This window comes from Vanacampus margaritifer, chromosome 2, assembly GCF_051991255.1.
Source record: "Vanacampus margaritifer isolate UIUO_Vmar chromosome 2, RoL_Vmar_1.0, whole genome shotgun sequence".
Lineage (NCBI taxonomy): Eukaryota > Metazoa > Chordata > Actinopteri > Syngnathiformes > Syngnathidae > Vanacampus > Vanacampus margaritifer.
The window spans coordinates 2585642-2656495 of record NC_135433.1 but is presented as its reverse complement, the minus strand read 5'-3'; the positions used below and the strand labels follow the sequence as shown (position 1 = coordinate 2656495).

Sequence of the window (70854 nt, the reverse complement as noted above, 5' to 3'; positions counted from 1 at the left end):
GATGCTGCATTTAGCTGTTATGCTGCACACAAATGGACGCCAAAATAAGTGAAGTAAACCCAGAATATAAATGCTTTTAAATCCAGGTTTAAAACGAAACTTTGCTTTTTTCCCCCTATACTTTTGGTTATGACCCCCCCCCCCCCCCACAAAAAAAAAATCATTTTATAAAACTTTTAATCATTTTATAAAACTACTCATTTCCTTACTCTTAAATGTTTTCATAATTTTTTTTGCTAATGTGCTTTAACGTTGTCAATATGTGTGCTTTTTAAGATACTTTTGTTTTCTCTGCTTCAAATGAGCATAAAAGTTTTAGTAACAAATCAGTACAATACGGACTTAAAGCACATTATATTTTGGTCTAATATTTCCGCAAACACGCAAAAGCTTTATAGGTTGAGTTTATTAAACTTCTGTCACATCACATTTCTAAGGCATCACGCAATGTTTGCTGGGGCAAAAAGATACCATGTCACTTAATTGGTCATAAAAATGATTTCCTTAAATGGATGTATCTTTGTTCATCTATGCCAGTGAGGTATAGTGACAGGCTGAACAATGAAATGCTCGTTCAGCAGTTGGCAGAAGGTACAACTAACCTTAACCTGTGTATAAATCTGTTTACATAATTTCCATCTACTGTATATACTTTTTGTGACATTTTATTCTAGTGGTATGCTGTGAGATTTTTAATAAGATTGGGAAACACTGGCCTTGAGTGTTATAAAAGTATGCAACATGTGAAAATTCACATGTTGCATCGGGTGTTTTACAGATTCATGTGTGTAAACAATATATCAAACGGGAATAAAACAATGTACATGAAAAAACTATCATGGCCTTTGTAGACAAAGGCTTCACTATGATTACAAAACGGTCAAATGAAACTATCGACCATATTCCAAGTCGGCATGATGTGTACCTTTGGCAACTTGGAACTTCACGTTATCCACCTTTTAAACTATTTCAAGAAAGAAAACTGAAAAAGAACATCCCTAGTTGTAGATCTGTTCAAAGGTCTTTTCCCCAAAAATGCTAACTGCATCTCATTTGCATTTCAATTTGCTATAATATGAGTTTCCGTTGCCGCCGCCGCCCCTCCCCCATCAGTTAGTGATGCCGCCACGTTTGCCGGTCCACAGTTCCCGCAGCTCCACCTGGCAGCCCAGATCCCGGAGGGCGGCCTTGGCAGCGTCGCCGCAGTCGCGATGGGTCCGCAGCGCTTGCAATATGAGGGCCTCCACGCCCATCTCCAGAATTGGTTGGCTGTAGCTGGGTTGATGTGACACCATGTTTCTCAGCAGCATGCATGCCTGTTTCTGGTTTAAAAGGTTAAAAAATATATTTAAAAAAAAAACATGAATGTGTATTTTACACAGAACTCACAAAATCAAAACTGTAAAGCCGGCTACTGCACACCAGACACACACAATGGCCATTGAAGGCATGAAATCATGATGCGTTCTATTTCATTTTTATCATTGATTTTTCTTATAAAGTACAATACAATAGAGTGCTATTTTTCTCGTAAAAAAAAAAAAGGTTCCAAAACATTTATTGGTGTTTCTTTTACAGCTCTGGAAAAGATTTATGGCATTTCCAGCCATTTGAATGGGGGGAAAATGATTTGAGACAAGAATGCTTTGAGTTGTATTTGAAGTTAAATGAGTATATGAATGAATGAACGAAGTTGAATATTGAATGAAATTAAATTTGAAGTTAAATGATTGAATCAATCATGAATGAATAATCATCATCATTCATGAATCATCATGAATGAATAAATGAATTAATTACATTTATTTGATTACATGATGTTGACGATTAAGTAAGTAAGCAAGCTTTATTTCTACAGCGCTTTTCACAGACAGAAGTCGCAAAGTGCTTCACAAAAAGAAGACAGCCTTGTACAGAGCACTATAAAATGCAATGCCATAAAACAAAAACATACTGTATACGTAGGCAAGCGTGTAAAATATATGTATATACACAGCGTAAATATAAGACCAGTGAGAACCCCCCACCAACAGAATAAAATACAATAAAAAATTTGTAAAATGCAATAAAAATCTATTAGTTCTAGAAAGCCGGATTAAAAAAAGAACGTTTTTAAATGTTTTTAAAAGTCTCTACACAATGCAGGGAACGCAGACGGAGAAGGATTAGTTAGTTAATGGCTAGTCTGTTAGTTACATTTTAAGTTAAGTTACATTTATAAGTTAAATTTACATGATGATCATGAATATGAAGTTATGAATGAATTAATTACATTTATGAGTTATATTTACGTGATTCCATGGTGATCATGAAATGAAGTTATGAATCATGATCATGAAATGAAGTTATGAATGAATGAATGAAATACATTTGTGAGTTACAATTACATGTTATGTTTACATGATGAAAAATGATTTGAGACAACAGTGCTTTGAGTTACATTTTGAAGTTAAATGAAGTTATGAACAGGGATGTGATTTGACCAAAGTGAAATTATCTGAAAATTTAGCCGGGGGTCTGGGGGCCGCTGGCACCCAGCTAGGTCCAGGGCAGTGCCCAGTGGGGGGGGGGGAGCATGAACAAATAATTATATCATGACCAAATGAAAAGTAACTCATATTAGAGCATACCACAAATGTCTTTGTTATAGCAGAAGATGTTATCTGTCGGAGTCATGTGCATACACAATGAACTACTAAAAAAAAAATAATAATAAATAAAAAATCGGAATTTTTTTTTTTCGGGGGGGGGGGGAGATTAAAAAAAAAGCGTAATTCCGCGAATTAGCGGAAAAATCACATCCCTGTATGAATGACTGAATGACATTGTATGTGTTACATTTGAAGCTAAATGAAGTGTGAAAGGTTGTGTAGCATACACATAACCTGTGATCGACTTGGTGATCGGTCCAGGGTGGAAAATGGAAACTGATTATGCTTACCTGCACATTAATAACACTAGGATGAGACTTCATAGCCTGCACAGCAGCTAAGGCTCCTCCTTCCTCCATGATGACTTTGCAGTTGATGGGTTTGCGTAAAGCCAGGACGGAAAGGCATGCACAGCCCTGCTCACACACCTGAAGGATATAAAACGTGTGGACTATGTTAACACAATTACTTTCTACTGCATATTCCTAAGTGACACTTAAAAATTGAAATCGACCAATATTAGCTATTTTAAAATGAGTGTTCACTCAAGATAATGACATTCAGAGTTATTCTATTCATTTTTTTGTTGTTTTTATTAATCAGCCGATTAATCGCTTATTAGGACTTCATGCTGCCAAATATTGGAATTGGCATCGGCCTAAAAAAAATCCCCATCGGTCAGGCCCTAACACACAATATTCAAAGCGATGTCTTACAGCAGAGATTGTCATGTGTCTGTTCATGGCGATGACAATGAGCTGGACTCCACCCGCTTTAACGACGGCGTCTTTCACGTCATCATTTCCCGCGACGGCTCGTATTGCACTCAGGACCTGCCGCACCAATTCCTGTAAGAGCAAATACAAGATGGGTGACAAATTGCATGGATTACAGACCTTATAAAACCTTTAAGACCTGTATGCCCGTACCGCTGACTCATAGCTGTCTGCAAGCAATGTCATTATGAGCTTCAATCCACCCAGGTCACAAATGTCTTGGCAGAACTCGTTCCTGACGGCCAAACGGGACAAGGTGGCGCACAGCTCACTCAAAACAGTGATATTGTCATTGTGAGCTGAAGGTAGAAAGACATGCAGAAATTACATTAGGAAAGTCCACAACTTGACATAGAGGAGGAACGTGGAATTTTGTTATATTATTTTCCATAGCCATCATGCAAAGATGAAAAATCAAACCATCATAATTAGAGCTACAATTATCTTTTTCTTTTTTCTAGAATAGATAGACTCATTAATATGTAATGTAATAAAACTTGATTTCGCATTATTAAACAACAAAATGTGCATGTGAGGTGTTTGTACTATTGCTGTCCACTTGGGGGCGCTAACCTGCCTTTACACCACTATGGACGAGTGTTCCGTTCCATTTACTTTGTTACCTTTGTTCAATAATCCAATTGAAAGTGCACCGGCAGCTGGGTCTAACCTTGAAAACTTGTAGGGGCATTACAATACGTTCTAAATAGCGGTGATCCCTGCTAAACTTGGAGGCAGAGATTTTGCTTCGACTTTTTTGTAACTCAATTAATCCTTCTGGCTTTAGCCCATACAGTACAAGCAATGTACAGGCCATCACCAACTTTTTTTTTTTGGGGGGCGATGGCAGTGGACCCCTCGCTATTTGTGGGGGATTTGCACCAGGCAAGCGAATAATACAGTACCAGTATTTATTTTTTTCACCTACATTTTTTTTCAAACATCACTGATGTATTTTCCTCAAAAATGTGCCTTTAAGTGCAACGTGCCTATTGCAGAGTACAGTACAGTTACTCAACTGCATGTCCCAAGGAAAGTAAACATCATATCTAATTGAACATAGCCTATCACCGCTCATTAGAATGAATTGTAATCCATTGAGGTACGATGGAAACAACCGATTGAAACCTCTTTCAATCGCTTTATTGAACTAACAGTAACAAAATAAAGGAAACAAAAACTTGCAGGTAGCCTCAACTCATAGACACCAGAATGACTTTGTCTATATCCAGTAAATTGCTGGCCAATTGTACGTACTCATACGCTCACTTCCACGTTACTCAACAGGCCAGGCCTGCCTTTTAAAAGCACTTACACGTTCATAGCCATTGTTTCTATAGTGTAGATTCTCACCTTTTGCAGAGTCAATTAAGACCTTCAGGCCATTGTGCTGAAGAACGATCATTTTGGCATGCTCATGAGCGTGCCCAAACGTAACCCGGATATCATCGTCAAAAGTCATGATCCTGAGAGCTGCAGAAGCTTCCTTGACTACTTCCGCACATCCACTGTGCTGTTTAACAGCGTTAGTCAGTAAAGGCAACATGCCCGCTTTGACCAAATCCTGCCTGTTCTGCTCATGTTTCAAACAAGAATGACGCACGGCGGCGATGGCAGCTCGTGTCACTGAGGAATCAGCCTGGTACTGCTTGAGAACATCCAAAAGGAAGTGCTTGCCGTCTGCATCCAACAAGTCTGGCTGTCCGTCAGTTAGCGCAGACAAGGCGGACAGAGTGGCAAACATGGCTTCCTGTTCTCCCATGCTCTTTTGACAGTAAGAGAGGATGATGGGATACGCGCCTTTCTGGGCCGCCAGGTACCTTTGAGCGAATCCAAGTAAACATTGCTCGGTAAAACACTTCATATCTGCCGCCACGTTTGTACTGTCAGGAGAGTCTTGCGCAATGCTGAGGGACTCCAGGGCCTGCAGGTGAAAGAAACATGATATAAGAAGGGGTGGATACTACATAGTCTATTACTAGTAAGTGGAAGATATACCTGTAAGATCTCATGCGTTTGCTCCTGGTGTTTGCCATCAGAAGGCACGGCAGGTACAGCTTTTACAATACAACTGAGGTCCACACCTGCATGTACCGGTATACATCAGTTATCTGGGACGGATTACACTGTCAGTAACAAGAGATCATATACACAACAGGAAAGATTTAGCGAAATAAATGTAGCCTTTATTAGATTGATCATGTTGAGGCTGGACAGTTCAGCTAAGAGATTCTTCAATTTAATAATCACGTCAACTACTTAATTCTTATAAATTAACTATATGCATTGTTTATCCAATCCGGCTTGTCATGATTCAGCAAATTGTGCATGCGAGTTACCAACAAACAAAATCAGTACATTGATGTTTACTCCATTCTGGCAACAATACCTTGAGACTGAAACTGCTCCACAGCTTCCCTCAAAGCTTCGTCGGGATCCATCTCAAACTCGTCGACGTTTTCCCTTACTGCAGCATCAAATGTTTCCTGAGTGATCCTCCGTAGAGCCATTTTCAGATCATTCCAGAGTTGATCACCCGCTATGTATTCAAACGTGTCACTGAACGTCCGCTTTGTCCGTTTTCTAATTGGAATCAATGTATCTATCGCATAATGACGTTGCTTTCATGTAAATTGTTATCACAAAAACAACACTGTAGTTAACGCCCTGTGTCTTCCCTCGCTGTTATCAGTGAAAACACCGCGGTCGATTTGCGCAATTTACGTACCCGGGCTCTGCTAATGGTAAACTTGTACGTTGCGTAATTTCTGCCGGTCTGTTAGTGAATTGCCGCCTGCGTAAAACGGTCTTACTCCTTTATATGCTCGGCTGAAACATACAATTACACAAAGTTCCATTACTTGATTTTGAATGAATGCGGTGAGTATTTTTGTCAACCTGAATGGGTTCAAGTCAGAGAAGAAGAACATAATTTTCTACGTGAACTGGTGGAAAATATACATTCATCAGGCACTTTGTTAGGTGCATTTTATTACTATTCAATTTAAAGACAGGCAGTTAAACAACAAACTGTAACGTCATGTCAAACTGAGGTAAGATGCAGTCACGTGTTGACCTCAGCCAGGATATGATAGATATTGGATTTAAAGGCTGAGGTTATAAGAAAGTTGAAGATTGAGAAAAAGAAAGTAAAATAAAAGACTTTGAATTTGAGCAATGTAAACAATAGAAGGTCATGTGTGTCCACAAGCTGAGGCAGTTTTTTTTCTTTGTCATTCATTGCACAAGAAAATAGTGATGACTAAAACTCAGTGATATTGATTGTTATAATTGTATGTAAATATGCTTAATTTTATATTGATTGTGATACTGATTGTTACATCCATCCATCCATTTTCTTAACCGCTTACAATTATATGCAAATATGGTTAATTAAAATTTTATAATACGTAGCTGCCTTCTACTACTTATATAGTGACCCAAAAAATGATTTTTTTTTTTGCTTTTCATAACCCGTACCAATAAAAAAAGAAAGAAAGAAAAGCTGAACGGCTAGTAAAATAGAGCACGGCTTGTTATCAACTTTAGCATAATACTTATTATCAATTATAAACCCAAATGTCACTTTATTGTTCAAAAAGGTCATTGTATAGCTATAACAGTTTCTTAAGATGTACAGTATTTTTATTCTATTTAGTCATCGTTATTTATTTTTTATAATTTTTTAACAATCTGTTGTGTGCTACTGTCACACCTGAATTACCCTTTGGTCATCATTAAATAATGATCTTGTCTTATCTAAATAATAACAATAGTTAATGAATATGAATTAATGTATTCATTTGTTTTATTTATTTCACAGGACAATTCAAAACATGAAGTGTGTGGACTATCAAACCCCTCCTCCAAATACTGTATTATTATTTTCTATTATAAATATGACCTATTTGAGACCCCGAGAATTCAGAGAATGATGGATGGATGGATGGATAGATAACACATTATCTGGTCATCATCATCATCATCATCATCGTCATCATCATCTTCTTCATCATCATCATCATCTTCTTCATCATCTCTCGTCCTTTTATCTCGAGCGTAGCGCAGTAGCTGTCACGTCACGCCACCAGGGGGTGGAGACTGTTCGTCATGAGTTTGAACTTCTGGAACGCTTGAGGCTTTCTTGGACGCAGCCGAGAGGAGCCATTTCCTGCCAAATAGTGAGCCGGTTCCTCGTCATTTGCAGAAGCCTCTTCCTGCATTCATTGTCACGGCGCTTAATGAGGATTTAAGTTGACGCCGTCATGTGGCTGCCTGCGGCCATTAGGCCACCACGTGTACAGAGAAAGACTCCAGAGTTTAATGTAGTTTTAAATTTGGGCTGCGCCTCTCATCCCCTAAATTCCCCATTCTCAACTGTTTTTGTATTATTGGCACCAGACCTTTCCTAAGCACTAGTGTAAGCAGCAGTTCTGTGACACTGCTCGTAGCTCAAAACATTCGCATCTTAAATCATATTACCCCATTGAAATGAATGGAAATGGCAAATGCTATTACTCACTTTCAAACCCATAAAAAATACTTGTAACTTGGTTTTAGTAATAAGAAAGATAGCACTCTACAGTACTGTATGTTATGTTAAATAGAATGTAACTAATTAACAGTTTGTGCATCACGAGTGCATGTCAGCCACCAGGGGGCAGTATATTACAGACTTGCTTAGTACACAGTTTGACAGGTAATAGACTCAGTAAGATGCAGTAATAATAGTTTTTTTTTTTCAGAAGGAAAATATTATTTTCCTGTATAACCACAACATCTATGCTAGTTATACTAGCCCATAAATGGTGTTTTGCATTGTATGCTAGCATTAAGATAGTGGATTTTTGCAAGTTATGTAATTTGGTGATATATATATAATGTTGTTGTTTTTTTTGCACTCACACACATATATATGGTCTCCCAGGCGCGGAAGCGAACTCACGCCAACCTGCGCCGAAGGCAAGTGGCGGTAACCACTCCGTGACCCGGAACCTGATATACAGAATGTGCTATGGGCTCTGTCTTTCATTATTGGACAAACTGATTAATCCAGGTGTATCTGGCCATTGTCGTCGTGGATTTGTGCAAAGAGCCCATTGTCTTTGTTTTATGTTTAAATTCAACAGCTTGAAAAAAAAAAAATCCAAAAAGAGGCCAAGTACTCGAGGTACTTGGCCTCTTTTTTTTTTTTTTACTTTCTGCTGATTTTTGGGGATTTTCCTGACATAATTCAGAGACCTTGTAAGCTTTTGTTCACAACTCAAAGCAAAAATAATAATAATAACAATAATTGGGCAGCACGGTGAATGACTGGTTAGTACGTCCGCCTCCCAGTGCAGAGAACGCGAGATCGAGTCCGGGCTTTGGCCTTCTTGGGTGGAGTTTGCATGTTCTCTCCGTACTTGTTTTCTCCGGGTACTCCCGTTTCCTCCCACATTCCAAAGACATGCATGGCAGGTTAATTGAACACTCCAAATTATCCATAGGTGTGACTGTGAGTGTGGATGGGTGTCTCTGTGTGCCCTGCGATTGGCATTTGCTAATTGTGGATCAATATAGATAGCACACAAAGTTAGAATGTTACCATGCAAACATGTTTAAACGTAAACACTCAATTCACTCAATGTCAACACAATAAAATGAGTGTAATCAAGTTGATTTAAAAAAAAAATATATATATATATATATAAAAAACATCACACGGAACACTTATTAGGCCCACTATGCAATTATGCAGTATTTTAATGTTGGTAACAATAGTAATACTTTTGAACCCAATGATTTTTTTAATATTATTATTTTTTATTTTTAGGCAGTGCTTGGTGTAAAAAGGGTGAGAACATCAGTCTTGGTGGATTCACAGCAATACTACAGCACCACCTATTGGCATAAATGTGCCTCTGAAGGTCTGTATAAAACGTTTGAGTACAGTACTTCTATAAACCAAAATTATAGGGCTGCTTGTTTATTTAAAAAAAAAGTGGAGCATTTTAAACCTACTTTTGTATTATTATTATTATTATCGAAACATTCTCATCTCATCACATGATGCAGTTTTATCATCGTTTGAGTGTGTTTATAAAACCACATCTTATTCTCAAGTACTGTGAGGGAGGTAATATATTGTGGCTAATAGTAAGAACGCACAACTTGACAATAGCAAATAGCATGTTTTTATTCCTAAATAAAAACTGAACACAATCTTTCTGAACAACATTATTACTCACAACCCTCCATTAGGTGTGAAGTAACAAAGTAAAAATGCTCCTGCGTTACTGTACTTAATTTAATGTGTGTGCGCGCGTGCGTGTGTGCGCATAAACCACTTTGTACTTGAATACAGCGTTCCATCGTTTTCCGCTGGGGTTAGTTTCCAAAAAATACCCTCAATAAATGAAATCCGCGAAGTAGTTAGCTAATTTACATTTATTATAAATGTTTTAAAGCTCTAAAACCACTTACCAAAGTTTATACACTTTTCTCATTTGCATTTTCTCACATTTATCTCGTTTAAACATTCTCAATGTTCAAACCTCCATAAATGTAATCAAATAGGTACATTACTGTAAAAAAAAAAAAAAGAGAGAAAAAAATCAGAGAAACAGCGAGGCCGCGAAAAGTGAACCGCGTTATAGCGAGGGAACACTGTATATTTCAGAGTCTGTACTTTTTTATTGAATCAGTATATCTGCTGTACTTTTACCAGAGTCATTTTTTTCAACACCAATATATGTACTTAATACAGAGTGGGAGTATACGTTTGCCACCTCCGTAGTGAACTCTCTCAACTCTCCGAATATGTATTGTTACATTTCCAGTTCTTCCTGTTATTTGGTCCACCATGGGATACAAACAAACAGTCATTTTCAGGGAGGTCATTATCACGCAAATAGTTTTGTCAACAGTTTGTCTAATTAACTTGTGTTATGAAATGCCAACATCACCGCGTTTTGCAAGTCATAAAGTTGCTCACATTTGAGACTTGTCATGAACATGTCCGTCAGGGAGCATTTTTACAAGCAACATGTGAGGAATCCATGTAGACTCTTAGAAGAGTTATCAAATAGTAAAAATAGGTCAGCACATAAACATCAGCAACTCAAACTTGGACACAGTTGGCATTTACTTGATTTTAACTTCTAATAGGAAAGTCAACCCAAGTTTTTTTTGGGCAATAATATGTTCTATACAGCCCCACCAGTCTAAATATGATATTCTGATTCAGACTGCGTTAGCGGAATGTGGGTTAAACAAAAAAATCCAGCCGTTTTTATCCATCTCAGGGAGCGGACATTTTGCCACTTGCTGTCGACTGAAGATGACATCAACGTTGCTCATGACTCAGGTAACAACCAATCACATTGCAGCTTCAGAAAAGAGGTGAGCTGTGATTGGCCTTTGCCTAAGCCCTGAGCAACATTGATGTCATCTTCAGTCAACAGCAAATGGCAAAATGGCCGCCACCTTAAACATTTCAGACAAAATGGCCGCTCCTTGAGATTGATAAAGATGGCTGGATTTTGCTTCATAACTCAAATGTAATATTAATCAAAATGTCATGTTTAGACTAGTGAGGTCACATATCACATATTATTGTCAAGTAATGTTTAAGGGCCGTAAACATTTCAGGCAAAATGGCCGCTCCTTGAGATGGATGAAGACGGCTGGATTTTGCTGCTTAACTCATATTCCACCAACGCAATATTAACCAGAATACAATATTTAGACTAGTGGGGCTGCATAGAACATATTATTGTCAAAAGAAATTTTGGTGTTGACGAAGAGGATCAAGAGCAGAACATTCCCTTGATAAAACATGTATTTAGTCCTATTTTATTAAGGTAATATTGACCAGATGCTGTCCTGCAGATGTATACAAGTCAACGTATGGCCTCAGGAGATGGAGTGGCGGAATGAGAGGAGCGAGACAATCAGACCTGATGACACAGCATCATCTAAAGAGAAGCTTAGGACGGCAGAATGAAGCTGACAAAGCACTCAATTGCACCAACCCCCACCTGTTAGAGAGCACTGGCCCCCCCCCCACACTCCAATGCTTATGCTGACTTCTTGTGCTCACATTAGATGTACGGTATGATGGGATTGGGGATGACTTTGTTTCCTCAGGGATGTAATGAAGAGTTGAAATTAACTTATTTTCATCAATTAAATTATTGACGTCAAAAGTTCATTTGAACTATTTCTATTAGTTTAACATTTTTTCCACTTTTGTTAAAAAGAGTATGAAAACCTATCATTTTTTTTAGTGCACATTTAGAACAGATATAAAATGTATGATTAATCGTGAGTTAACTATTGAAGTCATGCGATTAATTACAATTAACAAATGTAATCGCGATGAAACAAAAGAAAAGATTATTAAAAATTAGGAGCGTCCAGCGATTACATTTTTTAATCAATTAATCAATTGCATGACTTCAAGTCAACTCACGGTTAATCACAAATTTTATATCCGTTCTAAACGTACAATAAAAAATTCTAGGTTTTCATACTCTTGTTAACAAAAATGGGAAAAAAAAATTAACTAATAGAAATAGTTAAAATTAATATTTGAAGTCTATAACCGTCAATGGCAGTGAATGAGTTAAAAGGCAGGTGCTGCTGTAATGGAAAACGTTCTTCTCTTTTTTATTTATTTATATATATATATATAAATCCACCATATGTAACAATGTATGTTTATAAATCTGCTGACTTGCCTTTTATTCAACATTTTACCTCATCCTGATTTCAGTGGTCAAAATCTTGCTATATTCAACTTTCTGGGTTGTTTTGAACAAAACAATCCAATTTTGGGCGTTTTTTTTAATGACCCCGTTTTGGGGAAAGTTGGTTCAAATTGACCCAAGCAGTGGATCTGTCCATTTTTGACCCAAATGTCTTTTTACAGTGTGCTACTTGGAGTATTTGTTGGTGGTGCTCGGTTTAAAAAGTTTGAGAAGCGCTGCTATAAAAGGTCATCGTATGTTTGACAAAGTTCTGTGTTAGGAAGCCAAGAAGAGAAGGTCACTGGTCTAAAACACATATATTAAGAAGAGCAATCCTTTACAATGTCCCTGAAGGGGGAAACCAAGTTTGCACTCCGTTACATTGTTTTACTTGACAACATACTGCACACACAAATTGCACTCAATGAATATGCATCGAGCGCTTCAGGTGAGAGGATGAGGAGGTTGCACAATTCACATTGCGTTGGGGTGGGTGTCTTTTACGAGACTAATTGAGGCCTCTCAAGCAACAATTTTCAATATTTTGGGGCTGTACTGTGTCGTAAACTGGCCGCCTCCCAGCCCTCAGGCAAGTTCTGTAAGTAACTGCAGTTTTGAGACTTTGTGCAAACCAAAGTGAAATTTCTAGGTTTCATCAGAGAGAGATTCTCTTTCCAATGACCCGGTAATTTGCCATGTGAGCACACGTTCACTCACTTTGGTTATTTGCTTTCGGACAACTGTTTTTTATGTGCGCAAGCTAACAAAAGCAAAAGTTTGAATGGCTTATTGTCAAACTCAAGGCCTGCGGGACAGATCCAACCCACCATATGTGGTATGCTTAAGCAAATGAACCTTTTCTGTTAAAAGAGCCGTTTTAGGCCAAATAAATAACCAAAATGTGTCTGGAACAGCAAAATATTTGGAGATTGTGATGAGGGAAACAGTGAGTTATTGTTAGTCTAACATACAACATGTTCATGTTCATTCATTCAGGGCCCCCAGAACCAGGCTGAACCGCTACAAGAACTCATTCCTGCCGACATCCATCAAATTACTTAATAACCGACATTAACTAAGTGGTGCAATATATATATATATATATAGGAGTGTGTGTGTATTATTTATTTTAATTATCTCTCTCTATTCTGTTGTTTTTCTTACTGTAAACTACTGCTGCACTTCTTATTTAATTTTGATTTGATCTCTTTCTATTTTGTTCTTTTTTCCTTACTGTAAACTGCAGCTGGACGGAGTCCAGGAAAAAGTTCCCCACGGGGAAAATAAAAGTATATCGTATCGTATCGTATGTACCACAACACAAAAATATGCAGCATCAAATACTTTGACATTCATTTTCTTCTACCTTTCATCTTTATTTATTTTTTATACTTTATTTTATTTTTTTACTTTTCTGCCTTTCTGTTAAATTTTTGGCAATTTTATGGATATACTATGGTCATTTTCTGCCTCTCTTCTTCCTTTTTTTTGGATATGCTATGGCTAAAAAAAAAATTCAGCCTTTTTTTTACCAGCAATTTTTGGCAATTTTGTGGACATTTTATTGATTTCTTCTTTTGTTTTTGGACACTCTTTTGTTATTTTTTAAACCTTTTCTCTTCTGCCTTTAAAAATAAATAAATAAATTCAGCCTTTTTTTGCAATTTGTGTACATTTTATGGTAATTCCTCTGATTATTTTTGTTTTGGGACATTTTATGTTTACTTTTTGGACAGTTCAAAGAATATTTCATGGTAATTTTCTTCCTTTCTTTTGTTTTGGGGCATTTTAGGTTATTTTGAGAACATTTTCTTTTCTGCCTTTTTTATTCAATTCTCTGGCATTTTGGGCAATTTCATGGACATTTTTTTTTTGTACATTTCTGCTTTTCTTCTTCCTTTTTGGACATTTTATGGTCACTTTTTAGATATATTTAGGTAATTTCTAAATACTTTTTCATCTTTCATTAATTTGGACTCTGACATTTTTTGGAATATTTAATTATTCATTTTATGCTAAATCAACTTATAAATGCTAACAAATATGTAAAAAAACTATACTAATTTCTACTATTTTTCTTTTCTTTTTTATCCACAGGAAGCCACAAGTAGCTCCAGAGCCGCAGGTTGCAGACCCCTGGTCTACTTCATGTTTCTTAACTGCTAAAATTATTTTCCTTAAATATCACTGTATCAATTTGTTCTGCATATGTCATGAGGCTATTACACGCCTATATGGTTTCAGTGGCAGAACAGCGCTCTGAAGGAAACAAACTACAATGAGGCACATGGCAAAAATTAGTTTGACACCCTAATATAAATCAATAACACTAGTAATAGTAAGAAGTTAAGAACTACATAATGGTGTACAAGTTTTTTTGTATGCAATTGAGACTGTTGGCGTAAACTCCAGAGAAGTTGTTATACACTTTGGGGCAATCGACACTACAGGATTTCCATATTTGACAGGTTGATTATCCAGCCCAGCTTCTTGGCTCAGTTGAGCAGTATAGCCAGTTTTGTCATTTCTGCAGGACTTTTCTCAGTTATCTGTGTTGCAGGCTTCACATATAGAGGTCAGTTCTACAAGGCTAAAAATTATTCAAAAAAATAATAATCTAAAATTCAAAAGGTATACAGTACACCCCTCATCACCAAAACAAAACCATCCTGTACCTACAGTGAAGATGGTGGTGGCAGCATCACCCTTTGGGCTCTTTTTCCTCAGCTGGAACTGGGGTCTTAATCAAGGTGGAGGGAATTATGAACAGTTCCGAATACAAGTCAGCGTTAGCAGAAAACCCTCAGGCTTCTGCAAGAAAACAAAGAAACAAAAAAATATGTCAGGAAAAGCCTACTAGAACATCTGAAATTGTATTTGGTGTTAATCGGAGGAACTTAAAATGCTGGCAGGTGTGTGCTGACTCCCATTCAATGTGATTGTAATTCTGAACACAGCAACATCCCAGTTATAAGAGGGTGTGTACACTTGCGCAACCACAGTATTTCAGTTATTTTTACTTTTTGTCTCAAAAAGATTGGATTTTTATTATTATTGGCATGTAGAAAAAACTATGAAATTATTTTTCATTGTTTTATTAATCTGGCATTGGAATAGGGGCGTAGAGACTTTTTGTTTTTACTCAATGTAGGGAGTAAAAGTAAAAAGTCATCATAAAAAAGTGCAAAACACCACAGAAGGGCAAACGAATAGCATCAGTGACATTGTCGCTCCATAACAACCCTTTTGAACAAGAACGTTCTAGCAATACATTGACTGACAGATAATATGACAATATGTAAAATAACTGCGTAGAACTATGGCATCTATTGATGATCCTTTTATTTCTTTCCATTATTATTTATTTGTTATATGTTCAAATTATCAATTGATCAATCAATCATCACATGCATATATTCTATCCAAAGTGCAATATTATGAGTGTAGGGCTGGGAATCTTTGACTGTCTCACGATTCGATTAAATTCCGATTTTTGGGTCTGCAACTCGATTATCGATTCAGAACGATTTTAGATTAAAAATTATTTGATTGACAATGATTTCTGCTTCAATTTATAGATATGCAAAGAATTGTCATCCAGTCTGACTCACTAATGCTAATTAGCGCGCTACTCGTGGCACTTTTATCACTCAAAAGAACAACTATTCATACAAAACGCTTCAGGAATGTATACAGAGAAGCATCTTAACATCCTAAACTGCAAAAAAAAAATACTTTTATTGGACTAACTTGATCATGACTTTTTGCTTCTATGTGGCTACAACTTCACAGTGTATCAGAACGAGCGGAACCACACTGCCCCTAAGTGGCCAAATCGTGTACAACATGAACAGTGCTCCCAATAAAGGCACACACAAACAAGGGCAAGACAGTTATCAAATAATTGGAATAAAATCGATTTTTGGGACATTTAAAATCGACTTTGAATCATACTAAATGAGAATCGCGATTCTTATGAGAATCGATTTTTTGGGCACACCCCTAATAGAGTGTTATTGTTCTTTTGAAAAATCACATTACATAAATTATTGTTTTGGGATTGGATGCTGGAAGGGATTAATGGCATTTCCAATCATTCAAGAAAATTTGAGGTACGAGTGTCACAGAACTCAAGTTAAACTCATATCTCAAGGCAGCACTGTAAGTATTTACTTTTTAACAGTACTGTATTGTATCCTTGTTTACCTGTTAGTTTCCTCAATACTCAAGAAATGCTCAAATACAGATACCTAAAATAACCAAGTACAGCGTTGCCTTGAGATCCGAGTGACCTGACATACGAGCTTGTCAAAATACGAGCTGACGATCAGATGATTTTTATGTTTATTTTTTTGGTTTGGCTTGCGAGCACAAACTTAAGATACAAGCGCTGTATGGTGGCAATTCACAAGGAGAGCCTAGGACCAACACATCTTGATTTTCTTGCAAATTTGTATCCTTGATTATTTAATTGCACTGTATATAATTATTAGAAACTGTGCTGCAGTTTTTAAAAATACAGAATGCACTTTACTAATTACTACTTGCATTTAAGCACTGCAGGCTGTTGATTAAAAGTTGAAGGGTTTTCTTTGCTGTCTTGTCTATATTTTATATTACCCGTCAAAGGCCTACAAATTAGCGGTATGCTAGTTTAGGCACATTTACACAAGTATTGTACAAGTGTCTTTTCAAATAAACAATAAAATGATATCTAATTAATGTTGTTAGCATAAACCAATCTTTGTACTGCTCTCATGTGGCCAAAGGCACATACACCAGAAGGGGCATTGCAATGTACAGTAGGCCAACTAATCCATTTTTTTTAATTTAATCCATTTAATTGACTCATTACAATTTTGTAGCGTGCTATCACCCCCCCCCCCCCCCCAATTAATTAAAGCACATTACAATCATTTTTGGTTGGATTTTTGGAGGGAACCTGGATCAATGGCATTTCCATTCATTTCAATGGAGGAGAGATGATTTCATTTGCGTTCTGAGTTACGAGCGTGGTCAAGAAAATAACCAAGCTTGTATCTCAAGGCACCACTGTATTTGCAGTTCCACACACTTGCTTGTAGCAGATAAAGTGTGATATGATCACATCAATTTTGTAAGATGGTTGTGCAGAAATGAGTGAGCGTGTGGTAGAGGCAAGCTGGCCTGGGTCACCACCACCCCCCTCCCCATGAGGAGCCCTGGAAGGGGGTCCCCGACTTTGCTCATCCTTCCTACCTTGGCCCTTGGTGGTCATCGGTTTACGTGATGTGATCCCGTCGCCCTGGTATGCCGAGGTGCGCATGCCCACTAAAGAGGACGCAGCGGCTCCATGTGTGTTGAGGCGCATTATTTGGCAACAGACGCGGCAGCGGGGAGGGCCGAAAAAAAAGAGGATATCCCCTTGATTTCAAAAAAAGCAACGATTAATCCAGGTTAACAGCAGATTAAACATTCCTTGGTCGACCATCGGCGACGAGCGGGCGACAAAGCGACCGAGTAAGTTGCCCGTGTGCGTGTTGTGGGGGGGGGGGGGGGGGTTGTTGAAGCCGAAGTTTTTAGTGAGTGGGTCGAGGGGAGCCTTTTATTCGGTCTCGTCGCGAGGAGCCAGGTCTTCCTTCACCTATCTGTGACGATAAAGAAGCTGATGAAAAGTAACACTTCTCCGGAGTCCGCAGAGCCAAAGGTTGAGTCGTGGGAAGGGGAGGGGGGTCCCACTCTACCAAAATTGTTTCTTTTTGAAATGTTCTCAAGCTTGTCGCGCTTACCGGAGCGGATCTTGTTCGCCCAAGTGGTGAAATGAAGCGACTTCAAGCGGGGATTATAACGTTTCCTCGCCGGCGGCAAGCTCCTGGTGTGGGCCGGTCGGTTCCATTACCCAGTTCCGACCCGACCATTTTCCTTCGGGAGGGGGACGGAAAGGTAAACACGACCCTCCCGCTTTGCTACGCTCAAGTTTGATTTTGTAAAATCGGGATGTTTTCGAAAGTTGCTGCCCCCTCGCTGGAGATGACGACTGTCCCGCATCGGGGAGCAGCCAGGTCAGCGATCCGGGCTCGGTTCTGACCGTGTGGGTCTTGTTGACATGCGACTGTCCGCCCGGGGGACTTTTTGATCACTTTGACTGGAAGTGTGTGTTGTGGACTTTTTGATGGCTTCATGTGAGCATTGAAACGTGCGAGCTAAAGTGACTGCTTGTTGTTGTTTGTGCGGCGGAGCTAATGTTAGCTCGCTAACTCCTTCGCGAGCTCACCTCCTCCGAGGCGGTGTCAACATTCAAAAGCCGGCTGGTTGCACATGTACCGTGGGCTGGCTTTAGGTTTTAAAGGGCCGACTTTGCTTTATGGGCTCTACCCGGGCGGTGGAGCGCGGACGGCGGAGGCTTGCTGTCCGTTTGAAGCCCACGGCAGCCGCCACTGTTTGGTTCTGCTATCTAGTAGCTAATCTTCCTACTTCTCGCTGTTTGACAAGCGTAGTCTTCCTCCTCTTAAAGCTGAACACACACGCGCGCGCGCACACACGCGTACGCGCGCGCGCTCGCAGGCCCCCACGCACACCCCGTACACACACATTCCAGCCAGGGGTTCTCAGAGTAACGTTTCCAATGTTCTCCAGGTGTGTCAGAAAACTTCCAGAACTCATGTCCCAAAACAGCAACATCGGTTTTCGTGATTGATCGGATGGTGACGATCTTTTTTTTTTTTATACTCATTTTCAAAACGTTTCTCCTAAACTGGGGCGACCAGATTTTCTAAATCAAAAATGGTCAAAGATTGACAATTCCAAACAACCGTGTTTTTCTGATATTTCCGCAATGCAATGCTTCATTTCCACTGCGTATTGCATTGCTTTTGTCTGCGACTAGCATACAAACCAGGCATATTGTCATAGTAGTCAAACAACATTTTATCATATTTTCAAATCAAAATAATCTTCACCAATCAAATAATGCTGCATTTGAGGAAAGTGGGAAACCGGATTTATCCCTCTCCAATTGTGTCAGTTCCGACCTCAAAACGTTTGAGGCAAATGTAAATACAAGACATAGGTCCATGTGACACATGAATTGGAATGACTGTGTTAACCAGAACAACAAACAATTTATCGGAATCAGCCATATTTGTTATTTACTTTTGTTAAGTTTGTTATTTAGCCTGGAACGCTTTGAGGGCGGAACCGGGACACTATAATAAGTGGGATAAATCCGATTTCAAACCTTCCTCGAATGCATTATAAGACCGCTATTTTGACTTGTGACATAAGCTCAGAATCGTCAATACAATAAATTTAATTGCTAGTCAATCTGAAGAGCGAAAGACGGCGGACAGTGGTGGTCATTGCCAATACTTAGGCTGTGTTCAGCCTGCCAGCCAAACTCCGATTTTTAGCCCATCCAGATATGAACTGGGCGGTTCTTTTGTAGTCTGAACAATCTAATCACATGAAATCCAATTTTTACTGGGACGGAGTGAAACCACATTGGGGAGGTAGTTTCATATCCAATTTGGATAGGATGCGTCTCAGTTTGAACAGCTCCAAACACACAGATCGGACTTGACTGTCCGTGACGTCACTATACGACGCAAAACCCAATGCGCCAGCGCAGTCAGTATCCCATCGGTTCCACCTACCCGACTGGTTGCTCACATGCTATGGCAGTCAAATGCCTAGAGATGCCTCTGATGCCCCTTTGGCTCCTTGCATGCACAGCCAGAAATACAATGACAATGTGACAGTTTTAACGCTACCTACTCAAATGCTGCAGTTGGTCCTGCTACACTCTCAGTTCTTTGCATTGGTTTCTTGCTGATACGCTGAAACTCGTTTCAGTGTGGACGGGGTCCTTTGAGGGACAGTGTGTAAGATTTAGTGCCATCAATGCATTAATTAAAAAAAAACAACACAATATTAATTTCATTAATATGCACACAAAAAAAGTTTTAACACACTAGCATACATTTAAAAAAATATATATAATCGTAGGTTTAGTAATCGCTAATTGTATTAGATAGGTCGTGTTGCACCTTACAGGAGGCTAGCCTGTTTTTCGCCGCTTTACGTAGTGCAGCTTGTGTTGAACACAATGGGTCGACCTCCGCTTAGGTTCCACAGCTGGGGCCTGCAGGTGGTCGTCACTGAGCCCTGTGATTCTGAATCCCACCGCTTGTCTCCCTCTGCCTTTCTTTCGCTTGCTTTTGCAAGCTTCTTCCGCTAGCTGCACTTGTTAGCCGCTCCAGGTATTTCTTGCTAGCTGCTCCAGCAAGTTCTTCCTCGCTAGCCTGCTTGCTCACTCGCTCGTTTGCTCACTCCAAATAATTGGTTGTAGTTGGTGGTAGGCTTGCGAAGTGTGGCACCGTAGTGCGCACTCCAAAACTGTTCTATTAGTTCACCACTAGATGGTACTAAATCCTACACACTGTCCTTTTAAACTGTATGAAACCCCAAATTAATATTTCCTTTTAGAAGAAATGTACTGCAAATCCAATTATCTGTTCCGGAGTCTGGACCTTAGATGTCCCAAAACACAACTAAAGATACATTTTATACAGAAGAACTATACAACAAAAAATAAATCTTGTAGAGAATAACTATAGTTCTACATACAGGAAAAAAAAATATATATATTAAGTGAAGTTAAAGGCTGAGAACAAGTAGCCAGTTTTGTACTTTGCTATGAGTACTTTCTTAAATTCTATCATGTTTCTTGACTACTTAAACTGCTGTCACTCAGAACTTTCTGCCGTATTGAGTAAAATGTTCACTTCCATCAAATGGCAAGGCCTATTCCACTATTCAAACTTTTATTAACAACTCAAGGCAAATTCTCCTACTCTGTTCGGCGACACTCGGGAATATTTGGGCAACATTGGCATAATACATTCTGTCAAAAGTCCGGCCTTTAAATTACACGACCATCTTGATGTCGTAGGTATCTTCGTCCCCAGGATGACCCGCTTGACACAAAGAGCCAGGTTGGGTGTGTCGGGAGGTTGCTCCAGCACACCCATGTTCTTCTCGACCAGGAACTGTCAGATGCTTAGGGCATTGTGACAACTACAACTCTGGCACTCTGAACCAAGCAAATAGCGCAGGATCTTTTTGTAGAGGGAAAAAAAGTAGTTTGAATATATCATTTTTGATACCTGTCCTGGAACTTTTCTGACACACCACGTAATCTTAATGTCAGTTGAATGCGAATAGTATGTGCACCATGAAACCCCATGGATTTTTTTTTTTTTACATTTCAACCGAAATATTCATGACCTGTTTAATAGAAAGGAACTTAATCATCCATCCTTCCATTTTCTGGACTTAATTCAATATTTATCCATCGTCGCTGGCTGACTTATGGAAAGCCGTTAGAGCTTTTATTCAGTATCCTTGCTATCTAGCTTAAGTTCCATGTACTAGAACGCTCTTTGTCCTAGTGTTGGCCTACTAGTACGACCTCAAGCTGGATGCAAGGAAACTGAAAAATGCTGAAATTACTTTAATAACTTTATTGAAAAAATGGTCAAACTGTTTTTTGCGACTTGATGTCCATCTTAAAGTCACTAGTTACTAGTGACTAGTAGGACAAATTTGCCATACTAGTACTGTAGGACAACTACTTCCTAATAGCAAGGCAAACCTTAGCACGACTTGACAACTGCATACTACTAGTGCTGCTAGTGACATTAAACTTCTACTAGCTAAAATATAGTGCTTAATTAGTAGGTGCACAATTTAGCCTCGCTAGTAACATCTAGTTGCCCTACAGGTATGCCCAATTTGTCTACTATTTTACGAGAATTTCATACAGTAGTGGTGGCAGAAAAGGCTGCTAGTAAGACAGTTCTACTAGTGCACCTAGCATTCTACTAGTGCGCCGAACTGTCCTACTAGTGAGAGTAAAGAGCATACTACTAGTACATGGTTAAACTGAATATGTCAATTATGCCATTAACCGCGTCATTGCTGTCGCATAATGACAACATACCGGATCAACATTAGCTTCTGTAATAATTATTGAACAAATAAATAAATTATAATGACATTGCAGTATACAGTTTTTTTTATATTTATTTGCATTTTGTTAAATTAATACAAATAAAGCACTTTATATCCATCCGTAATGTGATGTGTTGCTCTACTTATATTCAGGTTATTTTTGAGTCACAACTCATGGATTTTGTGTTGGAAATCAAAACAATACCCAGGAAACAAACAAATATTTTCTGGATTGGCGCAATGCATTATGGGATATATTGTGTTTCTAGTGACTGTCATGTTCACTCATTTTCAAGGTGCATTGTGGGATACCTTGAGGGTGCGATGCAGGCAATAACCTTTAGTTACTCCACATTTGAACATCAGTACACAATGGCAACTCATTTGCCCATTCATATGTTGAAAAAACATAGTTTTGGCCCCATTGACCACACATATGTGCTTCCAATCTGCATCACGTTGCCTCTCGTGTATAACGCTACATGAAAAAGAACCTAGAAATGATGCGCGTACAGTATGCAAGGATGTCAGATTTATGTGCAGTGTCAAGCATCTGACATTTTAACTGGTCCAAAGCTGAGGTAGGGACAAGCTGGGTTTTTTTGGGGCATTTTCAAAAAGTTATACAACATAATTGATTGCAAGTTGTTTTGTAGAGCCCAAAGTTAAGGCTTAGTTTGAGAATGAGAATCAATTCAGAACGATTTTAATCAAAGATTGCTGTCTGTATGTATAGGATGAAGCGTTTCAAACCTACTTTTCAGACAGTTTTCTTATAATGGAAGCGTGTATGTATGTGTGTGTGTGTTCATGTTGTGTTGCTCAAGCCGCATTTCTTGTCGCGGCAGCAGATATGGCTGTTTAACTTCAACCGTGGCAATGTTTGTACTTCTGATGAAATGCTAAAGTCTTATGTCATAATAGCGCATCACTTATCAGATCATGGACTTATGTCATATCACCTGCTTTATAGCAATGCGATAGCATAATGGCATTATTTTCGAGGAAAGATTTTTTTAAAATTTGAAAATATATATCGTATATATTTATAATTCAATACAAAATGTTGGTGTCACTTAAGAATTTTTTTTTTTAATTCTTTTTATTTTTATTTTTAAAGAAAAGCATTGCTGAAAAAAAAAATCACATGAAGATAACATAAAATTAGGAGTACTGTACATTTGAGACATTGTTAATGTGGTATATGCCTATTAAATAAACATGTATTACTTTCCATCTAAATGTATGGATGCTGATATTCTCATCTAATTTGATAAACGCCTGAACGCTTCCTAAATGTTAAGCAAAGTATTCTTTCAGATGAATTGCACACTGAATGATGGCATTGAAAACCAACTGAAATGTGTGTGGGCTTCTGCTACTAGTTGTCACGGCTAGCTTGCCGTCGGCAATTGGTTTAGTGCCGATTTAAAACTTGAGATGCTTCAGAACGGGGTTGCAACATCGCACATGTAATCCAGACAAAGTGTACACAATGTACAGTAGCGCTAATTCTAGCCAAGATAGCTACAGTACTGTATTATTACTATTACTAGTGTTCGCCAAGATGGCTAGCATTAGCGCCACAGTACACTGCTACCGTACACTGCATCGCTCAGCGTGTGTCTGGCCTAAAGTACTTTTACTTGTTTTAACTAGTACTTTTAGAAGGCTAAAGTGTAATTAAATATCTTTATACACACACATTACAAAATGTTACTTTTACAAAGATAATAATTCTTTCTTTGCCTTGACCCTATAGCATTGACATTTGTTTTCCATTAACTACCGGTATAATCCACCCATTTTATTTACTCATTTAGCCATCTGCTGTTCTAATTTTGTCAAACATGCATCACATCGCCGGGAATTGATGATAAATGCTGACTGTGTATGGTATTTAGACATCTGCCTTCCTTTTGGGTAAGGTGTGGTGGTCGGCTCCTTGGAGGTGTAACTGTGACTGCTCTTTCGCATGATATTGGAAGGAACACTTCATGCAGCAACAATAGCATGAACTATCATTGAGGCATTGTCTGTGAACAAAATGGTGGTCAGCCTTGGTGAATGGTCGGATAAATAAAGAAGAGTGGAGAAGGTTTTGTCCTGTCACTGGGCTCCGTGTCACGATGGCTTCTGCTGACATTGTCACTTCAGTCTGTCAAATTGAGTGAATATGATTGTAAAGTTAAAATTGCCAGGCGTTACCTGAATGATTGAGTCAGGACATAGCAGATTTTTATTTATTTTTTTTATCACATTGTTGTGGTCCATGTTCTAGAAAGTGCTGCTACACTGATCACACACAAGACTGATTGAGGGTGTTTGTGTACTCGGCCACTGTTCTGTATAAAAGGGATTGTCTATAGGGGCCATTTTAAGCCGCTGCGCATGAGTGCAGGCGTTTTAGGAAAACTTGATCGAGTACAGTAGAACCTCTACGGTTGAATGTAAACTGTTCAGAGACTCTGGTCAAATCTAATTTGTTCAGATTTTAAAGCAGAAAAAAGTAATGGAAATAGAAATATTTCTATGTCAAAATGTCAGCTTAAACAGAGCATTCTATTATTTGTCATTTTCAAATTGTTAACTCTTTGACTGCCAGACGTTTTCAGAAAAGGGATGCCGTGGGTGCCAGCCGATTTAAACATTTTGACTGATCTTTTGACTGATCTTTCAAGGTCCACAGAAAATTATGTGTTTGGACTATGGAAACACACATACTACCAAATGAAAGATTGGACTCTCATCTTTCATCAGAAAAAAAAGGTTGTTTCTACCTTATTCCGTTTTTGAGTAATCAACAATAGAAAATGGTTTGTTTCACCTCTGTTTTGAAACAAACGTCTTTTAACGTCTTTGGCACTCCTCCATAGGATTTTACCAAACGTTATTTAACGTTTTTGGCAGCCAAAGAGTTAAGTGTCGTACACTGTCAAATGAAAGTTTACATCACTGTTAATTCATGACTTCTTTATGACAAAGGTGCAACACAAAGATGATTCTGTCAAATAATTGTAAGAGAAAGTGCATGAGGTCAGAAAAGTTCTGCGACTGGCATCTTGTAGTGTCCCAAAAACCACCATACACTTAATATTTTTCTATTTCATTCGAGTATCATTGAGACAGACGTGACGCTATCATTATTTGACCGCCATTTTGCTAAGTGTGGCTTGTCAATTGATGTTTGAACAGCGCTGAAAAATTGCCGCCGAGCAAGAAGTTTTCCTGTTGCCATTCTGCAGTTAAGTGGCCGTCACGTTGCTTCAACGCGAAGTACAATTTTTGCTATCGAAGGCGAGTTTCTCGAAGCAGGACCTGTTCTTGACAAACCAGGCAGTAAAAGGCCTGTCATTGCCGCCACTGATGAAAACACAGAACTCCTAGAGCAGGCATTATTTGCGCATAGCCAGGGAGAGTCAATCTGGATGGCTGCATTGGAACTCTGCATTCACCAAAGCTGGTTTCAGCAATCAGCAGATGCTTCAGAGAATGATAAAGCTTTAGTAAAAGGTTCGGTAAAAGGCTTCAAGCAGAAGATTATCATTCTCAACAACCTGAAATGTAAATTGGAGCAATGACACACGGCCATAAAGCTTCTTAACTCTTTGACTGCCAAAAACGTTAAATAACGTTTAGTAAAATCATATGGAGGAGTGCCAAAGACGTTAAAAGACGTTTTTTTTTCAAAACAGAGGTGAAACTAACCATTTTCTATTGTTGATTACTGAAAAACGGAATAAGGTAGAAACAAACTTTTTTTTCTGATGAAAGATGAGAGTCCAATCTTTCATTTAGTAGTATGTGTGTTTCCATAGTCCAAACACATAATTTTCTGTGGACCTTGAAAGATCAGTCAAAAATGCTTAAATCGGCTGGCACCCACGGCATCCCTTTTCTGAAAACGTCTGGCAGTCAAAGAGTTAAACATTGAACTGCCTTTGGACAGAAAAATATGTTGCCCGATGTTGGATGCAGTCAAATGAATTCGTTGACGGGCTAACTTCTCACACATGTTTCGAACTCTTAGGATTTGCACACATTTTGAGACAATTGTCATGAAAATGTTGGTAGGATTCTAAATTGCACAATATATGGACAGAAATGAACCTGAGTGGTTTTTGGACTGCTAAATTATACCACAGTATTTTGACAGGGGGTTTGTCATGGTTGGTGCATTGCGTGATCCACACATAACGTAAATATGTTTGCCACACAGGGAGGATGGTTGACAAAAGTGAGTCTGCCAGCTCTTGAGTGACAGATTGACAAATTGAAGACCTTTCTCAAGGCAGGAACATGACAGATAAACTCTGCCTTGTGCCACCGACCTGATAGTGGCTAAGCCCAAGGTTTGTTGGTGAAGGCCAATCTGATAATTCGCTTGGGATGGATCTTCATCCTGCAAATAGTTTTAGGAGGATTGATTGGATGAGATTACGTCCATTAGCATTGTATGTTCAGTCACCGTATGTTGTATTTTTTTATCTCTGTGATATATCTTGTTAATTTTAGCCATATCAACTCAATTTTCATAGATGAATTCCTCACTTTTGTCACATGGGAAGATGGAGGGGTTCGAGCCCAAAGAGTCAAACACGGATTAAGTATTATATTATTTATATAGTATATTTAGTATATGAATTTGTGGTTATTTAAACAATAATTTTTTGATCCAACACAAGAGCTGCATCAATTGATAAAGTAAATAATGGTCATGATCTTTATATTTTGATTACATTATGTCTCTATTTTAACAGGACAGGATATTACAAACATGTTGGCTACAGTGCAGTTCTACGAAAATTTATAAAATGACAGCCACATATTTACAAGTTGACAGTGTTAAAATTAAAGAGTGCATTATATGCCATGCATTTTATCTCTTTCTATCAACTTAAATATAAATTAAACATGGGGGGGTGGGGGGGGTTGTTTATAAAACTGCATGCTTCTTTTTGATTTTACTTATTTTTTAATTGATCGCCTTTATTAGGGATGGCCACCACATTACTCAATTAGGCAATTTATTGATTAAGAATTTAGTTCATTGTGTGTTGATGACTTTTGACTATCAACATGAAACTAAATCACCAAGAAAACAAAATGAATCTAAAAATTCTAATTGTTAAAAAAGTTTTTGCTTATTCAGAATTTTTATATTTAATGCAGAATGTTAAAAAGTGAAACAATTATAATTAAATGAACGTTCATTTTCGCCATAGATAATTTATTAAGTAATTAATTGATTTATTTAAATAATGCCTGTGCCTAATAACTGCTCAATATTGAGATTTTCTCCTTAGCATGGATGGACTTGATTAACAATTTGATTGCCCAGTGCCCCACCTTGTTGGAAGTAATCAAAAAACATGTATTCAGTTGTGCTTTTACTTTTATTACCCTGTACAGTATACTACTTGACTTTTACACTACATGCTCTAAGAGCTAATAGTGAAAATGAGTAACTGTGGCGCAATATTAACAGGAGACGTCATAGCCATCAGAGCTACGCAACTTACTGTAGTTTTTTCTACTTAAGAGGCATTACCCTACTTAAGTGCATATGGTGCCATATTAATGTGTAGGTTGATGGGGTTGTGATCCGCGTGTGTGTGTGTGTGTGTGTGTGTGTGTGTGTGGGCTCAAAGAAAATGTGTGTTAAAAAAAAAAAAAATGCCACGGAGATGAAATGTGAAACCGTTCGGCCATTGAGACCCCCGTGTAAGAAAGATCAGGTTGGCCTCGTGGGGTATGTGGCGGCGTTCCCTCAGCGTGCGAGTGCGACGCCATCATCTCACTGCTACAGTACGTCCTCCGTGCCGTCACGCACACAGACGCACACACACACACGCTACACCCACGTTGACACTGTATAATGGCCGCCACTGTGGAAGCCGAGTGTCTGCTCCGGCACCTGGAGGGTTAAAACTAGCTTCAGTTTCTCCCTCAGTTGCACACACACACACACACACACACACACACATACACACACTAGCCAACTGGTTTAAACCAGTTCTCGGAAAAACTGCTTTGTGTGTCCTGCTGAATCCTGGGAAGGGTCATGTCATGTGTGTTTTAGTGATGTAAGACTATATATAAAAAAAAAACATAAACTTAGTAAGCTGTTAGCAGATGAGTGGTCCATATGTTGTATTGCGACTACTATGCATGTCATCAAAGCTAACCTCTATGCGCTTCATACACGCCGCCATGATTGTAATTTTAATGTTTTAATTCCCTTAAAAGAAAAGGGGGGAAAAAAAGGATGCAACCTTCGCTGTCACTTATCGCCGGCCAGATTGAGGGCCTTGGTACAATAGGCAGGAGGTGTTCTGTATGCATGAATATGATGTTGGACATTGATGCACTTCACGTGGATGCTAGATTGGAAGTTTATATTGTACTGTGTATTCCAAATGATAGATTCAAGTGTGCGTTTCTTTCTATCTTGTCTGTGAACCACAGTATGGGCAAAGGTCGTCTCCCACTGCATACCGCGTTGGGCAGACTCAGAAAATGTCAACCTTTGATACATTTTGGGTCGACTTTTTGTGTTGAACGGAATAAGAACTTATTTAGGGTTCTGGAACCTGAATTTGTTGTTTTGTGTCCTCTCAAAGTGACATCTGGCGTGAAGGTGATCAGCACTAGATTGGGACTTCATGTTTTAAGAATGCACTATTTATTAGGGCTGTGTATTGATTGTCATTTCCTCAATTGATTTGATTTCATTTCAAATCACAAGAGTTCAGTTTGATTCGATTTAGATTTTTCCCGATTCAATTCACTTCAGTTCAATCCGATATTATCGATTAATTATGGAACATCAATTCTTCTTAAATGTCAAGGACATGGTCAAAACTCCACAAATATTAAGTTCCAAACTAAATTTTGCGGAGGTTAACTGGTCAAATAATTTGGTACAATAATGAAAGTAACATCAGCAAGAATGAGGCGAAAATATTTTCATAATTCTAATTTAATAATTATAAATATAAACTTAAAATATTTTGAATTGTCTTAAAGTGCAGTAAGTCAGGTCTTTCATAAATTTAAAAAAAATCCTTTAAAATTCATGTGAACAGTAAATTTGAAGAAAACAGTAAGATACAAAAAAAATTGGCCTTTAAAATTCTATTTTCTTAAGAATTTATGGGGAAAATGTGATATTTAAATATTTGATTCATGGTTTTATGAATCGATATTGGGCTAAAACATTTTTTTTATTTGATATCGATTATTAAAAAAAAAAATTAAACCCAGCCCTATTATTTACATATATATATTTTATAGTTAAAACCAACAAATTACATAAGTTATACATGCTGCATACTCTAAAAACGTATATTAGTCTCGATCAGGGGTGCTCAAGTTCGGTCCTCGGGAGCCCCTATCCAGCCTGTTTTTCATGTTTCCCTCCTGCAGCACAGCTGAATCTAATGATCATCTCATCGGCGAGCTGTGCAGAAGCCTGATAACGATCCTGATCATGAATCAGGTGCGTTAGTGGAGAGAAACATAGGAAACAGGCTGGACGGGGGGGCTCTCGAGGACCGAACTTGAGCACCCCTGGTCTAGATACAGGAAGCAATCGTCTAAAAAGAAAAGTAACATTCATCATTTGCCATACAAGTGTTAAAAACGGAAAATACTGACGCTTTCTGTATGTGTGATCTTGCATGACGGATGTGTAGTGTTTTGGGAAGTGGAGAAATCTAATTTCCTTCACTTTTAACTTGCAAAAGGGACAACTAAATAATGTACTTACACAGCTGAATTTTAGGTTCTGTATTTGACCTATTGTCGACTTGGCTATGTTTCACTGATCCGCCAGGACAGAGATGGTGCTCATGATGATTTTCCTTTGTTTGGTACCCGTGGCATCAGAAAACAAGAAGAAAATGACACTACTGTTAACTCCGTGTGTTGAAATCTTGCACGATATTCTGAGTGAAGTCATCGAACGACGTTTGTTGTAACTTGCCAGTGTTTATTTATTAGAACTTATTTCACAATGAGGGGTTTTGCCTACTCGGAGGTGTGTAACGCGGTTGGCCCTGCAGAAACAGCCCTTCCATAGTCTTGTAGTCGACTTGGTAATATCAGAACATTTCACTTTTCCTCACTGGCTTCTCCGCTTCCTCCTTTTGCGTTTCTACTGATTGAGTGAGGAATTCCACATGTTGGATTAAAGATGCACACTAAAAGATGGCAGAGGTTTTATGAGTGGGCAAAAAAAATGGAATAAAATTGTTTCTCTTGCATTTGGCTTCATGGGTTGTGTTGAATATTTCAGTATATGCTCCAATTCATATTCCCCCATGGAACGTTTTTTTTTTTTTTTTTTAACTCTACAAGTACCTTCGGTATAATGGTTTGAAAAACGTGCTGGCAAAACGTTGTGCATAATCAATGTTTGGGAATTTAACTCGACATCTTGTGATTACACTAATCCAGTTTGTTTTGTCCGAAGGCCATTTCGCAAACCATGTGTTCGCTGCCGATGAGTCAAGGTCAGTTTTGTCCGCCAGACAATTGTAGCAGCGATGATATGTGAATAAGATCGAAAGATGCCGAGCTGAAAGTACGAAACCGAGGGAGCAAAACTCTAATCTTTTGACTCCAAATGATCTCCATATTTCTGAAGTCACGTTTGCATTTAATGCTCATATATCTTGTTTCAATTTCAGCTGTTGGAATCTTAATCCAACATCGAATATGTCAAAAAAAATTCCGTTTGCCCAGAGAAATGTGTTTACTTTTCCCCACAGAAAATTCACTTCCTGATTATCCTTTAATTGAAATAACAAAACCTGCAACACATCATACGGACAGCTGTTTCAAATGCTGTTGTTGTAGCTAAATAAGGAAACCAAGATTTTGTAAACAAATATCAGTATGATCCAACACTATTCCAAAAAAAACAAAAACATTATTATTAAATGAACATCTCTCTGAAAAGTGTCACTCAACGCTGAACCTCTGCAGACCGAATATTTTAAACAGCTCTCGTGTTGGATTCTCATTAGCTTAAGCAGGGGTACTTAATGAACCGACCGGTTTGTGTGGTTCTGTTGTAAATGAAACTAAAAATAACTTTGTAAACAGGATCTTCCCATCTCATAGGTGAGAAAGTAAACTCACTTTATGTTAATGAGACTCCTTATTTTCAAGGTGGAAACGAGATCCTTCCTTCTACTCTCGATGATCTTAGTTCAACATTGTCCTGCCATCCACATTAAAATGAAAATTGCAAACTTTTTCAATGACTAATAAGTTTCCTGGCAAGATCAACTTTCAGTGAGTTTAGTCGGTTTGTGTTGGAGACATGGCCAGTTTGATAACAAGTTGAAGTGTTTCTTGGTCTTCGACCCACTCTGTAGATATGTTTGAACTCTCCAACTAATCCACACATGTAACCCAATCCGTTTTGCGATGTATCCCCAGGGGATGTCCGAGGAGGCCGTCCGCCAGACACGCAGCCAGAAGAGGGCGCTGGAGAGGGATGTGGCACCGCAGACTACAGAACCTTCCAGTCCTGATAATGGAAGCAAAAAGCCCAAGCTGGAGCAGCCCCGACCTAAAACCCAGGAGGCAATTTCGCCTAGACCTGAACCAGAACTGGAACAGGATGGTCCGAGTCCGACTGGGACCGGATCAAGTGAGGAACCGGAGCAATTGACGCTACCTCGGCCGGCGGAAGACAAGGCCGCTTGTGAAGCGAGCTTGGACAATCAAACCCCGTGCAATGACAAAGCTAATCGGGAGCTGAAGGTGGAGAAGGATGCGGACGCCGCCAGCCGATTCCAACCCACGGAGCCAAAAGTCTCCGCTAGCATGTTGGCTGCCGGCGAGGTGAAGGCAACCATCAAAGTGGAGATCCAGACTGGAGAGCAGCCTGTGGACATGACCACTTCCAAAGGGTAAGAATCGGTTCTCAACTTCAAAATAACCTGCCCATCCAAAGGAGTTTGGAATCAGGGTCGGGGCTGCAGCTCAGGGGAAATGATTCAACATTAGTTGCATGGAAGTCAGCAGTGACGGGTAATAGAGGCGTTAAGTCAGGGGTGTCAAACAAAAAGCCCGCGGGCCGGGTCAGGCACGCAAAGGGGTTTAATCCGGCCCGCGAGACGATTTTGGAAAGTAAAAAAAAAAAAATTATTGTAATGTCGGACTGATTAATCAGCATGCCATAATCAAAGCATATAAATGTGTAACTTCACAAGCAGTCCTCAGATGAGCAATGCAACTTGTACACAGAATCGTCCTGGATGTCATTATTTGACACACAACTCAAAGTTACGGTTTGTTAAAAAAAAAAAATCATAGACCGACATAAACGTGTTAACGATGACACAATTTCAATTACTGGGAGCACAAATACATATGACAAGGATTAACGTCCTTATAACTTTATTAACTGCGTCACACAATGCATTATGGGTAGATTTAACACGTCCGGAACTCGTACAGGCAAAATGTTGCCGCGTTTCATTACATTCGTGTTATTTTTTGGAACAATATGATTACAGTTGAGCTCCGTAATTTAGGGCTGGCCGAACAAATTGTGAAAATATCCGTATAAATGGACGGCAATTGTTTTTAAGTTGTATACCATTTTTTAACCGATCCGGCCCACTTAGTAATATATTTTCCTCCATGCGGCCCCTGAGCTAATATGAGTTTGACACCAGTGCGTTAACTGTTTTAACTATATTTGTGCACTCACATGTCCAATTTTTTTTTAAAATCCATTATGTTTAGACTTGAGCAGCTTCACTGCCTTCATACAAACGACAAATTGCCAATAAATTAGCTTTGAATGGTGCACGATGGAAATCATGCTTGGTTGCTAGATCGGAGGATGTCGTGGACACCAACATTTATTAGACGTCGTAAAATACAAAGAATGCATACAACTAGCATGAAATAAATGTATTGATCGATTTTATTTGTCAGTTGTGACCAATGGAACAGGACCCCACGCTGGACAGCTCATGCTGTCATCCTCAATATTTTATTATTGTTTTTTTTAAAGGCCGATACCGATAATCAGTCTATCTCTACTCCACAGTCTCCACTTTGTGCAAAAAAAGCATTCCGTGAAATTTGATCAGACACTGCAGGCTGCTTATTTGATCCTGATGCAAAATTGATATCATTGAGTTATTTTGGACATGAACAGACTTTTTAAAGTTTCTTCATCATCATTTACATTCTACAGAAAAGGCCGCAACAATACTCCGAGGTGACTTTTAACTTTAGCCTAAGAACCCTAAAAGGTCCACGCACACAAAATGAAGCCGAGTGTCATAAACCGGTTCCAGCCGGCTGTTGCCATGGCTACTACCGTGGAAGAAGCAGGGAGGGGTCGTGGGGTTGTATTGGAGGAAAAGTGAGTCGCGTGATGACGACTTTTGAGGTCATGTGACTACTTTGGAAGTAGTGATTAATCCACAGGAAGTGATGATGGCGCTAAGCCCCGAGGAAACACACGCACACGCACAGAACGAGGGCGGCTCAGGCAGACAGGCCTCATGTTTTCATGCCCTGACTTAACGCTTCATAAAAATGCATTTATTTATTCATTTATTCATTTATCGGGGAATCCCAACACGTGTCGCCTGTCTTGTAAACATTTCGCATGTCGACACCACTTTTTTTTTTTCAGACCGATTTTAGTCCAAGAAATAGCTCTTAAGTAGGATACGCACCGATACAGAGTATCAATACCTCTAGTACTTTTTGATATATAAAACTTCAAGGAACAAAATTGTGACCAAGGACCTTTGTTTGTTTGGTGAGGATTCACCAATGTGTAAAACCGCCGCAGTATAGCGCCAACTACTGGCAAGTAGTCGATGACAGATATTTTTTGCCTTCTGTATCATTTGAATTGGTTACTCGCCCATCCTTCAAACTGTACAGTTGTGCCTTGAGATGCAAGTAGCCCAACTTAGGAGCTTTTAGTCATACAGTTGTGCTTGTAAGTTTACATATACAAAAGCTAAATGTACCTTAATGACACAAAATTGCTATGAAACGGCACCAAAATTCATCTGCACATCTCTACTCATGTCCACTTCAATCTTTGCAAATATCAAAACAATTGTCACAGCATTTTATATTTTATGGGCATTAAGCCTTTTTCTCACATACAGTTGCGCTCCTAAGTTTACTAGTTTACTAGTTTTAGTAACTGTACAAGCCATCGTTTGGACAATTTTTTGTTTGTTTATTTGTTTTATTTATATTTTTATTAGGGGTGTCAGATTAGATTGTGATAAAAAATAATAATAATCGTAATTAATCGCATGAATCAATTATTAACTCATGATAATTGCACATTTCATATCTGTTCTAAATGTACAATAAAATGTACAATAAGGTTTCATACTCTTGTTAACATAAAAGGGGAAAAAATGTTAAACTTCTAGAAATATGGCTGCACTTTTAGTCATTGATACAGTCATTTCATAATAATTCATAAAATTGAGTTAAAATTAAAAATATGTACTGTACTGTAAAAAAACGAGTGTGATATTGCCACTAGATGGCATAATTGCATTTGTAAGACGTGACAGCGCAGTGCATTTTACTTTGCATATTAAGAGCTATCTAATCTAAAAAAAAAAAACGACGCAATGCGCTTGTCCTCATAGGAAATGTGCTTTTCCTTCAGACATAACAATCCCGCTTATGTCCATATGGTGTCGCTATAATCATTGTAAACTGAAAGTTCCTTAGTGTTGCTTTAACATGAATTAACTTGTGAAATTGAGCAAATTTTTTAAATTGTAAAATACAATTTGACCCCAGTCTTCACAAATATATGCATTATTATTCAATTTATTACTGCTAAATTTTGAGGTGGACGTGTCTGCTGCGTTGCGACTGGAATTCCCCCAGTACAGACTTTCCAAGTAAGGGGCGCTCATTAATCATGCGTTTAAAAAAAATGGTAGCGTTAAAGAAACTTTAAATTATCTCAAAATTATCTCAAAATGAACGCACTAATTATTTATTAGTCCAGTCCGGGCTAGTCACATGATCAAGAGTCGAGACCCACGATCCCTCCTTTTTTCCTACAGTATAAAAAGGGAGAAGCGGCCTCCATCTCCGGAAGAGGACGATGATGATGTCATCATCTTGTCGGATAACGACTCGCCGAGTCCACCAATGAATGGTCTGAACCACTTGAAGGAACTGGACACCGACTTCCTCAGGGTGAGAATGACATGCCATCCATGTTTTTAAAAAAAAACAGTTTATACTAAAGCAGAACTATCAGCAGTAGCTACAAACAAGGACACGGAATGTCAGATCAGGCCAGACCAATCTTACCGAACCATCAAGGATTTGCAATTATCTCATAAATTCAATCGATGATCAAATTGAAAGGGAGTCCAAATGAATGAACGATTCACTTCATGAAGGAAGCATGACCGGACACGGTTGTTTGTCTTCAGTAGTGCGATTGTTGCTCTGATTGATTTCATGTGTGGCGTGCAGAAGAGCAGCCCAGGCGAACGGGAGCGTGTCATTAAGCAGCTGAAAGAGGAGCTGAGGCTGGAGGAGGCCAAGCTGGTGCTGCTGAAGAAACTCCGACAGAGCCAGTTACAGAGGGACACTCTTCAGAAGGTGAGCGGCGGGCACAATCACATACACAAACAGTATATGGAACGTAAAATGCCATAGAGTGGCTAACGGAAATTAGCATACATTGTAAACCTTCAAACAACTGCTACTTTAACGCAACAATCTACGATATACTGGGCGTGCCTTATTAATCAATGGTATGGAGAAAAAAAAAAGTTTTTAAAGGGGAAGTCAAGCCAAAAGATTTTTCTTGACAAAAATATATGTTCTATGCAGCCCCACTAGTCTAAATACGGTATTCTGGTTTAATATAGCATCAGTGAAATATTAATTAAGCAGCAAAATCCTGCCGGTAGGATTTTATTTTTATTTATTTTTGAAATCCAACCGTTTTTATCAATATCAGAAGGCGGCCATTTTGCTACTTGCTGTCGAGTGAAAATTACATCAGTTGCTCAGGTCTTAGGTAAGAACCAATCACAGCTCAGCTTCAGTAAACAGGTGAACTGTGATTGGTCGAGTGGTACCGTCACTTACCTACGATGCAGGTTGGCGTGGGTTCGCTTCCCCGCCCGTTTGTGGGTGTGCGGGTTTTTGGGAGTGAGGGAGTGAGTCAAAAAAATAAAAAATAATGGCCGCCCCCTGAGATGGGTGAAAACATCTGGGTTTTGCTTCGTAAATCATATTTCACAAATGTAATATTAACCAGAATGTCATGTTTAGACTAGTGAGGTCACATATGACATATTATTGTCAAGAAATGTTTACGGTTGCATGTAAAAGCATTTACACTCGGGCCTGACTTCACTTTTGTTAGCACCTTATTCCTTTTACGTGCAGCATAACAGCTAAATGCCGCTTCACCGTGTTTGCTTTGAACTCTGGGCTCCACTATCTGACCTGAATCTGCAGACCTCAGAGCCCCACTTGGTTTATATCCAAACAGCATTTCTTTCATGTATTCAGGACCCAAACCATCCAGTGATTTATCGACCAGTAGCAGAATTTTCAAATCTGTCCTACAGATTTGTGCACTGTGTAAATAATAAACTTCCCATTCCTCAGACTTCAGGGGTGTCCAGCTCCTCCGCTCCACCTCCTCTAATACGCGGGACAATTGCAAGCAGCAAAGGCTCACAACAGGTTAACGATACAATAACAAAACAGTGTCACGTATCACCTGAACATTGATCTACGCCATTCCTGATTGGCCGCCTTTTTCTCACTGATAGATTGTGTCCGGTAGAAGTTCAGGCACGGTCATACCTCCGCCTTTGGTGCGTGGAGGGCAGTACTTGTCATCGAAACATGGATCGCAGATTATCATGCCACCGCTGGTCAGAGGAGCGCAGGTGAGTTGCCGGGAAATGTTGTACACTCACCGACCAATCACAATGTTTTGACCACTTGGGCAACCAAACGAGATCCATTATAAACACTGTGTGAAAAATTCTGCCCGTCCAACGATAACTATTTTCAGGTTTGATAGACACTGTCAGGGAGGTAGTCATTTATTAATTTCAGGCAGGTGTCGTTTGCAGTGGTGTACAATTGCACATTGTGACTAATCTTTTAAGGATCCTCGAGGGTGCGTGGGAATTCGCCCAACCAGTCCACATGTGCTTTGTGGACTTGGAGAAGGCGTTTGACCGTGTACCTCGGGGAGTTCTGTGGGGGGTGCTTCGGGAGTATGGGTTACCGAGCCCCCTGATACGGGCCATTCGGTCCCTGTACGACCGATGTCAGAGTCTGGTCCGCATTGCTGGCAGTAAGTCGAATTTGTTTCCGGTGAGGGTTGGACTCCGCCAAGGTTGCCCTTTGTCACCGATTCTGTTCATAACTTTTATGGACAGAATTTCTAGGCGTAGCCGAGGCGTTGAGGGGGTCCGGTTTGGTGGCCTCAGCATTGCATCTCTGCTTTTTGCAGATGATGTGGTGCTGTTGGCTTCTTCAAGCCGTGACCTCCAGCTCTCACTGGAGCGGTTCGCAGCCGAATGTGAAGCGGTTGGGATGAGAATCAGCACCTCCAAATCCGAGACCATGGTCCTCAGTCGGAAAAGGGTGGAGTGCCCTCTCCGGGTCGGGGAGGAGGTCCTGCCCCAAGTGGAGGAGTTCAAGTATCTTGGGGTCTTGTTCACGAGTGAGGGTAGGTTAGAGCGGGAGATCGACAGGCGGATCGGTGCAGCGTCTGCAGTGATGCGGACGCTGTATCGGTCCGTTGTGGTGAAGAAGGAGCTGAGCCGAAAGGCAAAGCTCTCGATTTACCGGTCGATTTACGTTCCTACCCTCACCTATGGTCACGAGCTGTGGGTCGTGACCGAAAGAACAAGATCCCGGATACAAGCGGCCGAAATGAGTTTCCTCCGCAGGGTAGCCGGGCTCTCCCTTAGAGATAGGGCGAGAAGCTCGGTCATCCGAGAGGGACTCAGCGTCGAGTCGCTGCTCCTCCACGTTGAGAGGAACCAGTTGAGGTGGCTCGGGCATCTGGTTCGGATGCCTCCTGGACGCCTCCCTGGGGAGGTGTTCCGGGCATGTCCTACCGGCAGGAGGCCCCGGGGACGACCCAGGACTGGAGAGACTATGTCTCTCGGCTGTCCTGGGAACGCCTTGGGGTCCCGTCGGATGAGCTGGCTGAAGTGGCTGGGGAGAGGGAAGTCTGGGCTTCCCTGCTAAAGCTGCTGCCCCCGCGACCCGACCCCGGATAAGCGGAAGAAGACGGACGGACGGACGGATATTGCTAATTGCGCTCTGATTGTTTTCATCAAAATTGAGCAAAATTGAGTTTTTTGTGCTCTTTCTGAAATGCCCTAAGGTACCACAGAAAGCTGTCAAATCGAAAAGTACTACAATGATGTCAAGGAAGTATGTCCAAGTGATATATCTTGACTGAAAGACAAACTTTGTATGTCAGGGAGGAGCTACAAGAGAGTCTTCGCAGCACATGCAAACAAACAATAAACGTCGTCACTGCTACCCATTGAAGTAGAGTTCCCCATATTGCCAACCGATTTCGAGCATTTTGACAAATTTTTCACGGACCACAGAATATTGTGCTCTGTGACAATATACCAGAATTGGGCAAAACCGTTGTTACATCGGCTTGTCACTAGTCACATTTTTTAAGCAAATTTTCTGAAAATACGCAAAACAAACATGCAACTTTTGCCGGTTTCCATCTGTTCTTTGTTTGCGAATATTGAGAGGGCACTCCACTGCTGTAGGTGGCGCTATACACCATAGAGATGTGATCCACCAGTAATTTCAAAAAAGGAGACCAAGAAGCAACTGCGTCGTGCGACGACGTCGTATGAGATTGCTTTTGTAATTCCTGATAAACTGTAGCGATTCTTACCTGTTTTCCATCTGAAATAGCATTAATATTTGCTTCTTTAATTAATTCTACAAATATTTCTGTTTCGTCATCCCCCAAACATACCTTAATTTATCGTCCAACATTGCTTTGGGACCACAAACGTACGTGTGACGTTATATCCGGTCAAAGCATGCGACGTGTATCCGGTCTTGCTAGCGGCTTCCATAGCCAAAATTTGCATTTTCCTTTTTTTCTTCTTTTTTTTTTTACTTTTTTGCGAATTTTGGGCCCTTGTTCGAATTTCCAGCATTTCCATTCAGCTTTAATTTGTAATTTCTTGAAAATTCAAATAAAAATGGGTGGATGGAAACCCAACTACTGACGGATGCCCACCTTTTGGCGAGTGCTTCCACATTTTCAGCAATTACTTTATGATGCAAAGCCTTGAAAAAATAAACAGACTGATCCGGGTCATTAGGGTCCTTACGCACCAAACCTACCAAAAGAGTAGACACTCTTCTTTCACCAGAACTAAAGTTTATTTATTACTTTATCCGTTCTTTACTAATCAGCATGAAAATATGCGTTGTTTTCACTGAAAACGCCAACAAACCTTTTTTTACAACAACAAAAATGTCGAGCAGAATTATGACTTTGCGTTGGCTTTTGTGACATCTCAAACTATAAAATACCAAAAACAAAACTCAAAAAAAAAATGTTTCTCCTCACAAACTTACAACTAAGAAACGTGCCAATAGTCATTATAGTAGTGTTAATTTTGTTAACAAAAACGAAATAAAAATATTTTTGTCAACACACATTTTCCACCGACCAAAAACTAAACTAAACTAGGCTCGACTAAAACCCTCATTAATAAACCATAACTGCGACTAAATCCGTATGCATTTTCGGCGACTAATGAAGACGAGACAAAAATGTACTTCACTTAATAAAAACTAGACTAAAATCTGGATATTTTAGTTCATGAACAAAGACGAAACGTGAATTATGTGATTTTGTAATTCGTCACTAGCACATGGTGACACGCCCCCTTTCAAATTTGAAGCTAGCGAATTCAACATGAACAAACACACGGGACAGACAGGAGGTGAATTCACGGTGAAAGGTCAAAAGAAAAGTCAATTATAGGTTATAGTGTAACATCAATCCAACGTTCCAACAAGAATGTTAATGCGACCGCTAACTAATGCTGGCTAATTTACTAGCTCGTAGCATGGAGCCATAGTAGCCACTCTAATTGTGTGCGAAGTTGTTTCTCATCAAAAAGACGAGAGAAAATTTTATGTGAAATAATTTTAGATTCGAAATGTTCAACATTATCTGCTGACAAAAAATATATACACAGAGGTAAAATGATTGTCCTGACTAAAACTAGACTAAAACGTTGACAATTATGGTTTCTTGGACTAAAATAAAGACTAAAATGCTAGATTTATAGTCGACTAAAAGTTGACGAAATAAAAACTGGATGAGGATGACTAATTATGATAAAACTAACAAGCATGCTTGAAACTGGACTAAAACTGAGACAAACGTTTAAAATGGAGTATACAATTAACACGACATTACAGACTGGGTGAGCTGCCCATTAAAAAAAACAAGTGAGGTAATAACGGAAATTGTGGCAAAAGGTGGCGGCGTCAGATCTTGAGTTGGATCTCAGTGGATCGTGCAAGTGATCAGTGTTGTGGCCTCTCTGTGTTCATATTCAGGAAAGTCCCGGCTCGCGCCACTTTCTCACTCTTTTAACCTTCCAAGACTAACTCAGGGAAAAGTTTTAATTTTAACATAGGACTTTTCACATCACTCTCGCAGCAGATCCAGGCTCTCCGCCAGCAGCAGCAGCAACAGCAGCAGTTGGCCGCCTCTGGAGGCAGAGGCTCCGGGGGGCCGCCTCCCCTGCTGCTGGCCGCCAGGACCTCCGTCCCTGCTGGCCAGGGTCAGAGAAACATGCTGCAGGCGGGCCTCATCAGAATCGGAAGTACTGCAAACTCACTGGTAGGCAATGGTTGGGGACCAGGTGCAGGCCGCTGCATCTCTTTTTCATTTGCTACTGAAGGCAGTGGCTCTCTTAACTCTCGACACCAAAAAATAATAATTAGATATACTTATGTTACAAAAAAACTTAAATGCCACCATAATGACAAACATTAATGCCAATTTTCTGTTTCTAAATTTCTAATTCTTAATGGTTTTTTTTTTTTTTTTTTTTTAATTCTGAAAGAAAATCTGCAAAAAAAATTGTCTTCATTTTTAAATTGGAAGTCAACCTCAAATATTTCTTGACAATAATATGTTATCTTGGACCTCACTAATTCTGATTAATATTTGATTTGTGGAATAAGAGTTATGAAGCAAAATCCAGCCATTTTTATCCATCTCAGGGGGCGGCCATTTTGCCACTTGCTGTTGACTGAAGATGACATCACAGTGGCAAAATGTCCGCCCTCTGAGATAAAAACAGCTGGATTTTGCTGTTTAACTCATATTCCACAATAATAACCAGAATACCCTATTTAGACAAGTGGGGCTGCATAGAACATATTCTTGTCAAGAAAATTTTGGGGGGGGGTTGACTTTTTTTTTTTCAAAAAGATAAATGTACTGTATACTTAAATATTTGCATGCCACAGTTTTCCATGACTTCCGATTTCAAATTGAATTTGTTGTAGGGCTAGGCGACATCTTGATTTATTTTTATTTTTTTTTTAATTTATTCTGGTCGTCGGAAAATGATGATTTTAATCAAAATAATAAACCGAACATCTATTTAAAGATTTCATTTATTCAAAAATAAATCCCGTGTAAAATGTTCAGACAACAATAATGTATATTGATGTTAAACCAGTTTTAAGGTCAACTTAACATTCCAAGCTTGTGCTTAAATGCCACAATGAAGTAGTTAGTAACAATTGTAAATATGTCTTGTAAACCACCCATTCAGTATTGTGCCAAAATTACAACTCACAACATTTGGATATAAGAGAATTTAAGAACAACAGCTTTTATTTAATAGTCCAGAAGAAGGCAAGAGTGTATTTATTTATATGCACCTCGATTTTACGATTCAGCTCATTTTCAATGATTTGATTAGTAAAATAGAAAAATAATTTGATTTATTCCCAAGCCCTAATTTGTTGTTAAAGATATATCGTCACTGTCTTTTGTCCAGATTTGTCTGTATTCACTTGGATCAGTTATTTTATTTTACAGTCTAAATTGTTGTAGACGTCCATTTTTTATTTTTAATGTTCTGAAAACTGATATTTTTGGAGATGTTCCGGCCAACGCCAGTGTTGGACGCCAATGGGAAACCATAACTATGATGTGGTAGCGTTACAAAATTAGTTTAAAGTGACAATTGTACTTAAGTTGTAAAAATTAAAAAATATATATATATTAAGAGTGGACACTTCACTTGACCTGTAATTTGTGTCTGTATTTCTCACTGATGTCCGTCTCATGTTCACAGGGCTCGTCCGGTTTGAAGGTTTCTTCCTCTGGAAGCGGCGTCGTCTCTCTCGTGGGCGCCAATGACAGTCCAGCCAGCCGTCAAGCGGCGGCCAAACTCGCTCTGCGCAAGCAACTGGAGAAGACGCTCCTGGAGATTCCCCCTCCCAAGCCCCCTGCTCCGGAGTTTAACTTCCTGCCCTCGGCAGCCAATAATGAGTTCATTTACCTGGTGGGACTTGAAGAAGTGGTCCAAAACCTGCTGGATACCTTTCACAGAGGTATGTTTGTCATGTTGTTATTATTTCTGAATAATGACGTCTTAAATTGGAATTTGCTGGTTTTTTTCTGTCAAATTAAACATAAAACAAAGAGAATAACATATTGCGACGTATTTATAACAATATTCACATTAATATATTCTTTATCTTCTGTGAAGAACGATTATTATTTCTGCCCTACAGTTGGCCTGAGTCCCAATGAAATTAAATGAAACACATTTAACCCATTCACTGCCATTGACAGCTATAGACGTCAAAAATTCATTTGAACTATTTCTATTAGTTTAACATTTTTTCCCACTTTGGTTAACAAGAGTATGAAAACCTAGATTTTTTTTTTTTTGTATTAGAACACATAAAATTTGTGAATAATCGTGAGTTAACTAGTGAAGTCATGCGATTAATTACGATTAAAAATTGTAATCCTCTGGAGCCCCTAATTTTTAATAATCTTTTCTTTATTTATTTTTTTTAAAGATTATAAAAAAATGTACTTTTTAAAAAAAAAAAAAAAAGAAAAGATTATCAAAAATTAGGGGCATCACGCGATTAAAATTTTTAATCGTAATTAATCGCATGACTTCGCTAGTTAACTCACGATTAATCACAAATTTTATATCTGTTGTAAATGTACAAAAAGAAAAAATCTAGGTTTTCATACTCTTGTTAACAAAAATGGAAAATAAATGTTAAACTAATAGAAATAGTTCAAATGATTTTTTAAAAGTCTACAGCTGTCAATGGCAGTGAATGAGTTAATATAGTGGAGTGACTTTTCTTCCACATATTTTATAAATCTCAGAGTCAAATTACAGATACTTGCCTACTCTACATAAGTGAATCTCACACCTTTTGGGTTTCCCACCTTTCCATTCAGGAAAGACGGGCGCAGCTCCGCCCAAGCCCGCCGTCAGCGACCCCAACATGTGCACCCAGTGCAACACCGACTTCACGTGTCGGTGGAGGCAGGACAAGGCCAAAGGCGGCGGCAACGTCCTCTGCGAAGACTGCATGTCGTCCAATCAGAAGAAGGCTTTGAAAGCCGAGCACACCAATAGGCTGAAAGCCGCCTTCGTCAAAGCGCTGCAGCAAGAGCAGGAAATGGAGCAGCGGATCATTCAGCAGACGTCGTCGTCCGGCTCTCACGGCAGCTCGTCGTCTTCCTCGCTGAAGGCGGAGCAGCTGGTGTCTCAGCAGCTGAAGCAGGCCCGGGCGTCCTCCCTCCACCGAGGGGCCAACGTCATCCACCATCACTCCATCAAGGTGAGAGCGGTGTAGGATGTACGATACGTCCTTACTTCAGTTGATTTTTCAGGTATCTTTACTGAAGTATTTATTTTTCCTTTAATGCCACTATTTTTTAAACATGCGATCAATTAGCGCCCCTTTTTGGAAAACCTGTACTGGGGGAATTCCAGTGAAAATTTAGCAGTAATAAATGTAATAGTAATAATGCATATATTTGTGGAGATTAGGGTCAAGTTTTATCTTTTTAAAAATGTGCAGAATTTCACAAATGACTTCATGTTAAAGATTTGATAGCTCTTAACATGAAAAGAAAATGCACTGAGCTGTCACCAACATATATGCAATTATGCCATCTAGTGGCAGAATAATGACCTCAACAAATCAATATCACTCGTTTTTTACAGTATAGTACATCTTTATAATTTTACCTCAAATGTATGAATTATTATGCAATTACTGTATCAATGACTAACAGATGCAGCCATATTTCTATTAGTTTAACATTTTTTCCACTTCTATGTTAAGAGTATAAAGACTTGGGGAAAAAATTTGTTATTGAACATTTAGAACAGATATAAAATTTGTGATGAATCGTGAGTTAACTATTGAAGTCATGCAATTAATTCTGATTTTAAAAAATGAATCGCCTGACACCCCTACTTTTTACTTTTACTCCCGACATCTTTTTAGTTTCTACTTGTTACTTTTTCCTACCTCAACGGATGACGACGCAATGTAAAAAAAGATGTGAATGGAGAGAGGTTACGTCAACCGCGTGGAGATTTTGATTGATTGAGGTCTTATGAGGCAGTAAAACTGGGACAGCAGCGACACGGTGGAACATGAGCCAGCGAGCATTAACAATGATGGAGAAGCCAAATATTCTTCATTCATGGGACGTGGCCTGATTTAAGAGAATTGTTTGATGTTGTTAGCTTCAAGAATGATTAGGACAAAGCATCTGCCATTCAAAAAATACGCATTTCATCTGAAAAAGTACATTCAAGTAAGGATTTTTATGTTTAAAGATCATTATCCTATATAACTAATTTATGATTTTTTTTTTTTTTTTGCTTTTGTTTTTTGTTACGCAGTTCCAGTAAATAATGCATACTGTAGACAGTGTTATCCAGCTAAAGTAAAAATACCTCAAATCAAGAAACATTCAGGCTAACAAAGTCCACTAATATCAACATTTTTGTAGTTATAACAATCTACATGTAATGTAGGTTTTACTATCATAGTATTAACCGTTAATTATGTCAGGTAAAAAAAAAAACTGCCTTTATTTTATATTATATACCATATACTGTATAAAATCTATTTACGTTAAGTCAAGTCGAGTTTCTTTTTTTTAATAAAAACAAGTAGACCATTTATGTTAAGATAGATCCAGAAAGATTCTATTAGCAAAACCATTTATCATTTTTCTGTCAACCAGAGTTGTTTGCGTCTGCTGAAAGTAGCTAATAAAGTAATAAGTCATTTGAGGTGAACCTGTTAACGCGAAACGCGTTGTTTCGCTCAAACAAACTCATTGAGTGAAGTTCTGTCAGTGTGCGGGGGATTTATAGCTAATAAAGTATCTTGTAATCAAACTTAGTTTTAAAATCAAGTACCGGTAAATTGGTAAAGTAACTAAGTTACTTTAAAAATCAATTAATCACTAATCAGTAAAGTAACTTTTTCAAGGTAACTGTAATCAGGTTTCCATCCAAATGTTTGGAAATTTTTATGCAAAATTTGTGAAAATGCACAAAATAGACATGCGACTTACGCCCGCTTCCATCCGCTCTTCTTTTGCGAATATGCTGACGTTGTAGTGACGGAACTTTGGGACGTTGGGAAGTTCCAGGTGGGAATGTTGGTTTTGACGGACTAAACGGAAGTAGTTTGTTTTGTTGGCTTCCCTCCCGTATGTAAGTAAAGTGTGTCGTTACATTGAGAGCTGATGTCAATAAAGCCATCGAAAATTCAATTCATGTTTTTTTTCTTTAATTAATTATAAAAAAGAATCGTGTTTCTTCGTCTCCCCTAACATATCTTACTTTATCATCCGCCATTTATTGTACTACAAACATGCGTGTGACGTAGTATCAGTCAAAACGTGCGACCTATATCCGGTTCTGTAGTCGCTTATCCGCGAAACCTGTTTCCATCGCCAAAATGCGCATTTTCCTTTTTTCGATACGCTTCAAAAACGACCCCCTCCAAGCGTAAAAACATTTTTGCGGATTTTGGGCCTTTTTTCTCATTTCTGACGTTTCCATCCAGTTGGTTTTTCGCAATTCTTCAAAATTCGAATAAAAATAGGTGGATGGAACCCCATCAACATTGCTCAGTTCACAAAGCTATAGGAAGTTGTTTTGATAGCGCAGGTCAACGCTAGCTAGCTCTGAACAATATGCAACATGTAACGCAATTTTCTTTAATTCTCAGGTTCAAGCACTTTGTAAGTTAACAAAATACAAATTATTTTGTGTGAGGTTTTTTTTTTTTTCGGTGCCAAGTTATCAAAACAAATATTATATTGTCAAATATGTTCGGCCATTTTTTTCTCCGTATTCAATGTTTTTATTCTCATGGTCTAGTTATGGTGTCCGTAATGTTTGATTATTCGTTTTCTGTCAACATCTATTTCACTAATCCTTCTTTTGTGCCAAAACACGTGAAAGAGGTCATTATTCACATACAAACTGCACAGTGCACTTACCCAGGCTCCCTGAGAGAGATTGGCTTGCTTTCTCACACTTATTCTCACACATACAACATTAAACGTAATGAAGAGAGAGGTATGCCACATTGCAGGTAAATTCAAATTTCGAAGAGCAGTGTAATTGGCTGTAAAAGTTAATTTTTATTTAAATAAAAGTACAGACTCAGAAATGTACTTAAAGAAGTTGAACCCGTGCTTTTAGCAGACTTTTTTTCTTTTTACACAGTTATGTGTACTTCTACTGAAGTCAAGTGTCTTGTATCCACCCTTAGAGCTCCCCGGGCCAGCTTTCCCACAGCGGCGTCAGGGGCGTCCCCCACTCCTTTTCCTCCCCCTCCCAGCTGCAGAGCGCCGTGGCGGCCGCCGCTTTGGTCAGCCGGCCCGGTAAGCACGAGCATGTGACCCAGCGCTCTGTCCAGATTTCAAAGGTGAGCAGCAGCGGAGTCGGCGGAGGCCGGAATATGAGCGGAGGCAGTGCCTCACCCACTGCATGGAAGAAGCAAAGCAACAGCAACAAAGGTAGACTCGCATTCACGGCAGCCCGACTCTGGCGCCTCACATCTTCTCTCTTTCAAACTGCTGTCTGGCTCCAAAGCAACACCCTCCGCCGACAAGCGCAGTCCCCTCGTTTGGTGGTCCAACATTCCTCCAGGGTTGCTGCCTCCTTTGTGCCCGTTTGTTTGTTTGTTGTTGGGATAGAAGGCGGCCATGTCCACGTGAACACGGGTGCCTTTGAATGGCTGCTTTGACATTTCAGCTCAAAACAGCAAACTGTATTTTCGGACTTTTTTATGAAGCTCAGAAGTTCCCAAACTCATTTACAGTACATTTGCAACCACATTACCACCCGTATGTGATACATTTTAAAATGAACAATTGGTACAGTCTGAGCCGTTTGTGTCGTTGTACTAAAGTGGTGCCTCGAGTACGGCCCGACCAATGAATTAAAATATATTTATAATGAATTAAATAACTTATTTTCTGGTCCCTTATGTAAACAATTATATAAATTAAAGGCAAAATATTTAACTGTTTAACTTTACAACAGAGCGAGTAATTGATCGTGTTTTTTTAATTTTTTTATATACATTTTTTAAATACAGCTAATACTGGCCAATTAATCATCAATGAGTCGGGCACTAGCCTTCACAAACGAGTTAAGTCATTCTGTGACCACACTTCTAACTCACAACAATTGTTTCAAATAACTTTTCCTCATTGAAGTGAATGTAAATGTCATTAATCATGTCCAGCCTTTCCCCTAAAAAATAAATAATTTAATATTTCTATTTTTTAATAAGGGAAAATAGCTCTCTATAATATTGTAGTTCTTTTTGAAAGCATACAGTAATAACATAATTAAATAGAATGAAAAGAATTGAAACTTATTGTTACTACTATGTAAAAATACACTTATGTCCATTTTTTTCTATTTTTACATTTTTACGTTTTTGGGATGTCCAACATTCAGTTTCATCCCAAAAACATAAAATGACGTTCTGCCTAATTTAATGCTGCAATTCAATTCATTGCTGCACTTCTGAGTGCCTGCTTTGGCCACCAGGAGGCAGAACTGAGTAATAATGTCATGCAGACACAAAGATTAATAGACCACTACTTCTACTTCTCCAACTGTTGCTGCAGTATTATCCTGAAAGGTAAAAAAAAAAAAAAAACAAACATTTGGGTCACATTTAAGTTTAAGTACCACGTAATAAAGTATATCCATATTTATATATCCACATTTATATATACACTAATGCTCATTCTTCCAACAATAATGACATTTCTAAGTTTGAACAGGAGTGTATTTATTTTCTATAGAGTTTACTTCAATGTGTATAAATTGTAACTTTTTCATTCATGTGTATTTTGTTCCTTTTTTTTTTTTTATCATTTCCATTTTTTTTATCTTGATGTTATAGCAGTCAAAAAAAATCTAATGAGGGTTTTTACCTAAAAAAAAGAAAAAAGAAGAAGAAGACGCTAACTTCTGTTTCTGTGACCTTAATAAGGGAAATTCCCCTTCAACAAAACAAACACCCTTGTGCATGTGGACAGAGCCTCAAAGGAAGTGATAGGTTTGCCTTTTTGGTTTGCCAAAATGTTCAAGTCTGGTCTGACTTTGCCCTTTTGACCGCCAACAGGTGTGACGATGGCGTACGTGAACCCCAGCCTGAGCGGACACAAGAGCTCGGCCAGCGTAGACGCACGTCAGAGGGAGTACCTGCTGGACATGATCCCCTCGCGCTCTTCTGTCTCGCAGACTGCAAACACCTGGAAATAGAAAATACACAGAAATCAACCCGCAGCCACCCTTCTTTGCTTTTTCTAATATCGTGATCAACAGCGCACCCCGGAGGACAGTTTGGCAAATACAATATCTGAAAACTGAAGAAATGTTTCCTGCCCATCTTTTTTTTTGTATGATTTTTTTTTCTGTTGTGTGTTTCTGTTATTTTAAGGTTTGCTGTCCCTCATATAGTTTTAATTTGACTGGGCGGGGGGGGGGGGGGGGGGTTAATTAAGTAATTCATTAAGTAATTAGTTTTGCATCAAACTGACTCACATGTTTGACTTGAATGCGTGGTTGGACAAGAAAAAAAAGAAACAAGAAAAATACACGTTGCTTTAAGCAAATTACACCCAATACGAGTTGTAAATGTTTCATTGCATTCATCCCTGTAGTTAAGTTAGAATTTATTTTGTATTTACATTAAGTTATTTTTTGTTGATGGACTGGTTGTGTGTTTTTTTTTACTTTCTATTATGTGGTTTTCACAAATGAAGAGTTGATTTTTTTGTGCTTTGTTTTCTTTTTGTCTAACAGCATGCCTTCGTTTAACACCTAATGTTCATTTTGCACCTTAGCTAACAACGCGTGGTGTTGTCGCTCGAGTCATCTGTAATTACCATCTGTAAGTTGCTTATTTTTTATTCATGTCAACGTTTGGCATTTTAATTTGAGTGTCACATCTTCACTGACAAAATGCAAATGCCGAGGAGCTGAATTTGTCTGCCCTCGAACCAGAGACCAGGATCCGTAGTTGGAATACAATATTTCCCACTGTGAACCCAGAAAGCACAAGCCATTTATTTGATTTTACTCCGTAACTTCTCACCATATTTTCTCTGCTACCCAACCAACCTAAACTGCATTCTGCAAATCATTGTTAAAAAGTATTTTTGGTTTGAGTTTTTCCTAGCTCCCAAATAAATAAAAATATAAATTTTAACTTGCTCTCATTTATTTTGTGTGTAGCGACTGTACTATTTAAAGTGACATATCTGACTCCTTTCACAAGATGTCCTCCGTTTCCGAACATAACCCAAATTTTGTCAAAATATTTGTTGACCATGTCTTTGGAAGTGTTCAGCCCATTGACTCCATCATTTACTTCCACCGGGATTCTTCTTGTCATACAAAACACTGTAAATGATTTGACTCGTGCTGCCTGTGCTTTAGCGGGAATTAAATCTAGAGTCACTTTTGGAAAAATAGACATTATATAGATATAGGTAGAGCGTTCAGAAAAGATGTGATTGGGGGTCCAAATTTCTACTAACGAATGCTTTTATAAATCATTTATTGGGTAGATGTTGATGGGTAGATGAATTTGTTTGAATTCCTTTCTGTAGTGGGCCCTGCGTTTTGCACCAGGCCATCAGTGGGAACATACCAAACTAATCCACCACTCCATACCACCGTCACCAGGTCCAGAATAGCAAATTGTTGACGTCATTTTTATTTGCGTCCAGCGCACATTTGATTGGTTAAATAAACATCCCCATTGGTTTACTTACTTACATCTGCCACCACTACAGATTTTGGAGGACCTGGGTAGATTAAATTGATATAGAAACACATGCACACTGACATTTGATTAGACAAAGCAAAATCAATGTCTCTTTTGCTTGCCGAATGTAGCAAATTAAACTGATTCATGCTAGCCGTAGCCGGTGAGTCACGTGAGGGCGCCCGAGTGCAATCGTCCCTTCGTTTTAGTCAAAGAGAAGAAGGTGTAGTAGTTTTCGTTGACGTCATCGTGTTTTGGCCTGTGGCTGCCGGGGAAGATGGCGGGCTCCAAGGTGAAGCAGGACATGCCTCCGCCAGGAGGCTATGCCGCCTTCGACTACAAGAGAAATCTACCCAAAAGAGGACTCTCGGGTACACGCTTCACACTCGCCTCTTACTTAATTCGAAGACTTTTGTTACCAAGCACACAAAGCGCGTCGGACTAGCATTACTATATGCGACTCAATGCTAATGCTAACAAGCGACGGCGATGGACTCAATTCAGAAATAATAATGGCTTTGTTTAAAATTCTTAAATTGGTATTTACTATGTCAAAATATTCTACACGTGTCGTGTATGTTGATATTTGTTACCTGACTGTAAAAGGAGCACATCATGACTTCTTCTTTTCCCCTTAAATTCTATCAAACAGTGTGTATGAACATTAAAAGTGAAAATACCAGGGGCATCTGATTCTGAATCCCTGAAAAAGGGTTAATGAGTTAACTCATTCACTGCCATTGCTGGGTATAGACGTAAAAAAAAATCATTTTAACTTTTAACTTTCACTTTTGTTAATAAGAGTATGACCCCCCCCCCCCCTCCCCAAGGAAAAAATAATAATATTGTACATTTAGAACAGATATTAAATTTGTGATTAATTGTGAGTTAATTATTGAAGTCATGTGATTAATTATAATTTTAAAAAATTAATCGCCTTGCGATTTAAAAAAAAAAAAAAAAGAGAGAGAAAAGATTATTAAATATTAGGGGCATCAGGCGATTCAATTTTTTTTATTGTAATTAATCGCATGACTCCACTAGCTAACTCGCGATTAATCACAAATTTTATATCTGTTCTAAATGTACAATATAAAAAAAAAATCTAGGTTTTCACACTCTTGTTAACAAAAGTCGGAAAAAAAAATTGTTAAACTAATAGAAATAGTTCAAATGAATTTTTGACGTCTATAGCCGTCAATGGCAGTGAACGAGTGAAGTATCATTAATGACGTCGCCTGTATGCTGCCATATTTGACATTTTAGGGCATTTTGACAGGTTATAGCATGTTTGGCATCGGCATCGGCCTCATGGTGTTCGGCTACTGGAGACTTTTCAAGTGGAACCGTGAGAGGAGGTGGGTTCCGAACATTCGAGCGTTTGCTATATTTGGGCGGGGCCACTTAAACGTTGCGTGTTTTGTTTTCCTCAGGCGCTTGCAGATCGAGGAGCTGGAAGCCAGGATAGCGATGATGCCGCTTATTCAGGCGGAGCAAGACCGCAGGTGACGGGGAAAATACAAATGCAGCGGTCAACTGATTTATTATCGCGGCACACGGTCACTGATGCACTTTTCACTTTATTTTAAATAGTTTATTTATTTTAAATAGTTTTTCCCCAATTCCAAGCGGGCCTGCAATGTATTCCAGTAATGATAAACTGGGCTTGACTGCACTTCCATACGTTCCTGTTTATTCAAATAATGGCCTCGCTGAAATGATCACATGACCTAATCTCAAATCAACCACTCATTTTCCCTTCCAGGTTGAACAAAAAACAGGTCGCGCCACCCATTGTAAATGTCACCAACACACTTAGTCAATAATACACCAAGAAAAAAAAAAAACGGACTTCATTCTAGACAACCTTGGGAGCTTCGTTTCACAAATGACAAAACACTGGAATTGACAGGGATGTGATTTTTCCGCTAATTCGCGGAATTCCGCTTTTTTTTATCTCTCCCCCCCCCCCCCCAATTTTTTTATTTTTTATTTTTTTTTTAGTAGTTCATTGTGTATGCACATGACTCGGACAGATAACATCTTCTGCTATAACAAAGACATTTGTGGTATGCTCTAATATGAGTTACTTTTCATTTGGTCATGATACAATTATTTGTTCATGAAATTTGAACTCTTCAACATTATTTATGTGTTAACTTAGTAATCACATTAGTTAGATATGATGATATTCTCAGTGATAGTTTTTAAAAGCAAAGACAGTCAACAATGTTTTTGAATGTGACTGATTTTGAGTTGACTAAAACTGCCATTTTATATGGGATAGTTCAATATACATTGAAAATTTATGCTGTTGTTTTGTCGATTTCTTTGTCATGTGAGTGCATTGAAAGTACTTAAAAACACGGAAAAGCGGCCCCCAGACCCCCGGCTAAATTTTCTGATAATTTCACTTTGGTCAAATCACATCCCTGAATTGAGACACAGCTGAATGTAACTGACCAATAGTTCTCCCTCAATTTGCGCCACATTATTGATCGTAAACGAGTGCAGCACAATCGAAAATTGCTCATTTGCGTTTGAACAGTATTCCGTTTCCATTTTCAACACAACGTCGCGAGTAGGAAGACCTTCTCTCAACACCTTCCAATAGATGCGTCTTATTTGAGGAAACGTGACTTGGTTTGGATGTCGATTTTTATACCTCGAATCTCTGTTAACTGTTCTCGTCCTTTTGGCAGGAATTTGCGGATGATGAGGGAAAATTTAGAAGAGGAGGCAATTCTCATGAAGGACGTTCCCGGGTGGAAGGTAAAAAAAAAAAGAAAAGAAAAGAAAAAAGAGGCTGGTTTTAAATTACAATGTATAATAAAGCCACACTGATCCAATAACGCAAAATGTAAAATCACCAACACTGTCTAAGTACCTTAACTCATTCACTGCCATTGACGGCTATAGACGTCATCAATTCATTTGAACTATTTATTAGTTTCACATTTTTTTCCACTTTTGTTAACAAGAGTATAATAAATAAGTAACTAATAAGTAAAATTTGTGATTTATCGTGAGTTAACTATTGAAGTCATGCGATTAATTATAATTAAAAAAAAATTAATCGCCTGACGAGATGATTATTAGAAATTAGTGTAAGGCGATTATTTTTTTTTTACTTCAATAGTTAAATCATGATTAATCACAAATTATATATGTTTTAAATGTAGAGTAAAAAAAAATCTAGGTTTTCTTACAGTTGTTAACAAAAGTAGGAAAAAAAATGTTAAACTAATAGAAATAGTTACAATTATTTTTTGCCGTTTGTAACCGTCAATGGCAATGAATGAGTTGAATGGAGCGCACACATATATTGAAATGTAACTTTTTAATTGACGAATATAGTTGTGCCTTCACTTTCGAGGGGTCTGATGTCAAAGTTTTTTGTTTTGTTTTTGTACGTTGAGTTTTTTTCTGGTCACTCGATTGGGCGCGCACCTTAAAGGCACAAAAGCTAACAAAACCCGCAGTTTACGATGGTGGCGAATTCACCTAGTTTGGAGCCATTGTTTAATTTAAAATTGTCCATAATACTGTCAACAGTAAATATTCTCTGATTTCTGCAGGCTGATTATCTTTAAGCAAAATATGACATTTGCAATCATCTGCGTTTCCTCCAGGTGGGCGAGAGCGTCTACCACACGGAGCGCTGGGTGCCCCCCCTGGCCGACGAGCTCTTCAACCTCAAGCCACGGGAGGAGTTTTTACACAAGCGCTTTGGCTTCTTGTGGTACGTGTGAAACGTCCCGAGGTGGGCGCGCTTGCCAGAGCCTCCTCCGGATTTCATCGACCTTGTAAATGTTCAATAATAAAGATGTTTTCTGGCCCCAATTACTTGCGTTTTGTGCGTATGTGGGTCAACTCTCATTATATCACTTAGCATATTAATGGGTTTGTTTTTCCAGTGTCTGTAGGTTATGGGTTGAGTCTGGGGGTGGACCTTCAAATACAAAGTTGAAGCCATTTTTCATTTTGGTAGTCTTTTTTTATACAGATTATGGATTTAACCCTGGAGAACCCCTATAAATTCTGCTACTCAAATAACAAAGACCTTTTTTCTTTTCTTTTTTTTTACAAATTTAACTTCAAAAGTCCAGAGTGCCACTTCTGACCCCTGCATGGGGCCATCTAGTGGATGAATATTGCACTTACATGAGCCAGAGTGGTGGTGACAAGATGGCTGGCAACAAACATGTTTTGTTGAGCTGGAAATCAATCCAAACAAAACCATCTTCTCAGCAAACCAGATGGTAAAAATGTTTTTTTGTTAATCCATTTCATATGTTGCAGAATGCATAGGAGTATGTTTTATATTTTGATAAATTAGCAACTGAGCTAGTTAAAATTGAAAAAACATTTTGGTGCTCAGTGAACTTATAGCAGTCATTTAATGTATAATTCATAATTTTCCAAAGAAGGAAAGGCTTCTTGGGTTCTCCAGGGTTAATGTTTGCAGATTAACAATATTGCAAGATCAGTGGAATCAACTGTTCAAGAGGGTTCATCCTTATTTTACTTCAGGTGGTTTCATATTTGCAAATGTCTCTCCTTTGGATCTAAAATTTTACATTTCAGTTGTGCAAGTCATTTATTTAACTTGCTATTCCCCAGGAGTACATAACATAAAAGGTCTGTAGATAAGCACACAAACTCAATGAAGATTAAAAAGCGGTCCAAGTAGTTTTACTCAATTTATTTGAGAATGAAAGACAACATTTTCATTGTTGTGTCAGAACGTCTGCTGGTTTCCCCGACACGGTACCGACGCTGAGCCACAACTTATCAGGCTTCGCATGGCGTCAGATGGGCCTGGAAAGACGAGGATTTGTTAGACATTTATCAAACACAGAACACGAGTCGTGGAGGTCCAAACTGTGCACACACCCACCCCCCTTGTTTGTTTCCAGAAAAATATTCCGCTACATTCCAAGTTAAAGGAGAAGTCAACCTTAAACATGTCTTAAATAATGTTACCTCACTAGTCTAAACCTGACTCAATTATACATTTGTGGATTACAAGTTATGAAGAAAAACTCCGCCATTTTTATCCATCACAGGGGGGGCAGCCATTTTGTCACTTGCGGTTAACTGAAGATGACATCATAGTTACTGTGATTGGTTGTTACCGGCGCAACTGCGACGACAAGATGGCCGGCCGCCTTCTGATACATTAAAAACGGTTGGATTTTGCTCTTGAACTCAAACACTATATTAATCAGAATACCGCATTTCGACTAGTGCGGTTACGTAGAACATTGTCAAGAGTCGACTCCCCTTTTAAAACAAGATAATTACATTTTACGCCTGAAATGAGTAAAATCAGTTATTTGGTTCAGCCTTCCTGAAACAAAAAAATGACTTTGGTCATTTTACACAGGGGACGATAAATTTACCAACAGCAAATACAAGGCAATCTTAACAAAATAAATAAAACCGACAAGTCAGATATTAAACATCAATCCTAACTATACAGCCAGCATTAAGTTCAAGTAGTTATGTGACCTAGAATGTATTTTTATCAAACTTTCCCCATTGAGTGTCAATTTATTCTCTCTCACACTCCCAAACGCTATTTTTGGTAATGTTTTAATAATAGCACACTAGTGTATAAAGGGAAACGGGTTTTAAATCTCGTGGATGCCCGCTTTAAAGAGCTGACCGTGCGCACAACATTTGTAAAATCGGGACCATTAAAAAAAATAAAAAACAAACATACCCACTTGCCCCAACTGGCCGAGCCACCAAACGGAAAGGCGCCTCTCAGGCAGAACCTCTTTCAGCCATCACATCCACAAGTCCAATGGGTCAGTTCAACCTGGAGAAAAAGAGAAAAGTGTCAAGTCTGTGCACTAACAATTGTGACCAAAAGAAAAAAAAAAAAAAAAAAAAACATACAAGAAATCCAACAGCATGCAACACTATTCATGGGTCTGAAACTCACCACTTATTCAAATGTAAATTTTCATGACGTAAGAGTACTTATTCTTTTGTGAGTCGTTACAGGGGCAAATTAAGACTAATGCAAGTGAACTGAAGTGGACAGGGTCAGTACAATCCATGACTCGAGAGGCCAGTGCTTTTTTTTTTGTTTTGGTGAACTGATGGAGCATTTACATTCCAGGAGCTTCACAAACAATTCCTCAGGTATTAAAAAAAAAAAAGAATTCGCAAAAGAGGCTTTTTAGCGGCCGTGTCATGTCTTGTGGACGACTTTTTGTGAGGCAAGAGGACTAGAAAGAGCGACTGAACTTTGGAGGGCATTCATGGAAACAATGACAACTGAGTTGGAAGGATGTGAGCAAAGCAAAAGGAGATTGTTACCTCACGTGCATTGGCCTACTCTCTCTCTCTCCACATATGACCTAGGCAAGAGAGCAGCTTTCATCTCTGAGCAGCACTTGTTGGTAGGGCGCAACGCTTCGCTCTCCAAGGACTTGTCGGATTTGGTAGCTGACCTCTTGAATGTAATGAAGCATTAACATGACCAAACACCAGCTAAAACGTTCCCAGCGAGGACTTGCGAGCGTTAAACCCCCGCCAGAGGTTTAACCTTGTGCACAAGTTGCCCAATCAAGAGACCGAATAGTCGGTCGGAGCCAAGTGGTAACATTCTCAATGGCGGTTCAGATTGGGAAGCGGCTTTGGAATTACTTCAAATTTGGACTCCAAATGCATCCGGACTAACGGGCACAGTTACAATAACGTCCCCCCATGCGACACTTTTTGAGGCAAGAACCAAAAGAATATTTTCCACAATTGTTTAATGGGCTCCATGAAGCCGAACTGACAAAAAAAAAAAAAAAATGAAGACCATACAAAGAACATAAAGTACAAATCTGTTCCCGATCGAGATTTTACTTTTGGAAACAAAGTTACATTTTGTTTCGATGACTTGACAAGATTAGTCCAATTTACAGCACATTTTTAAAAAAATGCAGACGTTGAGCAGAGCACAAAAGATACCTTGGACAGACTGTAGCATGCTGCAATTTGCAACTTCATGAACAGCCGGCCACTTCGGATTTGTCGTTCACCAGTCTGAAAGGAATTGACGCTTTTGGGAAATTGAACACACAGGAGGCGCCAACTAACCTAAGCTTAACCGCAAAAAAGGAATTTTGGACTAAAAATCACCCCCTCCCCTTTAAGTCTGTCTGGGCAAATGAAGCTCTTTCCTCAGAGTGAAAAACCTGGCGGGCAGGAGGTCGGTCAATGGAACCTCAGAAAGAAATGAGCCCCATCAAAAGTGTCGGTGTACTTATAAAAAAAAAAAAAGGACTTTGAAAACCAGGCAACACTTTGAACGTTGTGGAAATGAGGGGGCTCGGCACAAAAAAAAAAGAAAAAAGAAAAAGAAAGAAAAGCCAAGGGCCGGCTCCGTCAGACCCTAAAGTTGAGGATTCATGGAATTGACCTACTCAGAAGTTTTAACTCACAACAGTTTACAGAGTTGGTGGTGCTCCCATCGGGCAAGCAATGAACATCAACTAATTTCAGTTTCTTTTTTTTTGCTTTTAAAAAAAAGTGGGGGGGGAAGACCAAAACTCGGGGCTACATTCTTTGAAATTGCTTGGGCTACTACAACAAAACTACAAAACTAAGGTCAGCAATAACAAGATGGACGGATTTTCTTGAGGAGCGCATCTTTGAAATACAGCCAGCCAAGTGATGATCTTGAATCGGGGAGATGTTTAGTTGTTTTCAGCTGAGGATAAGAAGTGGGCACACAGGTGAAGACACTGAAAGTTCCTTAACATCATCCCATTCATCCCAACAGTCCAGAAGCCCTCCCACACTTGATTTTTTTTTTGCACAAGGGATCCCCCCCCCATATTTCGCTGGGAGCGAGGAAACTCGTCTTTCTTATCGTGCGCCAGCCTTGTTTCAATGCGGGGCGATGCGGATTGCAACAATTTTGTAGCCTATCCAAAAAGGCATCAAGCAGCAAAAAGTGTAACAGACAACTGATATGTTGGGGCTGTGTGCGGGCTCCCGAAACATTGCTTTTTTTTTTTAATAAATGGGCTTTTTTTTTTAAAGCTACGTTACAAAAAAAAAAATCAAATTGGACAGTGAAGTGTGATTACAGCCCCAGCATAAAGCTACTCAGTATAAAATCATAGCCTACCATAGCTGTCGTATTGGTCGCGGTAAGAAGAACGGTCGCCGCCATATCCACCTTGTCCCCTGCAAACAAAAGGAAATTTAGGGTGGATGTCAATTCTAAAAACGTGGCCACTCTTAAATTAAATCATTCGCTGCGATTGACGGCTATAGATAAAAAAAAAAAATCCTGAAAATTTCAGTCGCTTCAGCATCCCCCCACTTTTGTTAAGAGTATGAAAACCTAGAAACAAATATCGTAAATTTAGAACAGATAGATAAAATTTGAGTTAACTAGTGAAATCATGAGTTTTAATTACGCCCCTAATTTCCGATAATCTTTTATTCGAAAAAAGAAGATTAAAAAATTAGGGGAGTCAGGCAATTTTTTTTTTATTAATCAATTAATCGCATGACCTCGCTAGTTAACTCTCGATTAATCGCAAATTTTATATCTGTTCTAAATGTACAATTAAAAAATGTCTTGGTTTTCATACTCTTGACAAAAATGGAAAAAATGTTAAACTAATAGTAGTTCAAATAAATTTGACGTCTATAGCCGTCAATGGCAGTGAATGTGTTAAATTTGTTAACGGGTTATGGTACCACAATACATTTATGCCACATACCTATTGTCTCTGTAGCCGCCGCCGCCACCGCCGCCGCCTGAGTAGCCACCACCACTCCTGTAGCCGCCGCTGCTGCTGCTAAAGCTCCTGTCTCCGCCTCCGCCTCCAAATCCCCTGTCATTGTAGCCCCTGTCGCCGCCGCCGTAGCCCCGGTCTCCATTGTAACCACCTTAAAACAAACAAAACACACTTAGGTTGCTTGAAAATTGCACCTACCACATAACCAAGTAGGGGGTTTTAACCCACCTCTACCTCGGGATCCGCCAAAACGGCCGCCGCCACCCCCACGTGGCCCACCGGAGCTGAATCCTCCCCTGGAGCGGCCGCCCTTGCCTGCTTCGTCCACGCGGATAGAACGGCCATCCAGAGTCTACGGGGGGACAGTTCAGCTCAATATATGATATCTGCATTTGTTCACTCATTGATAATGTAGCGAAGTGGGGCTTACCTTTCCATTCATGGCCTCAAGTGCATCCTTAGCATCCTCCACATTTTCATATTTCACGAAGCCAAAACCACGGGACCTTCCTGTCTCTTTGTCTTTGATCACATCCACTGTGGGGAAAATTGGCAAATATAAGAGGACTACTAATCAAAAATATTGTTGAAATGTAAAAGGTGTGTGGAGTTAGTATGAGGTAATTTTATTGTAAAAATGTGGTTTTGAATGTCAGATGGTGGAAGATGTCCTGAATGAATGGTGCATGTTTTTTTATTATCTCACATTAATATATTTATTTATTCGTGCAATTGTTTTTTTTAGATAACTGATTTTCATTAATATATAAAATATGTTCAGAGTCGTGAAAGGACAAAATGGTACATGAAAAAAATCATTTGGGCCCCAACACGTTAATGGCCACTACAAAACGTACCCTTTTCGATGTTTCCATATTTGCCGAAGGCCGACGCCAAGGACTCCTCGGTGGTGGTGAAGTTCAAACCTCCAACGAACAACTTTCCCTCGTCCGACATCTTCAAAGTGGGGAGAAAGTAAATGAGCAAAAATTTTGAGCAGGTCCTCGTTATAACGGTCTTTTCTTACGGCGTTATTCATACTGCGAAGTTAAACTAGGCCATCCATCCAAAAATAGCACCAAAATACAATTGCGGTGTATTAAAGAAGTCGACTTTAGTCGTATTAGTAACTGTATTTTATTTGTTAAGCTTCAATCGTGTCGAGAATAAATTACATCCGCTAATGAAAACGAACGTCTCCAGGCCTCGAGGCCTCAAACGTGGTCGGTAGTGTTAGCCTGATGCTAACTCAGAGTAGCATTTTTTTCTTTCGGCGCCATTTTAAGTTAAGAGCTCCCTCTGCTTGCTTTGTTCCACCCCCCAATGGTTGCCAGCCTCGCATCACATACAGCAGCACCGTCCACATTATATCACACGAACATACCAAACATTTTTTTTTAGGGCTATACTAAAAGACTATTAAAAAAATCTAAAAACAATATACACGGTTAGCGATTTGCAATATTTTGGTTGGTTTCTCCAACAAAATAAACCCAAAGCATTGCACAAACGTAGATTAATACATAATATTAACAAATAAGGCAATATAAAACACGCCTTGTCCGGGACACGCAGACGCTTCTATAGAAGTAGAGCATAATAAAGATGTTTCGAAAAGAAAGCAATAAAAGCTACTACCTTTCGACGATTTGATGGCTTCGATGACCAAATGCACGGAGCTGCTGGGGGAATGAGAGCGATAAGCGAGCGTACAAGTCTTTTACTGTGGTGACGCTCTCGATGGACCCCTCTGACCAATTGGGGGCGTATCACGTGACCTACCGACAAGTCTTGTTTGCAACACTTTACGGTAGTGTTTACTCAGTTACGTTAACCACTGCTCTCTCTTTTATATCGTGATGGATATTTCAAATGTTAAATAAACTAAATGAACAAAGGAGGACACCATTACTAAGTTTAATCGTTGGATTAAACACTTTTAAAACGCCATTAATTTGCTTTGCGGGTCATAATACGTTATTGTGATGTTCTCCCTCAAACTTAACAGTACTAATTGTGACGAAATTAACATCTCATCCCATCCGTAGACGTGCATTCCTATTACTTTGCGAAATCTTGCATTTTTCTGGGTTGTGCTAATCGTGTTCACCTCATCTCGAAATAACAGTAAAATAAAATGAATAAGCGTCACCGAATTGCTTTATGCGTTATAATGTGTGACTATTTTAATGTTGATCTTGAGTGTTCTTCTTCAACCACTTGAATTTAAAGGAATCCCAAGGAAAGTATGTGTGTCACGTGATCGTGCAGGTTGTATCGGTCCGTGGAGGCGGTCTGATCCTTTGGCGCTCTTTTGTGCTGACTAAAAATGTGACGTAGCTGACGTAAACGGTATTCGTAAAATCGCCGCTTCCTCCTCTTAAAACATTATTATTGGCTGACTCCGGGAATGCATAACCCTCACTCCGGTCTTCTCAAGATGTTAAGGCATGCTCATTGCTCAGCATAAAAATCACAACCAAATTAACTGAATTGATTTTTTTTTTTTACATTATATTTAGTAGAAATGTACACAACGTGGCAGCAGGCAGAGCAATGAAATGCTTTTCCACTACCACACATCATTTATATATTTGTGATGTTTTTGTTTAGTATTGAGCTCATTTGTGTAATTAACGTTGCTGCGAGGGTAGCAAACAAGCTAGTTGACTTGTAAACAGGCATGAAATATTCTAAAGTCATACCCCACCCCCCATCAAGGAAATGCAACTCATTTGGGTTTCCTGTGCTTGAGAGTGCAAGATAAGATCCACACTGATTAGACTGACTATAAACAGTTGTTGTTCCTGCTGGAGAACATTTAGGAAAGTACATACACAGAAACCAAATCAGACACTGCAACTTGATATCCTCAGTTATACACAACACCGATCGTCCTTCCACAAGTATGTAATTCAAGTTCAGTCTAGTCGAGTGACATTTTATCATGCCTCTTGCAGGCGCTGCTTTCTAATGCTGCTAATTTTAACCCGAGAGACTTCGTAAACACTTTCTGGGAAAGCAGTCTTCCGTGCGATCCAGCGTGTACCACAAGTGGGCGTCAGTAGAACGTTGTCAAGTTGATCAAATTACATTTCACGTAGAGCCGTTCAACATGTAAACACGATATGGAGATGCGCCTGGCAGCACAGTAGTAGAGTGGTTAGCACAGCTGTCTCAAATGTTTTGAAGGTCAGGGTTTGAAATTCGGCTCTGGCCTTCTTGTGTAGTCTGCATATTTTCCCTGTGCTTGCGTGGATTTTCTCCTTTATTTAAAAAAAACATGCACGATAGGTCCATCCAAGAATCAAATTCATAGGTGTGAATGCAAGTGTCTAATTTTTTTTGTCAATGCATTGCTAGGCTAAACCTTGCCTGTCGCCGAAAAAAATATTGAGACATTTCTTGGCTTGTTTTTTAATGAAATTGGCTACAAGAGTCTGCCCTGTTCACATTTGAGCAACAACGTTCTCTGTACTGTGTGCTATCGTTGCTATTGAACAGACTTTGCATAGAGATGATGCTGTATAGGTTCTGAAAATACAATCAAATTGCGTGTCATGTCAGTTCTCACTTAGTTGGGTTTGTTGGGTGATCTTGTAAAAAATAAAAATACTGACGATCTCAAAGCAACACAATTTATGATAATGTGAACACTGCCATCTACTGGCCGCTCCGGATATATTTCAGAATCACTTTCTGATGAGCAGGGGGGAATCTTTTTTTTTTTGGTTTACCCTTATTATATTGGAAATAAGTATAATGCAATCTATTATTTTCAGTCATGAACAAACAAAGAAGATATGTTGGAATGAAATCACCCAAATCGTGTTTGGTCAGTCATTTCTTTTCATAATCAATAAAACAGTAGCATGTGCATAAGCGATGACGCTCACAGAGTAACTTAAAAGTCCACTCCACCGGCCCACTGCCATTCCGGATTAGGGCCGATGGTGCCGCCGATACGGGTGAGCTGCTTGCGAAAATTGGGAACTTCTGCGAGTTTGCCTATGATGACGTCGCTGATCCATTAAAGACTGCAAGTGCTTTAGCTTGCAGTGCAATGTTTGATTCTCTTGGGAGTTTGTGTGGAATTGGGAAGCCTCTTCAGCTGTGGAGGAGACAAGAAAAGGACGTTCACTTCACACTTTCTAATCTAATGCTTATTTATAACCAAAATTATACTTTATAAATTGTGATCATTTACTCCTAAATTTCTTTTCTCTTAATTTTATAGTTTCTCTTGGCTGCACTGCTTCCAGTACAAATATATACTAATATATTACTTTCTTTTTTCCCCCTATCAGATTCCAGCCCGCGAAATGGCCTAAAATAACATCGACATTTTTCTGTCCTTTGGTCGGTCAGAGCAAAATGGTTAAAGTCAAGTTCAAAAAGCAAAACTCGTCTGCACACCCACTGCTCGTGTAGTGTTTACAAACTGCTTGTTAAGTGGCAATGTGATGGCGCTCACCTAAAGCGTCACTGACGGACTCGGCCCGTTGTTTGCGGCCGGGCTCCTGTGCTGGAGTGTCGGAAGCCGGACAAAGGGAAGCGGGGGGAGCCCCTTGGTGGTGTGAGGCAGCTCCGAGGAGGTCATCGAGGATCTGCAGAATAATGGCGATACCGCGCCCGCGACGGCTAACGCCGCTACGACTGCACGGCGCCAGAGTACCTGTCGGGGAATTACATGAGATTCCATTTGACGTTCACCACCAGTCATGTGATGTGATGTCATGACTTGACTGTTTCCTGATATTTTTGGGGACGTAGCTAAAATGGCCTTCCTCCTCATATAATCACTTGAGCACCTTTGTCACATCAGTGGTTATCTGGCACAGTTGCTTGTTACTTAGATATAATCACTAGCTAGCTAGCTAGCTAACTATGCCAACATTCTGAAAATGTTTCGTGAATGGCACAATGTACCACAGCTCGGTGTCATTATTTAAACTCCCACTGGCCAAGACAAGTAATAGGAACCGGTTAGCTCGTCAGCTAGCTCGTTAGCTAGCTGGTAGCTAGCACCGTTCATCGTAGCATGGAAAGCCACGAGATGACACGATGGGATGTTTTACGCGGTTGCATTTATTTATTTAAAAATATTATATTTATATTATTTTATACTTTATAATATAATTTTACTATGTATAAATATTATTAAAGCGGTTAAGAAAATGGATGGATGGTTAAATATTATTAGTATTAATTATTTCTATATTAATAATACTATTAAAATGTTATATATAAATATTAGTGCTGTCAAAATGAGTGCGTTAATTTTGAGTTAATTTAAAGTTCCTTTAACGCGACTCATTTTTTTAACACGCAATTCCCTTACCTGGAAGGCCAGTACTGGGGGAATTCCAGTCGCAACGCAGCAAACACGTCCACGTCGACATTTAGCAATAATAAATGTAATAATAATGCATATATTTGTGGAGACTGGGGTCAAGCTGTATTTTACAATTTTTAAAATGTGCAGAATTTCACAAGTCACTTCATGTTAAAGATTAGATAGCTTTTAATATGAAAAGAAAAATTCACTGAGCTGTCACCAACGTCTTACAAATGCAATTATGCCATCCAGTGGCAGAAAAATAACCTCAACACAACTCATTATCACTTGTTTTTTACAGTACAGTACATCTTTTTATTTTTAACTAAATTTTATGAATTATTATGCAATTACTCTATCAATGACTAAAATATGCAGCCATATTTCTATTAACTCATTCACTGTCATTGACGGTTATCGAGGTAAAAAAATCATTTGAACTATTTCTATTAGTTTAACATTTTTTTCCACTTTTGTTAACAAGAGTATGAAATCCTAGTTTTTTTTATTGTACATTTAGAACAGATATAACATTTGTGATGTGAAGCCATGCGATTAATTATGATTACAAATTTTAATCGCCTGACGCCCCAAATTTTTAATAATCTTTTCTTTTCTTTTTTATTCATTCACTGCCATTGATGGCTATAAACGTCAAATTCATTTCAACTATTTCTATTAGTTTAACATTTCCCCCCCGCTTTTCTTAATAAGAGTATGAAAACCTAGAATTTTTGTTATTGTACATTTAGAACATTTTTTAAATGAATTTATGGCAGTGAATGAGTTAAACACTTTTTTCCCATTTTTTTTGTCAACAAGAGTATTAAAACTTAAAAAAAAATTTGATTGCACATTTAGAACACATTTCAAATTTGCGATTAATCATGAGTTAACTATAAAGTCATGCGATTAATTATGATTAAAAAATTGAATTGCCTGACACCCATATTAGATATAATAATACAAATATATATAATAACATTATTACCTTTTTTATAAACGTGCCGATTTTTTTAATCATTAAAAATTTTGGCAGGGTTGTTAACAACAATGTTCTTTGTGGTGTGCCAAATTTCGAGGACATTTATTTTCACTCTAAAGGGTTTATTATTTTATTTTTAATGAGATTAATGAGATTGGAGAATCACTTTTTTCAATCTTACTGCAAAGGAGTCTTCTCTACTAAACAAGTTGAAACTTTCATATGGGATTTAGGGGTAAATATGGTACCGCTAGTTTATGTTAAGATGATATCAGCTCATTCTTCATCAATCAGGACTCACCGGAGAACGTTCCAGAGAACACCCCTTGAGAATGACGGACAAAACTTTCTATGACTGCACCTGGTTGCTTGATTGGTTCGACAGCGGAGGAGCCAAAAGCCTGTCAAAGATCAAAAGACGTTGTTATAAACAATGTCTTTCGTCCGGGGCATAATGTATGGAATCCAAAAGGGCTGACCTCTCTGAAGGTGGAGGCAGGTATCGGACTCGCAGGTGCGGCAACGGAGTCGTTGAAACAAACCGCTGTGGTGGCAGGCAGCGGGCAAGCGGCGTGGAAGGAAGGCGTTAACAGAGTGACATGAGGACGAGAGTGACGAGAAGTCACGCGGCGGGGGCAGTCCATAGAAGACACAGGTCGGGGGTCAGATTGCACGGAGACGCCAGAGCATACGAGCGGGGGAGAAGAAGCTGGCGACGTGCCGGTGGGGGAGCAGCTGGAAGCAGGCTGGCCCACGTTGACCTTTGGGGGTGGGCTGCCGACAGCTCCTGAGGACGTGTCCAGCTGCAGCTTGGCCACATCCTGGGCAGACAGCTGGAGCTGCACATGCATTGTGTGGGCACCCATTCCCAGTTGGATGGCCAAAGGTGAACGCCCGGACAGGAAGTCACTCATCTGCGAGATTGCCGGGAAACAAACAATTCAACGTTGTTACAGGATTTGGAGCCAGAAGCTTACAACTAAATATGGAATGGATTTAAAAAAAAAATTTTTTTAGACAAGCATCAAACGTCTACAGTCTTAACTCATTCACTGCCATTGACGGCTATAGACGTCAAAAATTCCTTTGAACTATTTCTATTAGTTTCACTTTTTTCCCCACTTTTGTTAACAAGAGTATGAAAACCAGGGAGAAAAATGTATTATACATTTAAAACAGATATAACATTTGTGATGAATCCTGAGTTAACTAGTGAAGTCATGTGAATAATTACAATTAAAAAAATTAATCGCCTGATGCCCCTAATAAAAGAAAAGAAAAAGATGATTAAAAATTAGGGACGTCAGACGATTAAATTTTTAATTGTAATTAATCGCATGACTTCAAATAGTTAACTCACGATTATTCAATTTTTTTATATCCGTTCTAAATATACAATAAAAAAATTCTAGGTTGTCACACTCCAAAAAATGTGAAACTAATAGAAATGGTTCAAATTAATTTTGGACGTCTATAGCCGTGTCAATGGCAGTGAATGAGTTAAAGGGGAAGTCAACTCCCGCAATTTTTGGGGGGGAGAATAATATGTTCTATACAGCCCCACTAGTCTAAATACGATATTCTGGTTAATACTGCGTTAGTGGAATATGAGTTGAGCGCCAAAATCCAGCAATTTTTATCAATATCAGAAGGCGGCCATTTTGCCACTAATTGACGAGTGAAAATGACATCACAATTGCTCAGGCAACACCCAATCACAGCGTAGCCTGAGTAACTGTGATGTCATCTTCAGTCGACAACAAGTGGCAAAATGGCCGTCCCCTGAGATGGATAAAAAAAAAAAAAAACGGCTGGATTTTGCTTCATAACTCATATTCCACAAATCAGAATGTCATGTTAAGGCTAGTGAGGTCACATTATAACATATAGTCAAGAAATGTTTAAGGTTGACTTCCACTTTCATTATGTTGAATATATATGCACATTAACACAATAGATATACTTTTACCTCACTTTCCGTTAATCTTTCCAAAACTTCCACCATCTTCTCGGTTCTGGCACTGGAACACTATGGGCGGATATGATGTCACCAAAAATGTGTGGTCATGTTCACTGTGTGTGTTTTTTTTTTTTAAACTTACCAACAAACCAGATTTGACCCCTACTGGCACCTGTAAGGTCAACCTGCTGCCATCTGCTACACCGTGCTCCGCTAGTTGCCCTGCAGTCAATTGCCTGTCACAGCGCAAGGGGACAAATTTAATACTCTTCGAATGAGGAGGAACAAGAAAAAGAAAAAAAAAGATTCTAGTAAAAGTGCAAGTAGGCGCAAAAGTAAAAATGAAATCTTAATGTCGAGTATTTATAATAATTGTTTTGATAACTTTCTACAATGTTGTTCATAGCCAAGAGCTCGCTAACATTGGGCTTGTATCCAATCAAAATGTGTCGCTTTAGCTTCGCTAACGTAGCAAAAATGAATCATTGTTGTTAAATGTTAATGCTCCCTGGGTCACATTCCTTCCATGTAGCTGCTACCCTGTTTGTTTGTTTGTTTGTTTTTCCACCTTTCAATGACTCCAAGATCGCAATCAATCAAGATTTCAACTGCAAGAGACTTTACCGCTCTGTTCATGTCCATTATGCAGTTGACATCTGCAAAGGTCAAAAGAAGTAACAAGACTATTTTTGAAAACGTGTTGAGCAGAAAGTACAGCTATGTTTTCAAGAGTAGGCAGTCAAAAAAAAAAAATTAAAGGGAGACTGCATATTTGTGATTTGTAGATTATATATATATATATATATCATTCATATAGATGTCAAAAATTCATTTGAACTATTTCTATTACTTAAAAAATTTTTCCCCACTTTTGTTAACAAGAGTATGAAAACCTAGTTTTTTTTATTGTACATTTAGAACAGATATAAAATTTGTGATATGAAGTCATGCAAGTCATGCAATTAATTATGATTACAAATTATATATTATATTATATTATATTATATTATATTATATTATATATATCCCCGAGTATTCACAGAAAAAAAAACTCAACTACTTCCATCATCTAACTCTGTAAAAGTGAATTTAGGAACTTTCTTTCGACAAAAAAAATTGTCAATTATTGCCATCTTGTGGCTTTTACAGGCAATTACAAACCTTGCACTTTGTTAATAACAAGTCATCAGACACATATGATACTCAAAACACACATAGGGCCTATAGCTGCAAAAAAAAAAAAAAAAAATCAACTGAAACACTGCAGTACTTCGTTACTTGGCACCACTGGAGCACCGAATAAGAAACGTGTCGGAGGCTGACCTGTCTTTGTGCAGGAGGACGATTCGGTCCTTGTGCACGTTGAGTTGACGAGCGAGGCGCGTCCTCAGCCCGTCCACGGTCTCTCCTTTGGGGACAACCAGCTCCAACGGGCCGCCGATGGAGCTGCAGCCGACGATCAGACGCATTGTGGAGCCCGCCGACCGACCTTGTAAGGAACGCAATCCAGGTAGAGAATACAATTGAAATGCCCAGTTTAAAAAGAGGGGCGTCTCTATGACGTTATGTGAGTGTATCAATCGTCAAACTGTTCGACGACTAGGGTTTCAAATAAGTCAACGAGCTGTTAAAGCACTTGACGTTGAGGGAGAAGCTGAAGCTAGCGCACAAATCGTCATCATTACTCGTGTCTTGTCTGCAACCCGCTTTACTACAACAGGAGACCGTCTTCAGTAAGCCCCGCCCATACAAACTCGCAGCCAATTAGAACGTCAGAAAGCGTCGCCCAATTAGAAAAGGGCTTCTTTCGGATAAAGTACCGCCCACTTTAGTCCTTCAGTTGTTCATTAGTCAAGTCAAGTAAACAGGTACAGCCTTGCTTTGACGGTAATAAAAACACAAACACAAGCATTATACAGTTGAACAGTATAATTATATAATAATATTACGTCAATACGTCCATAAAATAAAATCTTCTTTCCCCACAAACATTTTTTTCTTTCCCCACTAATTAAAATAGAATAAAATATATCACTGGCGCCAAAATCTCATAAGTCACAATTAAGCAACCCCCCCCCCCCCCCAACAATTATACATATATATATAATTATATATATATATAATAAGAATGTTATATACTTTTGTTCAGTCCACATGTGTAGATGTCATTTTTCCGAATTATTGAATTATCTTAAGTGTTGAAAATGGCTTGCTCTACTGATGCAACGTTAATGGTTGAACAGCCTTGCCCTTTTATGGGGTCTCCCGAAACGGGACCATTTTGGAAGTACAAGGGTTTGGCCCGACACCAGCAATATATAATAAAATATATATTTTTTAAATCAATTAAGATACTATTTTCATTGACCCCCTGCCCCCATTCTAAACCAGATTTTGCTTTTGTGTTTGTTTTTATTACCTAATCAAAAAACTGCCCCCCCCCCCCCCCTGGAATTTTCTGCATTCAGCATCTTTAATTTTTGAAAATAATTTTTTTTACAACAGCCGATCAGTTTCAAGCTGTAATATCAGTGTTCACCACTAGATGACAGACATTGCTCCCCAGCGCCTCCAACCCCAAGACTGTAGTTGTGCATCAGAGAAGAAGAGAGAGCGTGTCTTGGCTTCTCGCCTTATAAGCCCAGAAAATTTGTGTTTTTCTGGTATAATAGGAAGCAAATTACAGTATACGTTCACTGAATTTAAATGTAAAGCCATCTAGCTAGTTTGCTTCTCAGCCATAAACAAAACTTAAGTTGCCACTACAACACTGATCTCAAAAGTACACAAACAAAAGCATTTTTGTTGTCTCTCCACACGAACCGTCGACAGCTCGTTTGAAGTGCATGAGGAGTTATTAACTCATTCACTGCCATTGACAGCTATAGACTTAAAAAAAAAATGTAACTATTTCTATTAGTTTAACTTTTTTTCCATTTTTGTTAACAAGAGTAAGAAAATCTGGATTTTTTTGGTACATTTAGAACAGATATAAAATTTGTGATTAATCGTGAGTTAACTAGTGAAGTCATGCGGTTAATTACGATTACAAATTTTAATCGCCTGATGCCCCTTATTTTTAATAATCTTTTTTTTAAACAAAAGATTATTAAAAAAATGTTTTTTTATCGTAATTAATTGCATGACTTCACTAGTTAACTCACGATTAATCACAAATTTTATATCTGTTCTAATACAGTAAAAAAAATCTAGGTTTTCATACTCTCGTTAA

General features: G+C 38.9%; 5 protein-coding genes across 12 annotated transcripts; 2 read left to right on the top strand and 3 right to left on the bottom strand.

The window, feature by feature from the left end:
- Nucleotides 1-388: 388 nt before the first annotated feature.
- On the bottom strand, nt 389-6200 carry armc6 (armadillo repeat containing 6). Of its 2 annotated transcripts, none has more exons than XM_077559885.1 (7): nt 5817-6200; nt 5426-5511; nt 4781-5351; nt 3581-3726; nt 3368-3499; nt 2942-3079; nt 389-1322 (listed from the first exon to the last, which is right to left on the bottom strand). In XM_077559885.1, exons 1-7 carry the CDS (start codon nt 5935-5937, stop codon nt 1110-1112), a joined length of 1407 nt encoding a protein of 468 aa, XP_077416011.1. In that variant the 5' UTR covers nt 5938-6200; the 3' UTR covers nt 389-1109. The 2 variants fall into 2 exon arrangements, with proteins under 2 accessions (XP_077416011.1, XP_077416012.1); XM_077559886.1 differs by having other exon boundaries at nt 5426-5538; nt 5817-6199.
- Nucleotides 6201-17490: 11290 nt separating this feature from the next.
- On the top strand, nt 17491-49284 carry LOC144043651 (transcriptional repressor p66-alpha-like). Of its 6 annotated transcripts, none has more exons than XM_077557524.1 (11): nt 17858-18081; nt 31600-32075; nt 35244-35379; nt 35665-35793; nt 36817-36894; nt 36984-37103; nt 40901-41083; nt 42558-42816; nt 43694-44079; nt 47053-47164; nt 48928-49284. In XM_077557524.1, exons 1-11 carry the CDS (start codon nt 17959-17961, stop codon nt 49065-49067), a joined length of 2142 nt encoding a protein of 713 aa, XP_077413650.1. In that variant the 5' UTR covers nt 17858-17958; the 3' UTR covers nt 49068-49284. The 6 variants fall into 6 exon arrangements, with proteins under 6 accessions (XP_077413648.1, XP_077413646.1, XP_077413645.1 ...); XM_077557521.1 differs by having other exon boundaries at nt 17860-18081; nt 47053-47299; XM_077557522.1 differs by lacking the exons at nt 17858-18081; nt 48928-49284 and adding an exon at nt 17491-17658 and having other exon boundaries at nt 47053-47573.
- A 1501-nt stretch (nt 49285-50785) lies between these two features.
- ndufa13 (NADH:ubiquinone oxidoreductase subunit A13) lies at nt 50786-54420 on the top strand. Its single transcript, XM_077557526.1, has 5 exons — nt 50786-50948; nt 51857-51935; nt 52011-52082; nt 53280-53349; nt 54210-54420. Exons 1-5 carry the CDS (start codon nt 50855-50857, stop codon nt 54327-54329), a joined length of 435 nt encoding a protein of 144 aa, XP_077413652.1. The 5' UTR covers nt 50786-50854; the 3' UTR covers nt 54330-54420.
- A 2913-nt stretch (nt 54421-57333) lies between these two features.
- On the bottom strand, nt 57334-61145 carry cirbpa (cold inducible RNA binding protein a). Of its 2 annotated transcripts, none has more exons than XM_077556631.1 (7): nt 60978-61145; nt 60197-60296; nt 59770-59876; nt 59568-59691; nt 59322-59490; nt 58718-58776; nt 57334-58294 (listed from the first exon to the last, which is right to left on the bottom strand). In XM_077556631.1, the coding sequence occupies exons 2-7, from the start codon at nt 60294-60296 to the stop codon at nt 58281-58283; spliced, it is 573 nt and encodes a 190-aa protein (XP_077412757.1). In that variant the 5' UTR covers nt 60978-61145; the 3' UTR covers nt 57334-58280. The 2 variants fall into 2 exon arrangements, with proteins under 2 accessions (XP_077412757.1, XP_077412759.1); XM_077556633.1 differs by having other exon boundaries at nt 59574-59691.
- Nucleotides 61146-62740: 1595 nt separating this feature from the next.
- Nucleotides 62741-69633, bottom strand: LOC144043932 (midnolin-like). Its single transcript, XM_077558040.1, has 7 exons — nt 68946-69633; nt 67765-67858; nt 67632-67691; nt 66142-66576; nt 65964-66063; nt 63814-64014; nt 62741-63450 (listed from the first exon to the last, which is right to left on the bottom strand). The coding sequence occupies exons 1-7, from the start codon at nt 69089-69091 to the stop codon at nt 63281-63283; spliced, it is 1206 nt and encodes a 401-aa protein (XP_077414166.1). The 5' UTR covers nt 69092-69633; the 3' UTR covers nt 62741-63280.
- Nucleotides 69634-70854: the final 1221 nt, after the last annotated feature.

What these genes read in the sequence shown, in the direction of transcription:
- armc6 (XM_077559885.1), bottom strand. Translation starts at nt 5,937, where the DNA reads ATGGCTCTACGGAGGATCACTCAGGAAACATTTGATGCTGCAGTAAGG. An exon ending in CTTAATTGACTCTGCAAAAG is followed by an intron (nt 3,727 to 4,780) that starts GTGAGAATCTAC and finishes TTCTACCTTCAG; the next exon opens with CTCACAATGACAATATCACT. An exon ending in CAGACAGCTATGAGTCAGCG is followed by an intron (nt 3,500 to 3,580) that starts GTACGGGCATAC and finishes TTGCTCTTACAG; the next exon opens with GAATTGGTGCGGCAGGTCCT.
- LOC144043651 (XM_077557519.1), top strand. Translation starts at nt 17,959, where the DNA reads ATGAAGCGACTTCAAGCGGGGATTATAACGTTTCCTCGCCGGCGGCAA. An exon ending in AGAGGGACACTCTTCAGAAG is followed by an intron (nt 35,794 to 36,816) that starts GTGAGCGGCGGG and finishes CCCATTCCTCAG; the next exon opens with ACTTCAGGGGTGTCCAGCTC. An exon ending in GCTGGATACCTTTCACAGAG is followed by an intron (nt 42,817 to 43,693) that starts GTATGTTTGTCA and finishes CTTTCCATTCAG; the next exon opens with GAAAGACGGGCGCAGCTCCG.
- LOC144043932 (XM_077558040.1), bottom strand. Translation starts at nt 69,091, where the DNA reads ATGCGTCTGATCGTCGGCTGCAGCTCCATCGGCGGCCCGTTGGAGCTG. An exon ending in GGGTCAAATCTGGTTTGTTG is followed by an intron (nt 67,692 to 67,764) that starts GTAAGTTTAAAA and finishes ATCCGCCCATAG; the next exon opens with TGTTCCAGTGCCAGAACCGA. An exon ending in GTTCTCTGGAACGTTCTCCG is followed by an intron (nt 64,015 to 65,963) that starts GTGAGTCCTGAT and finishes ATTCCCCGACAG; the next exon opens with GTACTCTGGCGCCGTGCAGT.
- ndufa13 (XM_077557526.1), top strand. Translation starts at nt 50,855, where the DNA reads ATGGCGGGCTCCAAGGTGAAGCAGGACATGCCTCCGCCAGGAGGCTAT. An exon ending in ACCCAAAAGAGGACTCTCGG is followed by an intron (nt 50,949 to 51,856) that starts GTACACGCTTCA and finishes GCATTTTGACAG; the next exon opens with GTTATAGCATGTTTGGCATC. An exon ending in AGGACGTTCCCGGGTGGAAG is followed by an intron (nt 53,350 to 54,209) that starts GTAAAAAAAAAA and finishes CGTTTCCTCCAG; the next exon opens with GTGGGCGAGAGCGTCTACCA.
- cirbpa (XM_077556631.1), bottom strand. Translation starts at nt 60,296, where the DNA reads ATGTCGGACGAGGGAAAGTTGTTCGTTGGAGGTTTGAACTTCACCACC. An exon ending in TTGAGGCCATGAATGGAAAG is followed by an intron (nt 59,692 to 59,769) that starts GTAAGCCCCACT and finishes GTCCCCCCGTAG; the next exon opens with ACTCTGGATGGCCGTTCTAT. An exon ending in GGCGGCTACAGAGACAATAG is followed by an intron (nt 58,777 to 59,321) that starts GTATGTGGCATA and finishes TTTTGTTTGCAG; the next exon opens with GGGACAAGGTGGATATGGCG.